General features: G+C 49.7%; 1 protein-coding gene and 1 long non-coding RNA gene across 4 annotated transcripts; one reads left to right on the top strand and one right to left on the bottom strand.

The window, feature by feature from the left end:
* Positions 1 to 21,197: 21,197 nt before the first annotated feature.
* TBX5 (T-box transcription factor 5) lies at positions 21,198 to 59,651 on the bottom strand. Of its 3 annotated transcripts, none has more exons than XM_005524405.3 (9): positions 59,549 to 59,651; positions 56,996 to 57,171; positions 55,189 to 55,283; positions 52,528 to 52,647; positions 51,626 to 51,773; positions 49,490 to 49,642; positions 41,120 to 41,211; positions 30,652 to 30,878; positions 21,198 to 22,151 (listed from the first exon to the last, which is right to left on the bottom strand). In XM_005524405.3, exons 1-9 carry the CDS (start codon positions 59,586 to 59,588, stop codon positions 21,574 to 21,576), a joined length of 1,629 nt encoding a protein of 542 aa, XP_005524462.2. In that variant the 5' UTR covers positions 59,589 to 59,651; the 3' UTR covers positions 21,198 to 21,573. The 3 variants fall into 3 exon arrangements, with proteins under 3 accessions (XP_005524462.2, XP_087921092.1, XP_087921093.1); XM_088064966.1 differs by lacking the exon at positions 59,549 to 59,651 and adding an exon at positions 57,312 to 57,348; XM_088064967.1 differs by lacking the exons at positions 55,189 to 55,283; positions 56,996 to 57,171; positions 59,549 to 59,651 and adding an exon at positions 53,532 to 53,659.
* A 1,466-nt stretch (positions 59,652 to 61,117) lies between these two features.
* LOC148182764 (uncharacterized) lies at positions 61,118 to 67,976 on the top strand. The gene is made up of 3 exons (XR_015774270.1): positions 61,118 to 61,272; positions 63,294 to 63,384; positions 67,762 to 67,976. It is a non-coding gene; the product is annotated as an uncharacterized LOC148182764 (long non-coding RNA).
* The last annotated feature ends 2,329 nt before the right edge of the window (positions 67,977 to 70,305 follow it).

Raw genomic sequence — 70,305 nt, 5'->3', positions numbered from 1 at the left:
CCTATGGCAGGGGACCTCAGAGCTTCTACAGACTCAGCTTCAAAGCAGATCCTGGATTAAAAAAAATCCCTATTTGGAGAAGAAATGGGAGGGGGTTTTGTTTGTATGTTTGATTTCCTCCTCTATTTCTGATTTACCATGGGAGTGTGCTTGGCTGGAGGAGGCCAAAAGACTTTTCCAAAGGCACAGCCTTCCCTCCAGGCAGCCAAGCTGTGGATCTGCCCACTCCTCTCCAGAAATCCATGGCACAGCCAGATCCCTTCAGCCAGGAATGCAGCCCTGTCAAATCTCAGCCCCCAAGCAGGAGAGGCTGATCTGCCTTGACCCTCTGCTCGCTCCCAGCTCGGCCGGGCTCTCGCTGATCCCTGACCCCTGTGCCAGACGCTGCCACTGCTGAGCACCCATTCCTGCTGCTGGGGGTGCTCACGGTCCTGGGGAGCCTCTGGAAATCTGTCTCCTGCTGCTGGAGGTGCCCAGGTGCTTCTGTGGCCAGAGCTGTCCCTCCAGTTTTCCCTCCTTGCTGCATGACCAAGCACAGCGCTGCCTTCCATGTGGATGCTGGAGAAACCCGAGAACGCTCCGGCTTTGAGCGCTTCCATCCCGGCTTGTGCAGCGTATCCCAGAAGAATGCAGCTGTCTCAGGCCAGGATCATTTTTGTAAAGCAGGAGATAGACTCTTTTCCTGATTTATTTATTCATTGCCTATAAGAGCTTGTCCACAAACATCCCAGCTTGGTTAAATCTTTGACATGTAAAACATTTCCAGAAATTCTTGCTGCCAGCCGACAAGACGAATGGGGAAGACTTGGCTTAATTTTTTTTTTTTTAAAAGACTCCTCACTTTTCTTCTGTTTTCTCCTTTCTAGTGTGACTTTGTCTCTGGCTTTCCCAAAGCAAGGCACTCATTTATCAGGCTTGCAAGTTCTTAGGGATTGGCAGACTCCACGGCTTTTCCGCTTGGCTCGGGCCTTGCAGCCACCATATGGAACGAGTTGCACATTTTCACTCCTTATCGGAGTTTAAGATGGAAATATTTCCTTGGTTCTTCTCGGGGCATTTCTGCAATTGCACACATGCTGGGAGTGTTTAACCCTGATGTTGCTGATGAGGAGCAGTTCCTGTTAAAATACCAGCTGAGGCTGAACTGGGAATCTTTTACGGGGAGCTCCGGCAGTGGTTTGATCCTGTTCCTGGTTACAAAGAGCTCCTTTAATAGTTCTGGAGTTCTGTGCACAGAACAGAGGAGAAGCTGGCTTGCTGTCTGTCTGTCTGTCAGCTCTGAAGAGACAACTTTCTCTCCCTCTCTGTACACTGAGCCAGTTTTTCTGTAGTGCTGTTGCAACAGCGATGGTCTGTGAAGGTAAGGAAAGCTATTCCCTCTCCATCCTGCCTTTATTAAAGTGGATGACAGCTGAAGACAATTTTTCAGGCACAGAACTTCCATGCATGAATCTCCCACTGCTCTGCAGCTACTGAGGCGTTTTCTCTCTGTTCCCTGTGAAGTCACATCACACTCAGGGTTTGTTCCAGCCTTTTTCCTTAGCACAGGCCACCAGTCAGCCCAGCTGGGGTAAGTGGGGGGTGAGTCCATCCAAGCCAGGCTCTCTGGATCCACGGGGATAGAAGTGCAGTGCTCAGTTCACTGCTGGCCTGGAAAGTCCAGGAGAAGGTGAGACAGGGTTGAGTTGCAGCTCCAGTCCAGTCACATCCACAAACCAGTAACAGTATCAGAAGGCAAGGTCCTTCCACTGCCAGGATGATGTTCCAAGACACTTTGGGAGATGCTGCAGGCAAATCCAGCCCCAGGACAGAGACCAGGAACGGCTGCTCCAAGTCCTGATTTACAAATCCACAGCTCTGCCCCAGTGAACAGAAGCAAGATCTCTCCTGCTCTTGCCTGGGCCCTCTCTCCATGGCAGCAGCTCCTTTTTCTGTTTAACTGTTGCTTCCAGCTCCACAGCCAAGCTCAGATCTTTCCTCATCAGACATCCAAGCCTAGAAACCCTTGGGTAATATCAGTGCTGAGCAGATGTGTGTACTTCTTTACAGGTTCAGCTGTACACCAATTTACACGTTTAAAGTGAGCTGGAAGTGAAGGATAAAGTCCCTAAATCCACAGAGAAGAATCACAGCAAAAATGAGAGCCTAAATATGATGCAAAATCTTGAACCTCAGTGTCTCTTCCTCAGGGTCTCCTTCATGGAAGTGAGGAACTTCCACATTGTCCACAACAAAGGCCTGGGGCTGGATCAATTCAGTCCTCGTTGCGTTTGACAACTTGCTCAAATACATCACTGGAATCTGCAAATCCAGATTTTTACCCTTGTCAGTTCTGCTTTTCTCATCCTGTGTGGTTCCTGGCCATGTCCAGCCCAGTTCTCTGCTAACCCAAACCAGCCCACAGTGGTGCAATACACAGGCCTTCAGCAGGAAGGGAATTGAACACCATTTTTTAGGCTCAGGAATGCTGCCAGGAGGTTGTAAAGCAATATTATACAATATTATAAATAGAAAACAGGCTCTGGTGTCCATAGATCTGAGACTGGTTATTCTTGGCCAAGTTTCTTAATTACTACTATTATTATTATTATTATTATTATTATTATTATTATTAATAATAATATTATTATTATTTTACCTGATTTGCTTGTCTGGCCTGTGAGCATTTCACTGTGAGCCCCACATTTTTCCATCAGGCTCAACATTAGTCCCACGTTGATTTCCATGTTCAATCCAGTGGTTTCAGCATCAGTTCCAGCTGCCAGAACGTCACCTTTAGTGAACATACATCACCCTCAGCCTCCAGAGTCGTTAAAGACCCCAGGTTTCCATAGAAATCATTGCTGATACTTGTCTGCATGTCTGGTTTTCCTTTTTCTGTGCCCACAGTCAATGGAGTAGAAAGAAAACCTATGTGAATCCATGTTTTCTTTTAATTTCTCTCTTTGCGGTGGATGTCTACAAAACTGAGAAGAGGGATGGAGTCTGATTTTCACATCCAGAGCCCACAGCAGGCGCTTTTCAGGAGCTGAAGCCACAGTGGTGCTGAGAGGTGCTGCTTTCCTTGCCTTGTGTAAGATGGGACAGGAAGTGCAGAGTTTTCTTTTATTCTATATCCTATCTAATATAGGATATCCTATATCCTATCAAATATCCTATATTTGCAGAAGAATTTTCCTTCATTTTGCCTCTCACACCTGAATCTGGGAGAGCAGTGCAATCCCAGATCTCCTTGGACATTTGGGCAGAGTCATAGGAAAAAATCCCACCGAAGCATTGCCAACTTTAACCTCCATCAGAGGAAGGCCAAATATTTTCAGAGCCTCATTCCACTTCCCATGTGTTTGTCTCCTCCCCCTCCTCACACAGAGGCAGCTGACCCAAGGGAGGGTTGAGCTCCTTGCAGGCCAATGACATTTCCCCACTGCTGGAAGCCTGGAAAGGCACTGGTAGCACTGTCCAAGACAATTTCTTCCTCATGTTCAAAGGATTCATTTTCTAAATCACTTTCCAGCCCTTTCAGCAAACAGGAGGCTCTGAAAACACTCTGAAACCTTCTCTTCATCTTGGTGCATCTGTTCTATTTCTCCTCCATCTGGACACAGCACAGGTACACAGCCCAGGCCCTGGCCTTTGGCCGACGTGGTCTTTCCAAGGAATTTTTGGATGCTCAGCGAAAAATCCATCCAAAGCTCATTCCGCAAAGGGCTTTTATTTCCATTTGAGTCCACTTCAAGGGGCTGCAGCGGGCTTAGTGATGTTATTTTTCTTCCCCTTTCCAAAAGGATAGCAGAGCAATCCAAAGTTTGGATTTAGGGAATTATTGGGCTGTTGCTGAAAGGGAAAATAGCAGGAGCTGCCTCTCTTCCCTTGTGTCTCAGGAGCGGAGTCTTGACCACTAATTGTACTCCAGATTAAATCCTCGCTGTCATTGCCTAATTCCAGATCAGACTCCTGGCCTGACTTCACACAGCTGGATGAGGCAGGAATAAGAGCTGGCAGAACCAAGTGATGCCGTTCTTCATCCAGCAGGAAGAGCAGAGCTCTGGGAGTGACATTGGCACCTCCTGGAAGCAAGATGGGGATGCTGGCTGGGGGATGGCAGGTTCAGGGAGCCAGGACAGAGGGCACAAGCTGGCACAGCTGAGATAATTCCTGAAGCAGAGCACCAGGTGCCTCAGGAGAGACAGAAGGAATCCTACCTACCTGCAATTGAAAAACAAAATCGTCATTCCAGTGCAGGAAGGACATCTCTGCCAGCTTTCCTTCAGGATCTGAGTTCGCAGAGCAGGTGTTTTGGCTTTCCAGAAAGCACTTTGGAAACTCAGGGAAGGAGTGGATGAACTGAAGTGTGGGAAACTGGAGAAGCCAAGGTTTTCCAGCAGGGGAGCTCCACAATGAGGTTGGGAAGAGGAAAGCAGCCTCCAGCTTCCCCCTTCTGTGCCAGGAGCTTTGTGGCCAAGAGGGACACAGTGACACCCTGCCCCAGGGTTGGGGACAGGGCCACCAGGAGGGCTGGGAGCACCCTGGAAAGGCATAAAAGAGAAGGCTGGAGGAGGTGCAGGAGGCAAAGCACATCCATGTGCTGCAGATGAGAAACTTGAAACTTGCTTTTCCAAAATAAATTCTTGGCCTTCTGAGGCTGACATCCTGCCTCCCAAACAGCCAGGACAGGATTCCTCCTGTGGAAACAGCCACCCTTTCCATGCACAAAAATGCTCCTCTTTTTTCTCCCTCTCTGGGGCCAGAGGGGAGGAAGCCTTCAGTTCCAGATTCAAAACTGCCAATGGCTTTTCCAGGCCTGGGAGACGAGAGAGTCTCCCCAAGCAGAACACACAGCCTCTGCCATGACCTGGCATTAGACAAGAATTTCCTCTTTCAAGACCATTTCAACCACTTCCTTTTATTTTATTCGCCTTTGATCCTGGGCAGGGTGCAAGAGGAAGAACAAGGCTTGTATTGTAGCAGAGATTTAGGAAGCTCAGCTCCAGACTGCAGTGATTCTGATCAAACAGCAGCTGCCTCTTTGCTGCCCCATCCAACAGGGAATTTTACCTACAGAACCCCTTCCATGTCCCACAATTTTCTGTTTTGCAGAGTAGCTGATCGTGCCTGACTCTTGGTGACATCCAGGTTGTGAACCAGCATCTCATCCAAGCACAGCAGGACTGGAGCCAGGTCCTAGAAAGCTTTTTTGTGGTTTCTACAGCAGCCATTCCATTTTCCCTCATGAATTGCCTTTCCTGTTCATCTTTGAACACAAGAAAAACCAAAACCATTTCAGTTTTGACTCCGGATCAATGTTTTTCTTTCTCTCGACTCACTCAGGCCAGCGAGAAAGTTTCCACACATTTTCCCAGGTCTCTTCTTCGAAAACAGAGCAGAACAATTAATGGAAAGCAGTGCTCGTGTTGCCTGCTGCTGTTTGCTTTGGAGGGCAGGAGCACACGTGGGAGCAGGGTGGAAAAAGGGAATTAGATATCCTCATGTAGCTACTGAGCTCCTGGATTCACCTCTGGAAAACAGCTGAGCAGGTGCAGAACTCAATTCACTGCTGGAAAATGAAAAAGCACAGTGAAAATGAGCTACACTCAGCACAGGAGCAGTTCTGGGGAAGACATCTCTCAGAACATCAAGCTAAATTTGATGCTCAGCACATACCCAACAGCAGAGATCATTTGAAATTTGTGGCAGACAAACACCATGATTTCATCCTGTCTCATGGCCAAGGTGTGGATATTCCCTTGAGGTCAAAATAAATGTTTGATGTTCAGTATTAGGGATCTTTGCTGGTCTGTGGGCAAAGGTTTTGGCTTCACAGAGGCCTTCCCTTCTCGTGAGTACCTCACCAAGTACAGGGAGAGCAAAGAGTCTGGAAAGCCACGTCTGCTGGGAAAGTTCCCTGCTCCATCACGCAGCTGGCTAGCCAGTCTCTCTAGGGGCTGCTTTGGAAGGGCTTTGTCATCTGAAATGAACAGTAAGAAAAAGAAACAGAGCCTGAGAAGGGCCACACATGGTGACCCAAAAGCCACCCGAAGCTCCTGCTTTCCAAACACAATGAGGAGTTTGTCTTTATCAGCACCCGGGTGACCCATGGAACTTTCTGCTAAAGAATCCATACAATGATTTGGGTTGGCAAGGACCTTAAACTCATTCCACCCCCTGCCATGGCAGGACACCTTCCACTGTCCCAGGCTGCTCCAAGCCCTGGCCAGCCCGGCCTTGGGCACTGCCAGGGATCCAGGGGCAGCCACAGCCTCTCTGGGCACCCTGTACCAGGGCCTGCCCACCCTCACAGGGAAAAATTCCTTCTCTATATCCTGTGTAATATCCATCTTTTTTCTAACACTGCTAAGTCCAGAGCTTCCTTACACCCAAAATGAAAGGCAGGTCTGGCCCTAGGGGCTCCAGAGCCAGGCCGTGCCAGTGGTCCCTGTGCTGTTCACCTCCCTGAGGCCTCAGTCCCAGAGAGTTTGGTGAAAGCAGAGCTGGTCCAGTTTGAGGAGCACCTTGACCCTCTGTCCACCAAAGACAACAGAGAATTTGCTCTCAGTTTGCTCCAAGGGGCTCCTGGGTGTTGAAGCCCCCAGGCAGGCCCGGGGGAAGCCTGAGGCCGCTCGGGTTCCTCTTGTGGAGCTCTATCTCTCTTTCTATTTCCAGTGCACTTTCAAGTGCAGGAGGTTGTGTCTCCTTATCGCTTCCCAGCAGGGCTGCAGCACCAGGAGCAGGCAGCACACAGCCCCTGCCAGAGCAGGATTTAGGAAACAGGCCGAGTGGACACGTTTTTTATTGTTGCTGTGATTATTGTTGTCTTGTTGTTGACTTGCTCTCTGCTTTGATGGAATGCAACCACCCCCAAGAACAAAATCAGAGGAGAAGCTGCATTTGTGTCGCTCCAGCCACTGTTTCCCATTTCTGTTTATCTTTGTGTCTTGGCCTACGAGAGGCTCCGAGCAGAAATCTGACTCTGTGCCAGCTCCCTGTCCTCACCCAGAGCCAGAGCATTGTTTTGCACTGCTGGGGCATCCCTACAAGCACCACATGCTCCCTCTGTATTTTCTGCTGACCTGTGGAGCCTCCAGGAGCTGAAGGACAAATGTTTATTAAAAAAAAAAAAAACAAAAACCTGGATAAGTAGTTTAAATTTGACGCCTAAATTTTAAATTGCCAAAATTAGATGCCAAGGATTCCCACAGCCCTGAGTGCAAGAACCCCAGATCTCTCTCAGAGGCAGAGCTCCCTCCCTGGGCTGTTTTTGGCTCAGATAAAGTTAATTTTCAAGGAAAGCATCTGTGGGGACGAGGTCACACTGCAGCCATCCTGTTCTGCCCTGGGAGAGCACTGCAAATCCTGGGACACGCAAGGTAAAGGCTCCCAGGTGTATTTTGAGGGCTCAGAATCTTTTCCTGCAGGTTGATGATTATGGTGCTTGTAGGAAAATGCAGGAGCTGGATGCAAGCAGAGGATGCAGCTCCCGGGGACATTCCCCCAGGAAAGCCTCTGCTCCATTTGGGCCTGTTCTTCCCAGGAACTGATTCAAGGCAGCTTCCTATGAACTAAGCCAGAGTGGGAATTTGCTGGAAAAACCCCTTTTGGTTTGGAATGAAGAAGGTCAGGACACAGATCACAGGTGACAGCTCTCAAAAAGCTCTGTGAGCCCCCAAACACATCCCTGTTCCCACTTACTGCATCACATCCCCTCCTTTCCCTGTGAGATTCCCACAGGGACTGCAGTTCTTTTCCTACAAGAATGTCTAACTGCATCTTAAAAGCACATGAGACCTTCATGGCCTTCTTGGCAACTGCCTCCACCATCTGACTGTGCTGCCAGGGAACAGTTTTGTCTGGAATTCCTTTCCTTTTCTCATGGACCCACTCTGTGCATCCCCAATATGAGTATGGGCCATTGACCATCTGGAGTCTCTTCCTAAATGGAAAAAAGGGGTTTAGGTACCCCCATCAAAGAGAACACTTTGGAAGCGGACTTGCCCCAGTTCAACCACAAACCAAGGCAGGCTTGGGCTTTTTTTGGTGTGCCAAGGTGATGCCATTACTGTATCTGGCCTAAGTTCCCAGCTGATTCCTTGCCCCAGGGAAGCAGTGTCCCATATTCTCCTGCTAGCTGTGGTTTTTATCCTATTGTAGCTTTAGAGCAGAAGGCATCAAAAGATTTTGGGGATTTATGAGGCAGCTTTAAGCCTTCCTCCTTTCTCTTTTGTCCTAATAGCCTAGCTTTTCAATATGACCCAAAAACCATTCTGATGTCTCACTGGATGGCTTCAGAAGTGCCCTTTTTTGTGCCAAAAAGAGTGATTATTGATCAGGAGTCAGGGAGCTGTCATTGTTCAGGCTCTGGGGAGCAGAGCAGAAAGAAGCAGCAGGTACCTGGTGTGGAGTAAGAGCAGAAGCAGAGTCCCTAAAGCTGCTGGTCTCTGCCTCACTCCCTTCTGGACACATCTCTCAAATCTCCACCTCCAAAAATGAAATTCCAAAAGATACAACCTTATCAAAGGACAGGGAAGGCAGCCCAGCCATCCAGATTCCCCAGAGAATTCCAAATGGCACGAAAACAAATAAAGCCAGAGATTACATTACAGCAAACTCCACTGATCCATTTGAAAGGCAGTGGATATAGGGCTGCACATTCCACACTCTCAGGCATTGCAAGCTCCAGGGATGCTCAAAATCCTTCATTTTGCCAACATTTATAAGGCATATCTTGAGGCCATTGATCACTCCCAAAAGCCAAAGTTATCAGCTTCCCTTATCTGCTCCCTGTCTTTATCCAGCTGGAAAACACTGTGTGCTCATTTAACCATCCTTCAGACACAGTCAGGTTATTCATCACATCTTAAAATGGGGAATTCAGTGCCTTAGCCACAGTGGAAGCACTTAAAAGAGCAGGGATGGATCTCTGCATCTCCAAACAGCACCCCCTGATCCCAGCTCCACCATCCAATACACAGGGGAATGAAAAAAACCCCAAAACTGAAGGTCAAAGGGGCCTCCTGGGAGTGAACCCCTAAAATAATCTTCTCCTGGCTGAAGCAGGCAGGATTCAAGCACAGGGAATTGCTCCCTGCTGCCAGGAAGGAGGAGCAGGAGTGACTGTTTTAGGTAAATAATTAGATGGACAGACAGATGGAGATAGATATATACATTTATATTTTTACACACATGTTTATATTGAGTTGGATGCACAGAGAGAATTCTCCGAGCAGGTTTCTGCCCCGTAGCTTCTTTGACCTCTTACTCTGTTTCCCCCTCTCTGAGTGAATAATCTCCCTCATGGAACCTTATCAAGTGATGTTTGACAGTCTGGGAACTCGATTGCATCCAGGAGCTTTCTGTCCTACACCATAGCAGCAATATCTCCCAAAAACTCCTACTAAAGGCAGGCCCACTCCTCATAAATCACAGGCACACACTGGCTGTCTCTTAATCAATCTTCCCCAGGTGTTCCCTCACTCAACCTCACCACGAGCATCTTGAGGCTTTTCCTGGAAATTCTATTTTTTCCCCCTAAAGCAACTGCCTGGCCATGCTCAGAGTTTTTGGATTTTTCTCTTTTCTCCCTGGCGATGTCCTGCTATCAATTTGGTTTTTGCAGAAGTCTCAAGGGTCCATAGATACCTTCTACAAATGTCTGATGAGTTAGAAACACCCCTCAAAAATATCATGTTGGTACCTCTACCTCTGTGTTTGGTTGCCCACCAATCAAGCAGATTAAAAAAATATTTTATAGGTCTCTTAAAATACTTTATATAAATATATAAAGTCATCTCACTTCATTTCTTTCTCCTGTCTCCACAACATCTCCAGGAGCACTTCTCTGGTACCCAGAGAAAGCTTTTCTTCTTGAAATAGTTTTTTTTCCTCAGGAAAAGAAAGTGATTTTTCAACAGAATGATAATTTTTTAACTTAAATTACCTGGTCTATTTGAAGACAGTTGATAAATCACTAAAGAAGTAAAACACTTCTCTGCATTGAATCATCTTGTAATGAAAAAGATTAATTTTGTCATAGCTTCATTTCTGGACAATTTTTTTTTTGGGGGGGTGCTTTTAAATGTCTCATGACAAACACACTGTTTGTAAAATGCCTGCTCCATTTCAGCTTGTAAAAAAATCATTAAAAAAAAAAAATCAATGAAAGCATTTTTAATTTCTATTTTTGGGAAGAGCTCAGGCTCAGCAGCAGCCTGACAAAGCCATGCAGGGCTGGCTGAGGTCCAGCCAGCTGAGGGGCACTGAAGGTCGTGGACACTTGGAAAACCTCCCAGAGACATCCCCCAAAATTCCCTGAGCTTCTCTGCCCAAATGCACAAGGTGATAACAAAAAAAAACCCCATTCCTGAGAGAGCTTTGATAGTCTTTCACAAAAACAAGTCAAGATATAATCCAAGGACGCTCCTTGTCCATCCTCCTTGGCTTTTCCCAGTCTTCAGAGGCTCCTGAAGAGCGCTCTCAGTGCTGGGATGTGCTGGGACATCCCTGTGGCAGCACCTGAGCTGTCCCAGCCAGGGTCACAGAGCCCTCTGGGCACAGAGGCCACTTCCCAGTGACATTTGAACACAGCCAGGGACCTTCTCCAGGGCTGCACGAGGTCCCCAGGCAGAGCCAGGCACTTCCCAAATTCCTGCGCTGAGCTGGGATCAGCCACGTCCCTGCCCAGCCGTGTAAAGCACAGTAAGTGGCACAGGTCAGGGGGGGAAAGCCCTTCTCCGTGTTGGACCTATTGAAAACCAAATGTTTGGGTCAAAAGTTGGAAAATTGGTGTTTTTCAACTCAACTATTTTGTTTTCTGGCTGATAAGAAAACCCTGCTGTGCACAAAGTCCCATCCCACACCCCTTCTGTCACGAGACCCCTGCTCTGAACCATCACTGCAGCTGCCTGAAACCCCAACCACTTGTTTAGGATGTTTGAACAAAGAGGATTTCCTAGAGGGGAAAAAAAAAACCCAATAAATCCTATTTCTAAGCAGCTTTAATAGAGAGCCCAGCCCCTGTGCAACTGAGCCTGTTGTGTCTGAAGTATCAGGCACTTGAGATAGCCCAGGGAAGTTGTGGTCCCTGCCCTTTTTATATCTATTGCCTAGTTCTGGAAAGCATCCTGTGAGGAGCCACTTGGACTTTAATAGGATGAATCATTGTTAAAACCAGCATGTGCTTCCAAATGTTTACATGAGGGGGCCTGAAGTGGAGATACCACGAGGAGAAAAAAAATAAATTCAGCCGAAAGCTGTGGGCAGAGCTGAAAGACACTTGTGTAGAAGGTTTCAGATCTGCTGGTTCCTTGTTTGAAATCAAAGTGTCACCTGAGGTAAAGAATTACAAAAACCCAGCATTTGGGGGATGTCCAGAAGTTCTTTCCCCTGCTGATAAATGACCCCAGGACCAGCAGTGCCTGATGCAGAGGGAGGTAATTCAAAAGAATCTCCTGACACTGAGAGCCATGGGATTATTCACCTGGTGGGAATGGCTCATGGAAGAGGCAAACCTGCAATGTGAAGCCCCCAGAAATCACTGAAAAGCAGCAAAGAGCAGAAAAAGAGCAGCCTGGCAGTGCCTCCCCCCTGAAGAGCACCCAAAGCACGGCTATAACACAAATCTCACTCCAGCGAGCGATACTTTCCTCTGCCACCCGCCTTTAGGAGAAATTCCTACCATCCCCAGCCATCAATCCACATTTTTCTTGCTTTATCTTTCACTCAAGGCATCACACAGGGTATCTGAGATCAATCCTAGCCTCGGGCCAAAGTTTAGGAAACATTTTGAGGCTGTTCCTTGCAGCCACACGTGTTATTTTTAAACACCACGCGCACCCAGGGTACTGCCAGATAGGCTGGGTATGTTTGAGGGCACGGAAAAAAAAGGTTCCTGGGGGTTGGGGGTGAGATTCCCACCAACTCCAGAAGCTTTCAGACCAAACCCTCCAGGAGATAAACCTTAGGCCCCTTGCAGACTGCTCTGGGATCTGGGAGCTTTGCCCTTGGCTTTGAGATTTTGAACCAGGGCCAAGCGATTGCAGCTCCTGGTTTAGGGGAAAAGGAAACAGAAAGGAACTACAGGCTTAAAGGATTAGAAGGAAGAGCTAAAAATAAAGTACCAGCAATGCCAGACCCCCAAATTTACTGCTTTCCTGCAAAGAGGATGGGTTTTCCTGTTGTTTTAGCAAGGGGAATCAGCTTTCTGCATGACTTGGAAGAGCAGGACACCGATGGAAAGCCGAGTGCTGTTACTCTCCAGTGTTCTTCCTTCTTCCTGGAACTCATCCTCTGGCTAAACATGAAGAGCAAATGGGTCTTGGGAAGCATTTCTCAGCTACTTCAGCTGATTCCAGTGAAGGGTTGCAGCCCATCGGTGCCAAAAGATGACACAATTAAAGATATTGGGCATTTCTGCTTGTGCAGCCTGGGATGGGGGCTCTACACCAGAGGAATATCCCTGCCTTGACTTTTCCTGCCCTGCTGTCCATCTCCTCCTGCCTTTTCCTTCAGCTCTACATTGTCCTTCCAATCGGGATGATCCTGTCTTGGGGCCTGGATGACCTTTTTGGGGTCCTCCAGATCCTATCTCCCACCCAGTCCTTTTCCAGGGACCACAGCTCAAGGAGAACAGGAGCAGGTGCCACTGTGGCAGGCAATTGAGGCTCAACAAGGAATTTTCTGGGAATGAAAAGTCTGAGTGTGGCTCTGAGCTGTTCTGAGCAGACAGTTGGCTCTTGAGAGGAAGCCCAACACTCAGCCCTAAAAACTATACACACACAGATATGTTACATATTTATCTGAGGCAGAAATTGGCCAGGAAATGGCTATAAAACACACATTTTGAATAAAAGGAGGGAGATTTATGGTTCTTTTGTGAATCTGAGTCATATCTTTCTGCATCCCCCAGGCAGGAATACCCTAATCACTAACATACCCCAAACATGGACGCACAGTGGGCCGGGAATTGCTTCCTTCTGGCCACAGCTCCAGCTAAAGACGTGATAGGGATTGAGCTACTTTATCTGACAGTTGGTAAATGAATTGCCAATTCATTCTGAGCTCGGAGGGGGAGTTTTTCCCCTTGAAAAAAAAGGGTCCTTTTATATATGTCTTTGATCAGGCAGGGCCTTGACAAATTATTTTCCAAGGAATTTCTTGAGCCCTAATGCCATGAGAAGGAGAAGGGGGGGTGAAAAATAAAAAAAAAAAAGTATTTGCTCTCTGAGAGAAGCTTTTATGTCTCCAAAAATCACAGCCATGTAAGGGATTTTCTGCCATTTCCCCTCATCCCCTCGGCTCCGAGGAAGGGAGGCAGGTAGCTTGAGGGTTTTTCCATCCCATGGAAAGCCAGGAGGCGGATGGGGAGGAAGCAGTGCCAGGTCTCCCAGGCTGATTCCTCCCCGGAGAGGGGGAGCTCGGTGAACTCCGGCACAGACTGAACATAAAGGTCACGGCCATCAGTGACACTGAGAAAGAGCCCCTTCAGCACCAGCAGAGCCATGGGAGCAGGGGACAGCTCAGGGTCGTGGCACCACAGAGCTGCTCCTTGCCACGAGTGCTTTGGAAAGGTTGGGATTCAAGGGAGCATCTCCCTGCCGGGGTCACTCCGAAGTGTGAGGAGAGAGCAGCCTTTGCTTGTCTCTTCCTGGAGTCTGGGGGGGCTTTTCCTGGCTTTGCCATTTTATTCCTTCCATCCTACTGTTTAATCCCTCTCCTCCAGGCAAGGATCATGTCCTTGATGGGAATCCCAAGTGAGTTGCACAAGCCAGGTCTGGACAATGGCTGAGCTTTCTATTATCCCTTATGTACAAATCACTTATTCCCCTGCTGTCCCACGCTTCTGTCCTGAAGGACAACAGATCCCTACAGCATTCAATTAACACATTTCTGCTACACTGAACTTACTCAGGATGGATTAAGCAAAAAAAATAAATTAAAAAAAAACCACATGACTTTTTTTCTCCAATCTAACTCTGCATGGGCCCATCTATAACCTGTGTAAAAGAATATTCCTGTTGGAATTCCCAGTAGCAGCCCTGCTGTGGACAAGGCTAAAACCTTCTGGTTAAGGAACAGTTGGTGCAGAGAGTTAGGAGTAGCTTCATTTCCTAAAGAAATGGGCCACTGCAGTTGTCTTTTGGGACTTTCATGAGCAAAATTCAACCACCTTCAACAAAAATCCCAGAAGAATTTCAGGTTGAATGTTGAAGGTCCTCAGTGAGATGCCATTGAGCTTGGAGAGCTTCTCCAGCCAATTCATTCTTTAAATAGTGCCTGGTCAACTTTTCCTGGCTCCCAAACTCTCCAGCTTTGGCTCTAGATGAAACCCTAATTTATGTTGTATTTAGCTACTGTCCCATCTCAGCCTGCTTCACCTCTCAGGCAAAGTTACCTGTCCTGAAATTCTCCTGGAATTTTGTCCTCCTGGGAAGAGCAGGATTCAGCTAATGATCCAAGGGGTTTCTGCCCCCATCCATCAATAACTGAACAAGTTGTTTATAAACCCTAAAAGCTGCCACAAACAGGTGAGAAAGGACATCTCAGTTTCCTGTACTTTATTAACAGCTTTGTTAACTGAACAAAAATCCAAGCAAACCAACCTTAAAAATAATCCCCAAATCAGGCTCAGGGATGCCCTGGGATGGTGATAACCCTGCTCAGACCCAGAGCTCCCTTCCTTACGGGTAAAAAACTTCAAGTAATGGCATAGCCTGAACCCCAGTGTCTGAAAGAAAGTGGGGAAATACACGAGATTTCTATCTTATTATTATTTCATATTATAACACAGCTAAAAATGAGTTGACCCTTTTTGGTTCCTGACTTCCCTGTGGTTTATTCCTTCTTTGAATACTTTTTACAGCTGAGCAGAAGTTGGGATGCTGGGGGTGCCAGCAGCAATATTTTATGCCAAAAACTAAGCAGCTCTGATGCTTCCTCTTCTAGGAGATGCTTCACATAAAAATCAATTTATTGTTTCAGGTGATTGGCTTAAAAATGGAGGGAAAATTATAACTGGTCACTTATAAGTGAAGAAATTATGTCATGCAAGCCTAAAAGCAGTGTTCTAGTGCTGGTTAAACACACCCAAAAAAGCTCAGATACCCACATGGGTCCAACAGTGGTATTTACTCTCCTTTGCAAGAGTTTTTGGAGGCTTTGAAGGTCACCCAGCAGTGCAAGGTTGCCTCAACCTGGAACTACGAGGTGGTGCTGCCTCCCCCCTTTGCTCCACAACCCCAGCACAGGACACTTGGAAATGCCCCAGACCAGGGTTTTATTATTTGCTCCCCACGTAGGCAAGGGCTGCAGTCAGTGCCAGCCTGGGTTTGTCATCACCACCCCAATATCAATACTGGTGCCTGTCTCTCACTCAGGCTGTGAAGTGTCTGTGCAGAGCCCCTCTCTCTCCCTGAGCAGCTCCAGAGTGTCCCAGCAGCACAGATCCACATCCCCAGGATCCCCTGCCTTCAATGAAAAGCTCTCCAAGTCCAGATTTACTTCTCCTTCCCTGCCCAGGAAGCACCTCCAACACTACTGGAACAGCCCCAAATTCATCATTCTAGTCATCTTTGCAACCAGCCTTCAGCTGGGCTTGCTTTCTCCAGGTTGTGCCCCACAGAAGCCATCCTGGGTGGTTTTGGGACTTTTTCCTTAATTAGAAGCTCTGATGAAGAAGTTGCACCCAGACATCTCAGGTTTGCAGTGATCCAGAGATGGGAAATGCTGGGGCACTCCCCAGTCTGAATTTCTGATGAACATCAGGACCTGAAACTGCCTTTAATGGTGATCTCCAAGTCCAAACTGACGAGGTAGGGACTGGGTAAAGAGACAACAGAAAGTTGGCTGGGCCAGCAGGTGCCAAGGGGGATCTGTAGCAGCCAAAATTCCAGGTGGTGGTTGGCTCCAAGCAGCATCCCCCAACCATCAGTATTGGCACCAATGGTTTGGAATAACTTCATTTATTAATCACTGGGATGATGGGACAGGATCCCCAGTTCAGGGAGCAAAAGACTGGAAGGCAGAGCTGCTGCTCAGATGGACCCCAAAAAACTGGAGAACTCCCCAAAGTTCAGAGGCAAAGCCCTACCTCTGGCATGGCCAATCCCATAAACCAGCTCAGGCTGGGGCTGGAGAGAAGCTCCTGGGGGATCTGGGGGTATTGGAGAACAAGTGGAGCAGAAGCCAACCATGGAGCAGAGATCCTGAGCTGGAGGAACACAATCCCAGCCAGGATTTTAAGGGAGGCATTCAAATTCCTCACACCAAGAGCAGGAAAAGAGGAACTGGGATTCCATCTCATTGCTTTTTCAGGAGAATGGGAAGACCCAGGAGCAGCAAACAAATTCCTGATTCATAGTGGTGTGGGTCTGAGGAGCAGCTGAAGTGAAATGCTGATGCATTTAGGAGTTGGTGACAGGGATATCACTGCAGCACACAGCTCCACGGGACACGAGGCATTCTCCACATGGCACCTCCCACAAAGCAGAGGAGCAGCAGCAGATTATTACAACAACAACAGTAATGATAGTTAATAATAATCTGGTTTGATCTTACATGACAAAACCACATTTATGGATACAGGTACCCCCCGAGCCCTCAGTCCCTTGCTGTTAAAGGGTTCGCTGTGCACTGCTGCAGGTGTTTGCCTCTTCCCCTCTCCCAGTTTAGGGCTGTACTTTCTGTCCATAACTCAAGCAACATTTTTTTACCCTGAGGCAGATCACAACTCATTTCTTCAGTCTCTAGTAGAAGCAAACAGCCCTGAGAGCAGTGCACAGGTGACATCCACAGTGACCAATTCCCATTTTCTCACCACATCCCTTTTTTATCCTTTTACTCACTTGTGTTCCAATGTGCTCCCAGCAGAATCACTACAAGAAGTTGACACAAAACCTCCTCAAACCCCCACCCTCCTCTGCCCTTAATCCCTGTGGTGGGAGGGCTTATCCAGGTGCAAGTGGTGCTGGTGGGAAAGCTTGGGACTGCCTCCAAGGCAGTGAGGGGCTTTTCCTAGGTGTTCCCAGGAGAAGTTTGAGCCAGGATGTTCAAACCAACCCTTCTGATTGACTGTGGGAGCTGTTGAACCTTTATTCCTTGCCTTTATTTGTCTCAGGAACACTTTTAAATCCATTCCTCTGTAGTTGAGTCCTTACGGGTGTAGGGCAAAATCTCCAAACCCTACAGCCAGAACCAGGCACTGAGTCTGAAGGACTTTCTTCAACCAAAAAAAGGAGGTAGGAGATATTGGAGCCCCTGGGTGTGATGGATTTAAGTGAAACACGCCCCTCTGAAATGACCTCAGGCCAAAAAATTTCCTTGGAAATTTTGAAGGCGTAAAATCGACATGTGAATGAAGTATCACTCCTCTTTGGGGGTGGGAATTTATTCAAACCACTTTCTGAACATTTGCCATTCACTTCAAACTTTGTCATTTTTATTACCCAAAAATTATGCAGCAAAGGCATTGACTTTAATGGGGAAAAATAATTTTAAAAAGAAAACAAACAAATTTTTAAAAAACCCAAAACTACATATTTTTTGACCCATGATGAGTTCTAGCCCCACCTCCCCAAGTCATGTTTTCTTTGCCTCACTTTTCTTTCCAGTAGAATTTCCAACTTTACAGTATGTTCTAAAATCAAACAAAAAAAATCAAAAACAGGGCAGTGGGGGAAAGGCTCAGAATCCTTTGAGAGCCTCATATATTCACTGGTCTCCAGGAGCTGGAAATTTTAAGAGAAAAAACTAAACCACACTTTTGCAAATCACATGAGACCCATCATAAAATTGTCAGAGTTGGCAGCACTGTGAAATCTATGATATTGTGGGCTGGATTTATGGGCAAGAATCCTGAGGCTTTGGGATATTTTTTCCCCTCAGCCCTTGAGTGCAGTTTTTGGGAGGTTGGCTCTGCCGTGGGAGCAGCCTGAGCAGCAGAGGGGGTGACTTTGCCCCTTCCAACCATCCCTGCCTGTAGGAAAAGCTTCACCAGAGCAGGTTTGGGGGCTGCTGGAGGGGAAAAGTAATCCCCCAAACCCACCCAGCATCGTGGCTGGTGAAACTTGAAATGTGGAGCGATTGATAGGGGCAGACAAAGAGCTCTCTGTGCCTCTCAGGGCATCAAAACCCTCCCCAGGTAGCAGGCACGGAGTGCAGGGAGTGTTTCAGCCCAGGGAGGCAGCTGGAAAAACAGCATTGTGACCACAGCCTGGGAACTGCTGCTCGCTCTTTCAAAGGTGTTCTCAGCACAGGTTGGGTTTCCTTGGGCTCTGAGGAATTGCTCAGCCTGCTCTTGTTTATTCTGCTTCATCCCTAAAGGCCTGTTTGCCTCCTGCCTGGTGATGTTCTGTGGCTCCTTTCCTCACCAGATTCCCTGTTTGTGGGGAGGATGGGCCTCCACTGCCTTCTCTGGACTCTCCTGGACTCTCGTTCCACCAGTGCTGTCCCCAGGCCTGGGGCAGGAGCAGCCCAGGTCCAGCCCACCCCCAACACCCCCAGTGGGGTTTATGGAACAGCACCAGAGGATGTTTTGGAATGGACTTCCTCAGGTTTCAAGGCTTCTTATTAAAGAATCATGGAATGGTTTGGACTGGAAGGGAACTTCAAGATCATGTTTTTCCAGCCCCTGCCATGGCCAGGGACACTTTCCACCATCCCAGGCTGCTCCAAGCCCCATCCAACCTTGGACACTTCCAGGGATCCAGGGACAGCTGCAGCTTCTCTGGGCACCCTGTTCCAGCCCCTCACCACCCTCACAGGGAACAGTTGCCAGTTTAGCTGTGAATTAGGTGAATTTTGCACCTCTTTTGTCCAATTCCTCCACTGACAAATGTAATTTTTCCCCTAATTTTGCTGTTTGTTGTTATTGTCAGCATTATTATTCTTGGCTAAGAAATAAATTCATAAGAAAAGAAATCAAAGAAATCACATCAGGCTCTTTGAAACATAAAATCACAATCAGAGGGAGAGGATGGCTTCTTCTTGACAGCTCCTGGTGTTGTTTTGGACCACTTAGGGAAAAGTAGAAGCTCAGAACAGGCACACCCACATCCAGGCTGGGATCACCTTTTCCTTTCACATCCTGATTCCTCCCAGTCCTACCCATGGAAATGGAATTGCCATATGGAAATGCCACATTGACAAGCTCCTTCAAAAGAGGAGGAAAAGGCTGGATTGGATCCTCCCACCACCTTTTCTTTGCATCATCCCAGATTTTACTGCTGTGGCAAGTGATGATTCTGCCACTGATGGCCTCCCTGCTCCTCATACCAGTGTGGCTCCACAAGGCTGTGTCCTCAGGGATCTGCTGGCTTTTCCAGCCCCAAAACCCATCACAGAATCTCAGCATAACCCCAAAGAGCCGAAAACCAAACCTGAGGAGCTCTGAGGAAATGAGGGGAGTTGGAAGCTTGAGGCTTTCCTCCCAGCGCTTAAGAAGTAATTTTCCATGGGATTTAGTTTTCCTTAATCCTCTTTGAGATGCCTGGCAGGCATTTCTGGGGAGACCTCTTTACTTACAGGGTAACCACTGCCCATCTAATGACATGGGAATCACCCCATGGGGATTAGATGATTACGTGGTCAGCAGTGGGATAACGAAGCTGGGAAAGCACAGTGTAGATGACAGCTAAATACAGCGTAATTGTTGTGTTCCTTAACTCAAAATGTGATTTACCCAGCAGTCCTGGAGCACTGCATGTTCTGTGTGATTTAATGCAACGTTTGGGTGATTCCCTGGGGGTGGCTCCATGCAGACAAAAGGCTTTGCAAGAACTGAGGTCCCAGCCGTGCCCCACATGTGCTGCCCACGTCTCCTTCTGCCCCAAATGTTGTTGATACCCAGAGTGTGCTCCAGCATCACACTTTGGCTGTGTCTAAGCCAACAATCATGAAAGGTTTTGAAGCAAAAAAATCAAGTAAAACCAGCCCAGTCCCAAAAATACATTAAAAATAGGTGGGCACTCCCTTGCCATGGAGAGTGTGTGGTATTTATTAGCCAAAAATTGGCACACAAAAATGGGAGATCAGAGCTGGGTAGGGCTTGTTTTTTCTCCTTTGCTCCATGGCTTTGGATACTTGTTTATATTCCCTCCCACATCAGAATTCCCACACATTCCCACCCACCTTCCCAATGGCTGACACGCAGGTATACCTCATTAGTTAATTAGAATTACTTTTAATTAAAAATATATGTAAATTATATAGAGTGTGCACAGCTTGGAGAGGGGAAAAAAAAAAAAAGAAGAAAAGAAAGCAAACTTCCATTTCAATAAAAATTTTAACCTCTTGGAATCAGCTGCTTTTGTGACATCCTTGAAGTTACTGGAACTCCCACGTATAAATAAATAGGACCAGGAAATTTTACACCTGAAATATTCTGCAATAGACATTTTTCCTTGCACATATTTGCTTTTCCTTCTCTTTTTGACTCCACCACTCCCAGCTTCTCATGATCACTTTCTGCCCCTTTTAAACACATTTATTTAATATCTCACTTCACACACCCAGACTGATACCCCTTTTTTTTTTTCTTTCTTTTTCTTTCGGAGAGGGAGCAAAGGAACACGAGAGAAAATGAAAGCCTGGGATTGCAAACAAGCGTCATCATCATTTTGGTGAGCAAACTTTTTCCTCTCAGTGTCTGCATCCTCTCCCCCCGTGGCTGCTGGCTCAGAGCCTGGCTTTCCACACACTGCTAAAAATCCAGCAGGACTCAAGCTGGAGATGTTTTCAAGTTTGGAAATAACCCCACGCTTCCGTCAGAGGCGGCTGAAGAACCAGGAAAGACCAAGAGATGGGAAGGGAAGAGGAGTGAGAGAATTACAAGTGCGAAAGGAGAAGAGGGGATGGTTTATGGAATGGTTACTGGAGAGAATTTTTGGGTATTTGTAAGGAAACATAGCTCCCTGTGGGAGTAATTTTACTCTTGGTACAATGCCTAGGTGAGGAAGGTACTGGATTTATTCATTTGGGGGTTCTCAGTACCTCTTTCTGTTGAAAAGTAAAGATAATGCTAATTTTAAAAAAAAACAAACACCACTCCAAAATCCACCCTTGGTAAAAAGGGCCGGTGTCTTTTTTTTTTTTCTGAGAAAATGGAAAGAAAAAAAATATATATTATTATTTATTATATAACATTGTCAACATCAACACCACAAAAAAAAAAAAAAAAAGTAACATCCTAATTGTTCTCGTTCAAGCATTCTGACTGTGGTGAGAAAGGCAGCAGGAGTTCGGTGTCCCTTGGAGAACAAAAAGAGCAGAAGGCCGGGGCGGGGGGGATGAGGGTGGTGGCAGCAACACAAACTGGGTGGGACCGTGGAGGGACAGAAGTGTGCTGGGCTGTTGGCTTTTCTTTTGAAACAAAAGAAAACGAAAGGGGGGTCAGGGCAAGTCACACCGAGGCCGATGACTTCCAGCCGTGCTTTCAGTCAGTGTCCGTCCCTCTCGAGTGCTAGCGGTGAACATTCACTTCAAGGAGTCTTGCAAAACGCTTTGTTATCAACAGGGGGATTCTTTTCCTTTTCCTTCTCCCGTTTTCTCGGATTTCCCCGTGGCTCTGGCACTTCCCTGCCCCCCTGGTTAGCTGTTCTCGCTCCACTCTGGCACCATCCCCACGCCGTGCACAGAGTGGTACTGGTGGGGCGACAGGGTTCGAGGCACGCCGTGGGAATACAGGAATTCCGCGGGCTGGAGGCTGCTGGGAGGGGACTGGATGCCCGTTTGAGGTCCACACTGCCTCACGATGGGCTGGTGGGAGCTTTGGTGCTGGAACATGCTGTGGGTGTCTGCGATTTGGGGCGACGTGTGGTTGGCCACGCTGCCCAGGCGAGGCATGAGCGGCCCCGAGGTGAAGTGGGCAGAGAAATGCTGGTAGGGTAACCTGTCCATGGGCTGCATGGCAGACACTGTGCAACTGCTGTACGAGGGCACGCTGGGCCACGTGTTACAGCTGATGTCCTCCAGGCTGGGCACGGGCTCCGTGGGCGGCGCCGAGCTGGCGTACATGCAGGCCTGGCGCTGCGCCGACTCAGTCCTGTACGACGCGTTCAGTCCCTGCTGCTGAGGGTAACTGGACCTGTAGAAAGGGTCCTCGTCTGCTGGAGAGGTTTCCATGTAGGGCTTCTTGTAGGGATGCTCGGTGGTGGAACATTCCTCATCTGTGGGGAGAGAAAAGTGCCGGTAGCCACCAAGGAGAGTGAGGCCGCAGCTGAGCCTCCCTCTCTGCAGCCCTGGTGTTACCGAGGACAATCTGACACTTCCCTGGAAATGATCTCAGTCTATCCCATGGAAACCAAGCCTTGCGCTTGGCCCTCTCTGCTGGAGTGGGGAAGGGATTAGCCAGGAGCTCTGGGAGGAAAATCGAGATGCTGGAGGGATCCTGAGGTTTATCTTGCTTGGTGATCCCCCCTTATGCTCCCCATCTCCTTCCTGCTGCCACTTTTACCTGAGGAATAACATCTACCTGTGACCTCTGCACCTACCAGGGTCCCCATTTCCTCCCAGGAGGCTCAGAGCTGATGCTGTCAACTCAAATCCTTTATTACAAAACATTTCCATGATAAAAAGAGACAAAAAAAGGAGATCACAATAAAAATCCTCCCAAGAGAGCACCAGGGATGGCACGGTTGGGACAATCAGATTTGGAGTTTGACAGCCCCAGCCTTCAGCTGTGCCAAGGCAGCTGAGTACATAAATCCACACAGGGCTGTGGGCACATAAATCCACACAGGGCCGTGTGCTGGAGCCAAGGGGAACAAAGGAGAAAAGTAAATTTCACAGCTAGTAACAACAAGGCACATCTTGCAGAGCCCTTTGTTTCCTGCAGTATCCCAGGCCGGCAGAGGGAAGGAGATAAACAATTTAGGTGAATTCTCCAGGGTGAGGCCAAATGAATAAATGAATGTGCATTTATTTATTCATTCACAGGGTCATCAAATGAAATCCAGCTCTGCTGGAATGGATGGCAAAATTCCCAGGGATGAGCACTTCACCAAGAGATTTTAAGGACAGCGTGGCAAGGGAAGGGGAGCTGCTCTGACATGGATTAACTTCACTGCTGCCTCAAAAACAAGATTTCTGGTGCAGGCAGGAAAACATCCCACTTGGTTAGAACTCTCCTGGCTGCACCCTTTGAACAGGGGTCAGATTTGAAAGAAATTTGGAACAAGTTGCCCTTTACTATTTTTCTCAACCAGCATGTTTTGAGTCCCCAAAATACAGTGGGGAAACAAACCCCAAAGAGTTGCACAGAAAGGAGGAGTATCAGAGTATCTGCCCCACAAGAGGCACAGAGGTGTTGCTGCCAGGCTGCTCTGAGGGGAATGCCCATGTCACACCTTCAGGAGGGACAGGTGGGCAGTGCAGGCATCTTTTGTTTCTTCTAAACACACACATGCACAGAACTCTTATTGCTGTAAACAGCCATGAGGGCACTCCAGGAAGCTGCACCCTCTCTCTGCATGTAAAATAACCTGTTATTCCCACCCAGGGGACTTCCAAGTCCAGCTGGAACAACTGCTGCTGTGCATCCTGGTCCAACAATCCCACAAAGAGCAGGTACTGAGGGTACTGAATGTGGGGACACTCCCCACAGTGGCCTTTGGCTCTGTAATAGCATAAATTCAGCTGCAAAGCCACAGGCCCATTTCTTTCTTCCTGACAACATCAAAGCCTGGCTCCTTCACCTCAGCAATGCAGAGCCCTGATAACCAAGTTTCTCCTCTGCCTTCCCTGTAAATTGGGGTGGGAAGCAGGATGAGATAAATGAGCAATTCCATCCCATTTTTAAAACCAGCTGAAACAATGAGCAGGGAGATGCAGGAATTTTTCACCCTCCATAATCCAGCTCAGGTCCAGTGTACGTAGGAGCAGGGGGAAGGATGAAGTCCCCTGAAAGCCAAAAGCTGTAGGCACAGGTCTAACCTCTCTCCTGATCTCAGCCCCATGACAGGAGGTACATCTGGAAGAACAGCCTGAGCTTTTATGGACAGTGTAAAAAGTTTGGATTCCTGACCCACTGCTGAGTAATAAGAACACTGGGGTGGAAAAACAATGTCTTGTAAAATGCAGCATTGTTCTGCTAATAAAGTTTTCAGCATTAAACCGCATCACTCTGCTGGCACCAGAAATCATTGGCTTGGGGTTTGACTGTTTATTTTATTTTGATTTTTTTAAATATACAACACAAACCAGTCAAACTCTGTTTTTCCGTGGTGTAAAACTGCCTGACTTACAACCTGAGCTTGCTGATTTTTCCATTTAGCTGAGACATTTCACTGCCCTCCACAGCCCAGCTGGGCAGAGCTGCAGTGTCACAGAACCACTTTCAGAATCCATCACAGGTAAAGAGGAAAAAACAAAGTCAACCAGGGTTTCAGTGGAAACCCCAGAAGTGCCCTCTGTCCTTCTGTAAGCTCTCAGGATCACTCTGCTGGTCCCTCTAGAGCCAGGTTCACTGATGTTTTATGTGGAAAGGGATTTTAAGGTGTCTAAGGACCTTCTTTCCATCTCCAAACAGGACCTAGGCACTAACAAAGGATTCCAGCCTGCTCTAACAGCTTCTGCCTGCCCTCCTGCCCCTCTTCCCAGTGGTTGTCCCATCTGTGGAGCCTCAAAGTGCTAGAGAGGGAAGAGAAGGGTCCATGTGCACCCTGAGGTAGGATGGTGCAGACCAGAGAGCCTCAGCTGATGCTGCCTGAGGGATTTACAGTGGTCCAGGCTCTCTGGTCTCATCCCACCACTCCTCCCAGAGGAGATCAGAGCCAGCACAGCTGGAGGGCATCCCCAGGGCGTCTGGAGCAGCTTTAGGGTGGACAGGGGACATCTTCAATGACAAAAGGAGCACAAGACAGAGAGGTCTCTCATGCAAGGCCAAAGGCTGAGGTTTCAATTCATCCTCACGCGCTCTGGAACCTGGACAGTGCAGCTCAGGGCCATAATCCTGTCCCTGAAGGACCTCTTACCTCCTCCTAGCAACGTAAGCAGGACATAGGAGATATGTAACTGCCTGCTCAGGGTTTGATTCCTGATGCTGATTCCCTGATCACAGCTCCTTGTCCTTTTCCAGGTGCCACTGAGCCCTCAGAGGAGTTGTTGGCTATCCTGGGAGATATCCTGACCATCCCCCACTGCTGGTGCTATTCTTGGAGGCCGAGGGTGGTGACCAGCTCTAGGGAGCAGCCCCTCGATGCTGCACAAGCCGCAAAAAGCAGGAGGTGTTGCCAAGCAGGGGGAGCTGCCAGCACCAGGGAGAAGCCGCTCCGACGTGAATCCAAGGAAAACGGAGCCTGAAGAATGGGGTGGAAACTGGCTCCCTCACAAGGAATTTGATGATCTATCTAACGAAGGAGCTTGAGCGAGAGCATGAGCGCTTCCAAGATTTCCGGTATTTACTACTTCCAGCTGGGTTGTAAATACCACGCAAATGACTTTTAAAATGGAATTTTCCCAATTCCAAGATCCAGGCCATGTAGAATGAAATGCAAACATGGAAAGCCTCTGGACTTCAGGGTGCACAGGGCCTCCCTCTCCCCCCTGGTGTAAATCAGGAGAGCTCCTTTCCCACACATGACACTCAGCTCCCCAGGATGGAAGACAATGAAGACTGGGACACAACTTGTTTGGTTTTTAGAGCTCACCCACACTTCCAGGGCATTACAGGAGGTTCAGCCTGACTTTGTGAGGGAGACACAATGGGTGATTATCACTAACTCTGTTGTTTTATCCAGCATGGATTCCAGCATGAATCAGGCACGAGCCTGAAGAGCCACTACCAGGGCGCAAGAGTGACAAAGGTTGTCCAAGAAGAAAAGAACAAGGCAGATTCCATCAAGATGAACATCTCTAAAGGACAAATAAACCCTAAATCCTAGGACATGGAACCTAAGACACACCAGCTATTCCACCTATTGCACTGTTTGTGATATGGCTGTGTTGTATTGAACACGACAGGGCTGTGGGACAGGGACAATCCAAAAAAAATTCCCCAAAAGCTGGAATCTTTTCCACAGGCAGCAAATTGCCTGCACTCCCTGCAGAGGATCAAAAGGCATCTCTGACAGGAGAGGGGGATCAGAGAATGGGTCAGGTCGGAAAGGACCACAGTGGATTATCTCTCCAGCCTCCCTGCTCCAGCAGGGTCAGCCCACAGCACATGGCACAGGACTGTGTCCAGAAAATTCTGGAATATCTTCAGTGAGGAGACTCCACACCCTCCTGGGCAGTCACACTGGTGCTTGGCCACAGGAAAGAAGTCCTTCCTCATGTTCAGGTGGGATTTCCCAGGCATTTCCTGCCTGTTGTCCTGTTGCTGGACACCATGGAGCAGAGCCTGGTCCATCCCCTGGCACCTCCCTGCAGACACTGACAGACACTGATTGGGTCCCTCTTAGCCAAGACTCACCCAGCTCCCTCAGCCTTTCCTCATTAGGGGTATGAAACTACAGTGCCACAAGGGTGTGGCTGCACAGCAAGAGCTCCCTGAACACCTCCTGCCCACACAGGGAGTACCTTCCTCACCCTCAGTGTCCCACAGCCACCCTGCTCTGAGCTCCACTGCGTCTCTCCAGCTGCAGCACAGCCCGAGCCTTGGCCAACTCATCGCATCTCAAACATCAGCAGCATGAGCAGTGTGTCCTCCAGGGAGACATCCCATGCCTGAATTTTGTCCTGCAAATTCTTCAAGTGAAAAAACCAAGCTGGGTGAGATGTGGGAAGAAGTTGGTTCAGTCAATAAAGAGGTCTGCCCAACCTGACAGTGCCTGTTCTTGAGGAGAAGGTGGAAAGGCATTGCTGTGTCAGCACTGACCTCATCAGAGCAGGAAGGAGATGAAAGATAAATCCTTCCCCAGGATTATGTCCAAGTTAGGGGGCTGAAGGACACAGTCCTCGCTGGTTGGAGCCAGTGGATTCTGCCACATCCCTCTTCTCCCTCAGAGTGCCAACTTGACAACTTTTATAATCTCCCCAGGGAGAGGCTGTTCCAGTTGCCTCCTGTTCAGGATCACAAGCATCCCAGAAATCTGCCAAGTGGTTGGGATTGTGTAAGGCTGGGAGGGAGCAGAGGTTTAGAGGGATGACTATTTAGTCCACAGGATATCTGAGAGAGAAGATAATACAAGGGAAAACAAGGCCCAGTATCCTAACTGGGATGTGGGACTAAATGAAAGACACAAGGCAAGCTGCCTGCTGGTGAGGCCTTTTGGGCTTCTCCAAGCACAGCAATGGGAGAGGGAGAAGTGGAGAGCAACCAGAAGAATGACAAAACTCCAACTGCTCTTTGTGTCAGCCTAAAAATCCACATCAAGAGCTGAGACCACTCCTTGATGAGATCCAGGGTTAGAGGTAGTCCATCCTCTCAAGACCAGTGACTGTCACATGCCATCAGCAATCCCAGTGTGGAGCTTGCATACAAGGCAGGATGATCCTTGCCATTCCCCATTCCTGGAAGAGTGACCCCGTTGCAGCACACCGGGGTCATTCCCAATGCTGTGACCCTGCCCTCCCACCTGCACACCAGGAATTACCAGATTAGGAGCTCTGGGATGTGTCCGTCCTTCCTCAGCCAGGAGAACATCACCTCCCTGAAGCAGGGGAGCCTTCAGAGATAACATCCCCTGGCAGCCCTGCTGCTCTCCCCTAATGCAATTCCATATCAGATCTCCACAGTGAATCCATCTTGGCTTGACAGCTAAGAACAACACTGCCAGCCTCAGAGAATAATCCTTGTTTTAGGTCACCAGGAAAGCAGAAGTTGAACAAGGTTCCTTTGAGCTGAGTGACCACAGACCTGTCTCTAATTCAGCCTAACCCAGGGCTTGGCTCTGACTGAAAAGGATGCAGAGAAACATCAGGAGATGTAAATGCTAGAAGGAGACTGGCTTGGAAAACAGTGGTGGGATTCACACAGAAGATGCAGACAGCAGCTGGTCTCAAACCCAGCTGAACTGCCCTCTGCCCCCAAGAGCACTTATCCATAACCACAGCCTTGGGAAAGGAAATAATCTGCTTGAGATAAAGCCTAAACTGCCTGAGGAGGAGTCAATGCTTGGGGAGTGGATAATCCAATGCAATCAATAAGATTTCCAGTCCACAAAATGGACAGAGGGACAGTAGAAACAAACAAACTCTTGCTTTTGAGTTTTCTGAGGTGGTGAGGCTTGATAACTGTAAAGCAGAAATGTAAGAAAGCAGGAGAACTATGAGGGAAAACTCAGAAATGAGAGGCTGGAGCAGAAAAAAAAAAAAAAAAAAAAAAGAGGAATATCATACATAGGATTATTTTCCCATGTCCAACAAAGATCGTTGCTGGTGCCGGAAGGAAGTTCCGTGCTCAGTGACATGAAACCTTGGATCACACTCTGATTTATCTGACCCGAATTGCTCATCTCTAGTGAATTTTTTTTTTTTTTTTTAATTTTAATTAATTTCACTTTGCAAAGAGCTGCTTGGCAGCTCAGGCTGGCTCTCTGGTTCCCATTAACTTTGTGTTTCTTTCCTCTAAGCCCTGGTGGCTGTTTTCGATTTACCAAAAGCACGGGGAGGGGAGAGAAAAAGGCGCAGGGAGGAAGGCAGAGGCTCGGGCTCCCGGGACAGCCAGCCCCGCGGAAGAAGCCGCTGGTATCGGGCAGGACACTGCTCCTCTTTGATTAAAGCGTTTGGCGGCTTTGATAAAAGGCCCTTAACTGCTTGTGCCACTCAGGCCGTGGCAGAGATAAGGAGAGGCCATCGGGCCTGCAGACAAGGCCGCCCTGGGCCTGTCCCTGCGCTGTGGCGAGGGCCACGCAGGCCGAGAGGGGCCGGGGAGCTTTATTCCAGGGCAGATAGCCGTGTCTTTCGTGACAATAAGAGGAAGTGAGATAATTGGGGGATTGAGGGAAACCACCCATGGAGACACCACTTAGCGGGAATCCCAAAACTGGAAGGAAACCTCTGTTGATTCCTTATCACGTTACAATGCGGAGGCGAATGATGAATTGCCCCGCGGGGCTGGGACGCGCAGCAGTCAGGGATTGTCCCGAGGGCCGGCTGCCATTTGGGCCAGCTTGTTTTGGTTAGTTTTGGAAAAAGGGGAAAGAGGAGAGGTGAGAGCTCAGCTCCCAGGACAGAGGAGCTGTGAAAGGACTCGCAGGAGCTGTAGCTCCCAGTGCTGAGGAGGCAGCACAGGCTGGGACCCTCTGTCACCAGCGGCGGGATTTTGCTGCAGCCCAGCGCCTCACACCCACGGCAGCGCAGGGTAAAACACGCCACACACCTCTGAGCTGGGGACACTTCGGGCACACGCTGCACCTCCTCATTCCCTGCCTCACAGCCAGCTCAAGGCCAGCATCCACTTCCAATCCCTGCTCTGACACGTTCTGTGTGAGCACAGTCACCTGCTCAGCTGCAGGGGACAGAAAATGCCACCTGTTTCTCCTTGTTTGCCTCAATCTCGGGAAAATATTAGGATTTCTCAGTTTTTGTTTTACTTTGCATGCCTGTACACAGCCCACGTGCTCCTACAATATCCTAGGGATTCACCAAGGATGTGGAAGAGATTTCCACTGCTGCCCTGCCTCCTCTGCCAGCACTTCCCAACCTTAGACTGTGTGTCTGCACATCCCAATGCTCCAGGGGTTATGTTGCTAAAAATAATGACATGTGTCTGACTGATAGGGCCGTGCAGGGAAGCGGGAAGGGATCTGCTGAGGGGAGAAATTCCTGGTGCCCTCAATGCCATGGTGCTTGATGCCTTCTGGTAGCTTTCCCATGGAGTAAATCCTAAGAAAGGCAACGGGATTGGCAGAGACCAGCTCTTGCCCACCAGTTTGTGTATCCAGCCCTGGAAGTCCCCTATTCTTTTTCCAAGTAAAACCGACCTAAAGCTTTTGCTATCTCAGTCCTACAAGTGGTGCTGAATTGAAGCATTCCCTTTGTTTTGGGAGAGTAGGACAGATACCACAAACCCCTTGCTCCTGCCCAGAACAATTATCCCATTGCTATCAGGGGGCTCTTCACACCGGGATGAGCCAAGCAGTCAGTGGAAAGCCCTCAATTTGATCCCTAAAGCTGTGTCAAAGCAGGTCAGTGGCAGCAGAAGGGAAGGAACATGGATATCATGGGCTTCAATCCCAGGCACCCTTCATTAGCCCGAGCATTTCTGCAGACAGAAAACTGTCTCCCAGCTGTGAGACAGCCCCGAGCTGAAAACTGGGCAAAATGCAAACTGTCAAGGTATCTCCACTTGGAGATTAGCCCTGTCTGAGGGGCTGCAGATAAGTCATCTTTATCTTCAGCACCAGCTATCTTTCCAAATGTGGATTCACAGTGTGTGAAAGGCACTGCCAGCCCCCCAAACAGCTCATTCCCAACCCAGCAGAAATGAGATTTTAGAGTTTCCCAGCCCAACCTGGGGGAGCTGCCCACAATCATCATGCCCCGTTCATCCTCCAGTATCACTTATTGTGTTCTATTTTTGCCAAAAAATCAACTATTGGAGGAGGGAGAAAATGAAAGTATTTTCTCACTGAATATCTAAAACATTTTCTTTCACTTTAATGTTTTTTCTGTCCACAAAGGTCGTTATCCTTGGAGCTGTCCAAGGGGGAAACATCAGGAAACAATGCTGACAGTCATGTTAGGAGGGGGAAAACACAAAGCAGGGAGCAGCCAAGCTCTGACCTTTTCTCTTGGTGCAGTGGTAGATCTGGCTGTGCTCCTGGGAGATGGGGTAGGGGTTGGCAGGAGGCAGCAGGTCCTGGGAGGTGCTGGACACCCCGTTCTCACACTGGTACTGGGAGCCCAGGTTGGAGGAGGCTGAAAGGACCCTGGTCTCGCCGCTGAAGGGGCTGTGGTTGGAGGACACTTTTTGTCTCACTGTGCTCCTGGGAACAACTGGGTACTCTTTACTACAAGTGAAGAAATAAAAGAGAGACAAGTCAGCAAAGCAATCAATTAATAAATAGATCAGAGGATTAATAAATGAAGGCAGCACATTAGTGTCGTGGAGTTTGTTTAGGCTTTCAGGGAAATGGAGATATCCATCCCAGGAGGCTGCAGCCCTGTCACACTTTATCCATTATTCCCTTTCCTTTTAGTCCCCTTAAACTCATGCCTTTTCCACCACCACTATTTTATACCCACACATAAAACAGATAAATGCAGTTTTAGCAAAATAAACAAGATTTCTATTTACATATTGTAGCATTTATAAGCTGTATACTGTTTGTGATGTATTTGTAATATGCACATGCATGTAAATAAAAACGTAATTTCTGCCAAGTTGACTTGGAAATTAATTAAATATTTAGGTCTACTTTTTTCCACCCTTATAGTAGTTGTCCCCATTCCTTTTGTCTGGAGTCTGTCAGCATGATTGTCCTGGATGGGGGATCCCTGCACCACAGACCAAGCTCAAAAAAGAGAAATAAATCACTGAGATTTGATGCGCACCAGAGCCTCAGCAGAGCCAGAATGGGAGGGAAGCCTGGATTGTTCCCTTGTCCCCAGATCTGGTTTGAAGTCGGGATGCTTTGCTAACAAGGCTGGAAATCCCCTCTCCTCAAAGACCCTGTGGTGTTTATTGGAGATGTTTCTCCAAACACATTGGCAGTGTGGCAACCCCAAAGGTGATTCCTGATCTGCACGGAGAGCTGAAGCTGAATAGGGGGTCTCAGACAGTTCAGGTTGGGTAAAAGTCTTCTCCTGAACCCAAACACTTGCTAAAATGTGTAAAGATCAGGTAGTACAGCACCCCAAAGTGTCACCAAGCTCAGAGCAGCCACAAAGTGCTGATTCCAACACAGGTTTTCCCCTCTGAGTCTGTAACAATTGGATCAAGCTGGCTTTGATGAACCCCCCCTCACGTGTCCGAAATCATCATGCTGGAGCAAGGACAGCTCCTTAAACACCATCCACAGGCTCACCTGGCCACTTCCATGCAGGAGAGGAGCCCTGAACCTCCAGTGACACCCCTCAGGGAGGACCTATCACTGTGGAACTCAAAACTTATTTACAAAATTTAACAATAGCAATCATATAAACCTACCCCAGCAGGGAGCTTTCATCCAAACCACTGCTGTGGTGGCTGCCAGAAACATCAGCAACCGAGCTGGAACAGAAGGGAAATTCATCCAGGAGCTCAAACCCAAAAAATGTGGCTCTGGTTGGGTCACAAAAGCTTTCCCAACCCCGGGAATTGGGGGCTTGCCAAGGAAAGCCTATTCCAAAGGTGGGGTTTCATCCCCTGGAAGCAGCATTTGCTCAGAACTAAAATCCAGGCTGTGCATGAGGAACAACAGAGATATGGACCAGGAGGAAGCAGAGATTTATCCCTCAGATATTCAGGGCAGCACTGGGTGCCAGGACATGTGGTGGGATTCAGAGGACCTGCCTGTGGACACCCAGCGCTTAATTCCACCAGGAAATTTAGCTGAAGGGCAATTTTGGTGGCTTCTGGAGAAGGTCAGACCTCAGGAATCCCTCAAATCTTCTGTGTTCTAAGGGATCTCCCAGCCCTCCCAGGTCATAACTTTGAGCTGCCTGTTCCACCTTCACTGTGATCCACAATGCAAATGGTACCAACACGACAGCCCTAAGCTGCATCCCCACCTTGTTTCCCTTCCAAGGAGATCATCTGCGAGGAGGTGACTCCTGGATGTGTCCTTAGCTCTCCTTCCTGAGGAGAGGCTGCATGGACTGGCTGGGTTCATCTCTCTTAGCCCCACACAACCAACATCCAATTCCCAAAAAATGTCAGAGCCTTGTTTTGTTTCCCAGTGGAAGCTTTGGCGGAGGAGAAAGAAGGACACCTCCAGGCACGATGCCAGGCCATGTGGCACGTCTTTTCCTGGTAGATTTGGCCATGGTGGGTAAATCTTGGATGAAATCCTAGAGGTGTTTTCCAACCTCACTGATTCTATGACCCTTTTAAAAGGATGAATCTTTGGAACGTGATCTCTGTGGGGGTTTCTTACCATAAATTCTCAGTGGGACCCCATAAAGGTCACAGCCTCGCTGTGCCAAGCCCCACACAAACACTGAGGAGCCATCCCCACCCCAGATACTCCTCACCCAAACCAACACTTTTCTCTCCTTCAACGGAGAGCTGAGAGCAGGGAAATATTACTAACCTGATTAGGGATTTTATTTCTTGATGAAAAACCATTTCCCTAGAATCATGAAGATCAGAGGAGACCTCCAAGGTCAAGTCCAACCTTTGATCAACACACTGTCAACTAAACCAGAGCACCGAGTGCCACGTCCAGCCATTCCTTGGACACCTCCAGGGATGGAGACATCACCACCTCTGTGGGCAGCCCATCCCAATGCCTGACCACCCTTCCAGAGAAGGAATTCCTCTTGATGGCCAAAGTGAAGCTCAGCTCCTTTCTTGCCAAGAAGGAGCTGTTTGTCTGCAAGGGCAAGATTTTTACCCCAAGCGCCAGAGCACAGGGGTGTTGGATTCCAAATTCCTTCCAGACTGCATTTCCCAGGGAACAGGACAATCTCCATGGCCAAAAGGGGGGACTGGGACAGCAGGAACTGGGAGTCACACAGGAGAGGGAACAGGTTGGAGCCACCAAGTTTCCAACCAGCAATTCCCGAGAGGTATCGCAATAACTTCTTTCCAGACTGAAATATTTCCATTTCAGTCAAAACATGTTGGGTGCTATTTTTGCCAAAAAATCAGCAATTGGAGGAGGAAGACGAAGGAAACTATTTCCTCACTAAATATCAAGAATATTCTCTTTCTTTCGCTTTGATGTTTTTCAATTCACAAAGGCTGTTATCTCTCTAATTCTACATATTCCTCCTTATAGGAGCTGAGCTGAAATAAATCTTTGGTATCTTCTAAAACAACAATCATCTCAAAATATTTCTATTTTTTCCTAAGCCCACTCAATATGTAGAGTGCACATCTCTCATTTTTAAAGACTGAAGGACAAACTAAAATTATCAAATTCTTTTTTTTATTTCTACAAGTCGCTATTCCCAAAGTAGAGGTTGTAATCCTGAGCTGTAGTTTAACAGAATGAAAACTTTCTGTCATATCCAGAAATTTTGCTGTCCAAAAAAAAAAACCTGCAGCAAAGTAAGAAGGGGGAAAAAAGTATTAAACTTCACTTAAGCAATGTAGGAAATTGTCCACATAGCAAGGATGAGGTTGTTGATGCTCCTGGGCCAGAATGTTAGTTTTACCTGGGGTGTTTATAATTTGTCTTCACTTTTGCATTAAAAATTGCAAAACTAAAATAAGGTTTTTTAAAAAGTTGATTGGGAAAAGAATTTACAAGTAAAAACCTGTTCCAGGTCTATTTAAAGTCTGCCAGATGCTAATAATGACTATCTAGTTACTATTCTAAAATAGCAGAGGGGGAAAGGGAGGAGTGGCATAAGGTGTTGTGTAATATTTTGATTTTTGTTAAAACTTGGGGAAAGAAATCATGGATGAGGTCCAAGACCATCAGTTGAGTCTGGACTCTGTTCTTGCCTCCCACCTGGCCAGAGGTTTCCCAAATCCACAGGACTGGACAGCAGCTCTGCAGAACTTTCCCAATAGCACCCACATTCCACTTTAAAATCCATCATACAACTCCCACCGTAGAGATCAGGCCTGACAAGTAAATCCCTCCTGCAACTCCAAACCCCACCTCTGCCAGGTGGAATTGGAAACTCAGGCTCGTTTTTTCTCGTGACAATTTCCCCTTTCCCTGGACAAGTGATGCTCTCACTATGACAGACTCAAGAGTTTTGTAAGGTCACTTCTGCCACAAACTTGTGGCCAGCGAAGAATTCAAAGGAGCAAATTCAAGATGGTTTTGCAATCTCAGAACCAAAACCTTGTTGGCCGCAGCAAATTAATAATAACTGGAAAAATTATAAATACAGACCTGCACAGAGCAACATCCAGTTCACTTTCTTGCTTATTACTACAGTCTAAGAGAATAATAATTTTCCATATATTTTCATGTGCAAAGCTGAAGTTTCCTGATGTACCAGCCAAGGCATAGTAAATGCAGCTGCCAGACAAAAACCCAGTTAAAAACCTCTTCAAAATACACAGTTTAGAATCAGGAAGCTCCTGCATTGAAGCACACAAACCCTACTGGCCCTAAACAAGTTATTTTAGATGTTCCTGATATTTCTGCAACAAAACATTGGATACCTCAAGGCTTTCCAGAGCTGCTGTAGCTCATGGCAACAAGGCTTCAAAAGACTCATTAAATATCAGATCCCAAGGATCTGTTGGAGGTCAAAGTGAAGCATGACATGGGAAAAGATTTCCTTTCCATGTTCTTACAGCAGCTCTGGAAAGCCTTGAGGTATCCAATGTTTTGTATCCTGAACCGTCTAAATCTTGTTCACAATATCAAACCTTAGTCTAAAACCTGACCTGAGGATGAACACAGGGAATCCCCTCCACTCTTCCCAAATTTCCAGGAGATTTTAACTCCTCCGTGGGCAGTCCCAACAAAAGGAGAAATATTTGTCACCCTATCAGTGCTGTCCCCTCTGCCCAGCACAGAATCAACCCCCAGTTCCAGATGTGCAAACACAACTCAGTGGCTTTGGGGTTTATAGTTCCCAGGCCACCAATTGTTGTCCTTCCTGCTGAGGCTCAAGAGCAGGGAAGAAGTGCAAGTCAGCCATAACAGACACAGCAAAAGAAAGAAGGGGAAAATAATTGTTCCTGGAATAAACAGATCATCTCCCAGGAAAAAAAAAAATAAAAATCAAACCAAACCAAAACTTGTCAGTGTGCATTCATTTCAGCTGATTTCCAGCATATTGAAATAAAATTGAGCCGCTCTCAAGAGGCTGCCTGGAAATGGATAAACTACAGCAGGAAGGGAGGTGGTAGGAGAGGAATTATTGAGTACTTCCTGCAGTCTCAGCCTCTGATTAAACACGACCCCTCTCCACGTGGGGACTGCAGAGCGGCCCCACAGAGAGTAATTCCCGAGACTGGATGTGCAGCAGCACAAATGAAAACACCCACTGAGGAATATGGGAGACTGTTCACTGCCCCACTCTCCTCCAACACAGCAAATGTCCTGACCTTCCTGCCAGGACCACAGAGGGTCCGAGATCCCTGGACTTGATGTGTGCAAGGCAATCTCAGGCAGCTGAACAAGGCCAAGTGCTGCTGGTGCTGCTCTGGGGCAATCCCGGGATCAATCCAGGCTGGGGATGAAATGATGGAGCAGCCCTGGGGAGAAGGGATTGGGGATGCTGGTGGGGGAGAGCTGGACATGCCCCAGCACCCATAAAACCTCCCACGTGCTGGGCTGCCTCCCCAGCATCATGGGCAGGAGGAAGGGGAATTCTGCCCCCCTGCCCTGCCCAGGTGAGACCCCACCTGCAGAGCCACCCCAGCCCTGGGGCCCAGCACAGGAGGGACCTGGAGCTGCTGGAACAGATCCAGAGGAGGCACCAGAGGGATGGAGCAGCTCTGATGGGAGGAAAGGAACTGGGATTGGAATTTGTCTCTGGAAAAGAGAAGGTTTCAGGGTGACCTAGAAGAAAGTTGAAGAGCGACTGTTACAAGGGCCTGGAGTGACAGGAAAAGGGGAAATGGATTAACACTGACAGAATAGGTTTAGATCAGGTATCAGGGAAAAATCCACCCCTGTGAGGGTGGGCAGGCCTTGGCACAGGGTGTCCAGAGAGGCTGGGGCTGCCCCTGGATCCCTGGAAGTGTCCAAGGCCAGGCTGGAGAGGGCTTGGAGCAGCCTGGGATAGCAGAAGGTGTCCTGCCCATGGCAGGGGGTGGAATGAGATGATCCTTAAGGTCTCTTCAACCTAAACCATTCAATGATCTGTTAGCAATCCCTCTGAGCAGTGCAGCCCAAAGCCAGCACTGCAACCAAGAACCAGCAGTGAAAAGAACCAGGCAGAGACCAAGAGCTCTCATTAGTAGGCAAATAAAAAGATAAATTTCTCCAGAAAAATATGTCAGAGTAAGAGCACAAGAGGAGCTGGAGAATGGATATGAGCCAGAGGCAGCACTTCATCCCTTCTTGCTGGGCTGAGCTTCTGCTGATCAAATCCTGCTGCTCAGATCCCCCAAAGGAAGGTCAATGACAGAAACTGCAGCTACCCTGTGTTTCTTCAGTGGCTTTCTCACTTCAAAAAAGCTGTGAATAAGTGAGGTCTGCCCAGCTTCTTTTTAAATTTCATCTGAATTCTGTCAAATTCTACAGAACATATTTCAAGCCTGCAGTTTCAACCGGGACCAGGAAAATTTCCTGGGGGATGTGTGCTGGAAGAAAACATCCTCTCCCCAGCAGATGTGATAACACCAAGTCTCACACTGAAAATGTTTCAGACAGAGGGTGACTCCTGGCAGATTTCAGTGACAGAGCTGGGAAATGGAGGTGGATTAAAGAAGCAGTGAGAGACACAAGAAGAACGAGGTCATGTGCAGCAGACCAAGACCAACAGGCACGAGTCAGCCGGGTGCCTGCCAGTCCAACGGGATGCTGGAATGCAGAGGCTCATCCATTCCTGCCCCAAAATGCACTCTCATCTCTGTAACGCTGGCTCTGACTCACAGATCTGGTTTTGTGTCCTCTGTGGCTGGCCTTGTTTCTCAATGACACATGGAAATCTTTGGAATAATTCCTTTGGAGCCAAGAAGATTGTTGTGGATTAATGCCAACGGCGGCAAACTGGCTCGTGATCCTTGATGGAGAAAACAAAGCCACAACGTCAGACTGCGCTGTCACCCTTCCCTGTCACATGGATCACTCTGGATTTTTTGGTCACTTTTCAAGGGCTCAGAGGAGCCAGCGAGGGAGCCAAGAGCCACCATTTCACAGCATCATCATCCCCCTCAAAAGCCTTCCCAATAAGAAGCTTCAAGGGCTGAACTGCATTAATTTGAACACAAAACAACGAGGGCCTTCCAGACTTCCAGAAGCCCCCATAAGAACCACCAGAGACAATGGGAGCTGCAGATGAGCAGCAAGAATTGGTCACAGGGTTGAGCAGAATCGACCCTCTCAGTGCTCCAGACCCACAAACTCTCCTCCCTGCTCTCCTTTGGCAGTCACAGATGACAAAAATGAATATAATAAAAGCTGTGACTTGCATGCAACCCCCAAATCACCCCATGGTTTAGCAGCACAGCCCCATTTTGACTCTCATGAGTGGGGGATTTGAAGGGCAGAGCCCCACAATGCAGGTGTTGTCCCTGCATGAACTTCACCCTCTGTGGGTCCCTGGCACGTGTTTTGCTCCTGCACTGCACACCAAATTCCTCCTGGCACAGGCAGAAGCTCTCAGTGGAGACAAAATGATTCTTACAGCACAGGGGGGTAGGAGATCCAAAATGAACATTTCATCTAAAATTCCCACCATCACAACAGCATCATTTTTACCTGATTAGTGTTTTTAAACTGCAGCATTACCATGGGGTCATGCAGTAAAACTCACATCCCTCATTGCATTTTCCTTTCTTTTTTAAAGTTTTTTTTTGTTTTTTTTTCCATAATCAATAAAATAAAAAAAGCTCAATCTCATGCTCAGAAATTTGAAAACTTTGAAAAACCTGTTTTCCCAGAGGGTCCATCCTACCAAAAAAGCTGTTGAAGGCACCTCTTTTGCTTCAGGAAAGAAAGGTGGTGGGAGGAAAATGAACATTCCATGGAATATGGATCGCTCTGGAGCTCGTGACTTCTCTATTTCAATAAAATTCTCTGCTGCCAAAAGCCTTCACATCACTCCTGAATGAAGTTCTACCTAGACAGATTTAGTAACTTTTTTTCTGGGAAATTAGAGGGAAAAACCAATATGTGAGGCCCTGGAAAGGAGAAAGCCATGGAGAGAGATGGACTCGAAGCCATGGTGAACGTCAGGTACAAAAGGCTGTGCACTGTCACAAAAATGTGGGGGTTTTCCAGCTGCTTTTTTTCATAATGAAGGAATAGCACTAAAAATGCATCCCATCACATTCTCCAAGGGCTTAAATGGACATCATTCCCCTAAAACCAGGACAGACTGTCTGGTCCATCACTGGGAAATGATGTCATAAACATACATTTATATATTAAAATATATACTATATACATTTAATTACATTTTAATACATATTTATATGTTAAATCTATATAAACCCACAAAAGGCAGGGCATAGTTCTGCCACATTCTCAATCCTGAATGGCTCTTTATCTCATAGACACAACCTATTTTTTATAGCTACAATTTATTTACATATATGACTGATTTTATACATGGGTTTATATATTTTCATATATAATTTTGGATATATTCATATATCTACATAAAAAACCCACAAAGGTGGGCACATATTTGCAAGCTTGAATGGCTCTTTATTTTACTATAATCATCTTATCCTGCCCTCCCTTAAAAAAATGCCACCTTTGTAAAGGCACACAGCCATTCCTCTGCTAAGTTATAAAAATGAACATCAGAAATTATCCAGTAAAGGCAACGATTTTAACCCTTCCAGCCCTGCCAGGCCTGAGTGGGTAGATTGATATATTCCAAGTGTTTCTGTTCCCTGCATCATTGACCACAACCCCTGCATAAAAATGCCAATCAGTTTTTAGCAGGGGCTCAGCGTGGCTTGATGCCATGCTCTTCACATGGCACCGAGCCCTTGCTAAGAATCCTCCCTGTTCCACCTCCTCCCTCCTGCTCCAAAAAAAAACGCCCTGTGAATCCAAACCTTCAAATCTTTCCAGTGCCTGTAGTGAAAGGCTGGTTTGGCAGCAGAGTAAGACTGGGGGGGACACATCATCACTCAAGTTCCAGCAGAAGTTAGGAGACTGGCACGGGCTGGAGGGAGTTATTTCAACTGGTAGTGCCACCATAAATAAATAAATATTGACAGATCCTGCCGGGATCTGTTGGAAAGGGCAGGCAGGGAACACAGGGCACATTCAGGAGACCACAGAGATGATTTGGATGGAGCAGATTAAGTGTTACATATACCTTTTTTATACATCTATCTTGGCTTTGCTGGGGCTGAGCCTGAGCATGTTTGTACACAGGAGGACATTTGCCCAGTTTGAGGTGGGTTCTGGGCGTGTTTGCAGGATTGTAGGAATTATTCGGTGCCTGACAGCACAATTTTCCTGGCTATGGAGAGCCACGCTCAGGTCATCAGCTACAACAACCAGAAGTGACCACCTATGGCTGGCTCCTGGGTGGGCAGTGGGAAAAACCCTCCCAGCAGAAGATCCCAAAACAGGTCCCTCCAGCAGGAGCCAGAGAATAAAGGATCCGAGAGGCTCCTCCCCTCCTGGAAAACGCTCTGTTGAGAATCTCTGCCTGTCTTAGTTTGAATTATGGGTATGGCACCATTCCTGCAAAATATTTGCACCAGGAAGCAGCTTGACACATGGAGAAAGTTCCAAGTGAAGGGAAAAGCATAAAGTTAATTACCAGCAGGACCTGACATTTAGAAAGGGACATTAAACAGGATTTTCAAACAAGACTTAGGCTTAGTTTTCAGCTTAAGTGCTTGCAGCCAAACCCAAGATTCAAAAAGGTCTCCTCAGCCACCTGGCCCTGGAGATCCCAACATTTTCTAACCTTTCCTTCTTCAACCTGAAACCACCACACCTCTGCACATCCAGAACTGAGCAGGCAAACACTCCCCTCCTGCCAAAGCCAGTAACAACAGAGCACAGGACTCTCCACCACCATCTCCAGAGGCAAGCGGAGCATCCTTAAAAAACCTGCTCCCAAAACAAGGCTGGGAGCTTTGTCTTGAAAGCACTGTCACCTGAGAGGAAAGAACACTCAGGAACTCTTCCACAGTGGCCTGGTGGCCAGAGCTCCTCCCAGCTACTCCAAGTTTTTAATGGGTCCACATGCAGCCTCAGAGGTGAGAGTTTAGTACAAAGGTTTTTCTGGATGGGAACTTGTCTGAAAGAAATGTAAAGTCCCACAGCTGAGGTCCTACCTCTGCCACCCAGGAATTAAGAGCAGAAGGAGCAGGAGGTCCAGGATTTTGGCCCCACATCCTGGGAATATTCCAACAACCTGATGGAGAACACCCATGCAGGTGCCAAGGCAGGGAGTGGCACCATGTCCTGGCTCAGGCCAAGCCTGGCAAGCAAAGCCCAGGTGTCTCTGGTGACCCTGGCAGGGTCCCCATGAGGGTGACATGCGTTACCTCTGCATCCTGGACATCCTGTGGAGCTCCATGTCATCACTGCCACGGAAGCCTTTGGCAAAGGGGTTGTTCTCAATCTTCAGCTGGGTGATCTGAAAGGGAGGAAACGCAACGGGGTCATCACCAGTCCAAGGCATGGCCTGGGAGAGAGGGGAGAGTGGTTATTAAACCCAAGGCAGGTGGGATGAGAGGGAAAATGCAGCTTGCAGGAGCTCCAGCCATCCCTCAGCTCACTGACCTCTCCAGATGGGCCTTTCCCTAGAATGCTCCACCAGAAAAATATCTCCTGTCAACAGCCTCTCGCTTCTCCCAGGCTTGTCCCATAACTAACACGTGGAACTGCTCATACACATTTTTCTCTGGAGAAAATCTGCTTTCTGAGAGTTCTTACTTGCATTTTGCTGTTGGGACAGAAAGGGCCCCACTGTTCAGAGGACCAGGGATGGAAGCAGGGTCTGAACAAATCCCAACAATACTTTCCTCATCGATGCACAGGCAAGACCAGAACCTCAGACCCTGCACCCTCTCTCCCAGCAGGGTGAAGCTCACCCTTTGGGTATTTCAGACCAGCCAAATGTGCTCCAGGTGCTCTGCATCTGCCACCTGCCCCACACCTAACTGGACTAATTACCTAAATGACTTTGAGGGCAACTTCACGTGTGACCATCAAACCCTGGAGGATTTTTTGTCTCCCCATTAATTCCGGTTTGCCCACCTTGAGAATCTAAAGTTTAGCCAGATGAATCCACTCAGACTCAACTTTGGGCCTCTAAAAACATCTATATTTAACATTTAAAGCAGCTGCTGGACAGACCATGCCCTTACCCAAAGGGACTGTGCTGCTCCAAGAAGTTCAATCCCTTCCTGCACTGCTTTTCCTGAGGGTTTTGGTGAGCAGGGTTTGTCATTTAAGCCAATATTAATTGTGGACCAGCAAAATCCTCCGCTGCCCTGTGGATTTTGTAAAAACTCGCCCTGCCTTGCCAAATCTGATGCAAATGCTTTGGTGCCTTGGCAGCACAGGACTGAGCCTGGATCAGGTGTGATAGTGCTGCAAAGCCCCAAAATTTGGGCAGAAGAGGGAAAAGTTCCCTTTTTTTCTCTTTTCTCCATCACTGCCTGGCAGTCTGAGCTCTCAGCAAGGAATCAGGAGAGACACTTGCCCAGGAGGTAAGACAAAACTCCGTGTTTGCCACTTCACGCTCTCACCACATCTTATGGAAACCCCTTCCCTTCCTTCCTATCAAAAGCTGGCCAAGGGGAAGGGAAGAGCTCAGGATTAACAGAGGGAGAACAGAGAGAAGTTCATGTTCACCAAGTCAAGCACAAACAACTGGCCCCACCTTCCTGCCAAAATCCAAAGAGGAAAATCTGGCTCGCCCAGTGTCAATAGCAAGCCTCGCCAGGTGTATGCACAACCAGATTATTTTGCTCTTTTCTTGTATTTTTTGCATACTTTTTTCCAAGGACCGTTTGTTTATTTGCCATTTTTGCCTCGTTCAGCCCCAAATTTCTCACAGAGCCCCCCACCACACACTTAATCTCCACAGGCAATCCCATTAAATCAGGACCATACTTCAGCACATAAACAAGCCCTTGGCACTTTTTTTTTTTTGGTCCCTCATTTCAGATTTCAAAGAGAAGGGTAAACAAACAATCTTTTGGGGTCAATTTGCCAGTTGAGCCATTCTCTAGCAATAAAACAGAGGCATGTTTTGTAATTAAAAGCCCCAAATTATTACACAACCAGCTCTGTATTTTGCAAAGCCACTGCCTATCGGTTTGAAGGTGGTGACTCTTCTAGACTAATAGGCATTATTCAACATTTTGAATGTTCCTGAAGCCCTGTAAATGTAGGAGTTGTCCTCCCTCACCGACCCCAATGGCAATATTTGCTCACATAAGTGAAGTCCTTCAGTGAGTGAGGATTTACAGGATTGGCACCAGCACACAAAGGCACAAAGGGCCGGATTCATCCCAAGCTGACCGAAGGCATTTTAACCGAGGCGCCGGCACTGGGAGCCTCGGCTCCCTGCTCCAGTCCAGGGAGGGAGATGGGGACTGCCAGAGGGCTCAGGGGTGGGTGGCAGTGCCTTCACAGGTCCCCACTGCACTCTGCTCCCAGGAGGAGGAGCCAGCAGTGCTCCGGCCCCTCGTTTAAGCACCTCAGTTGAATGCCCCATTTGATTCTTCAAGCTTTTAGTCACCCATGAAATAGCAGCCAAAATATCAAAATGGGACCCCAATATTGCAAATCTGTTGATTTAGGAGTAGAGAAGACCCCTAACCCACGTGACAAACATACTTCCAAGCAAAGGCATTGATGCTGGTGGCCAAAAGCCCCAAGAGAATCACATCAACCTCAGCCTCCTTAAAATTAAGGATCTTCTGGATTGAAGGCATCTAAAAACCAAGGACTGCAGGTTTAGAATTAATTCTCAGACCTTTGGTGTACTTCAGATGGATTGGAGCTTCCAGAACAAAGTTCCCCTAGGTGACAACTCATGGCATCAGCCACCACAAAGCCAGGAGAGCCCAAGCCAGATTTAACAGAACTGTACACAACAAACTAGAAAATAGAGAAAAAACTGGTGAATCCCTGCTTGAGCAAACAACCTGTGGAAGATATTTCACTTGGCCACTTTTTTGCCTGACTTCCAAACTATTTCAGAGGTGGAAAAGCAAACACAGGGGTGGAAATAACCTCCTTCTGGATCAGCTTGGCCACAGCAAAACTGAGTTTAATTGACTATAACTCATGGGGGGACGGGGGGAAGAAAAGCTGTCAGAAAGTCAAATGACAATTACCTCATGAAAAATAAAACAAAATACAACGTCCTGCGAGGTCATTAAGACAGAGTGCCCAGGGCTGAATTATACAGCAGAGCTTCAATAAAACTGAAGGGCTTTGTTTGCGTATTTGTTACTGACGGAAACCGACGGCGAAGCTTCACTGGTTCCTGAAGCTGCCACGACCCTTGGAGACCAGAGCTTTGCCGGGTGAAGCCTCCCAGATTTCCACTTTTCAGGGCTTGTCTGACCTATGGGTTCATCTTCACTTTAATGGGAAGTGACAGTTCCCAATGGAATTGGGAATCCCAAAGGAATCCCTGGGCTGCTCCCCTGCACTCCCTTCCCTTGGCTAATTGACCATGAAGTTCTTCTGCTGAGACCTTCCCAACAGCGTCTCCAGCTCCAGCATGACAAAATCTAGCTTTGCATTGAGTTAGGTTGAGGAAAGATGCTTTGCTTCTTTTTCCTTTTCCACAGACGTGTATTTATATAGGATTTGTGCCTAAGGGCTCATGAATATCATCATGGCCAAAATCAAAACTACCATTTTGTATTATTTTCTGTCAAGAACTTACCATTATAAGATTTTTCTCAAATGCTTCTCACTTTAGAAGTTGGAACAAAGTTAAAACATTGTTAGGGGTGATGTGCACCAGGTGCTCTGGGCTCTATTTTATTTACTTATTTTGCAATCAACTGTTTTTAAGTACTTCAGCTAAGGGAAAACACTACAGCCTGATCTCTTTGGGCTCTTCTGAAACTAAGAAAGGTTGGGCATTTTGGAAAAGGACTTCATGTTCTGCAAGGAATGTGGATCCTTAATTTCTGAGTTCTCTCTCAGATCTATGCCACTTGGACAACTTAAAACTGATGGGGGAAAAGAAAAATCACCATTTAGTGATGAAGAGATGCAGGTGATCACCCATGAGAGGTGCAGAGGTGCATGGACCTCCCCTCTCCATGGGGATCATGTTCTCCCAGGCCTGCAGGTGGCCGTAGTCCTGCTCAGGGTGGCAGAGGGACCAGGACCAGCCGTGCCAGCACTGGAGCTGGCAGTGCTGGAGCCACAGCAGGCTGGCCCTGCGGCTGGAGAGCACAGAGACTTTGTCTTTCCTGCTCTCGTGAAAGCCCAGGTGGAAACCAAGGCAGGATGGAGAAGGAGGGGAAGAATCCACTTCCCAGAGGAGTGGGAAGAAGAGAAATAGATGAAGACAAGGTGCCTGCTGAGCCCATGAACATCTGGGCCAAGCAGAGGAGCTGGATGGGGAGCTGGGACTCAGAGCCCGAGGTAAAGGCCAGCAGAAGGGAGGAGAGGGGGGAGTTGTTGGCAGAAGGGAGAAGGTGCCGGACCCAAAGCCAGTGAAGGAAATGGGAGGGACTGGGAGGCTGGTTGGAGGTACTGGGGTGAGACAGAGGGGCTCATTGAGGAGGCTGCTGGCTGAACTGGGACACAGGGACGAAGGATGGAAGGAGAGACTTGGCACAGTGCTTTGGGGGAAGGAGATGAGTCTGCAGGCAGGAAGGATCATGGGTCCAGAGGCTGTCCTTGCCAAGCTTGAGGAGAGGGGCTGCTTTGGGGACCAAAAGGGTCCAGGGGCTCAGGGCTGGCAGGGAGCAGGGACAAGACTGGGGACAGGAGGAAACAAGGCTGGCCCAGCCACAGCTGTGAAGGGCATGAGACCTCTGGAAGGTCTTGTCCCACCAAGGCCTGGAACAGCACTGAGGATCTGAGAGCAGAGATGTGAGGCACCCACAGAGGGTCAGGGACAGCTCACTGCCATCCTCAGGTGCCCGAGGGCTGCACAGGAGCCACCAGATCTGGTGGTGAAGAAGAGCTACTTGGTCTCACCTTGCCTAAGCCCATGGAGCTCTGTCTCCCTCAGCACCTGGGGGACCCCTCTTTGGAGAGGAGTCTGCCCTGGTAAGGAGAGGGGCTGTCCCCTCTTGCCAACGAGATGGAGAAACACAGGGATGATGGCCCCAGGCGGGGCAGGGCGAGCTGGGGGACTGCACAGAGGAATCCCATGAGATGCCAGCCAGGACACCACACTGGTGGCCACCTGCAACCTAAGACAGGGAAAATGGAGACACCTCACACCCAAGGACCTGCCCAGCTCCAGCCCTCAAACACAGAACAAGAAGCCACATCTCAGAGGGGACAGGCAGCTCTCCAGAACTCCCCAGAATGGAGCACCAGCTCACCCAGCAGCATGATTTTAGCCCTGGGTCTTTTTAGGGGAAGAATGAACCTCTGTATCCAGGAATCCCACCAGGTGTCTGGGAGTGAGTCCAGCCTTCAGCCATGCCCTGCCCTGCTCCTCTGCTTTGCCCTGCTGCACGCAGCATTTCTGGGTGTCTGTAGCATCCCACCTAGGGCTAACGTTTCCTCAAAAGAATTTTGGCTGCCAAGAATGTTAAATAACTTAGGGTGGAGTAAAAAAAAAAAAAAATCAGCATAAAACCGGATATCCTGAGGGGGGGAATCAATATAAAGCCCAAGTCCAACTAAGGGGGAAGGTAGGTTGTAAAAATTAATGAGAATAATTGTTGTGAATTCTTGTTTTTGAAAGAACCCTCGTGAGGGCAGAACCTTAATTATTTCTGTCTATTAGGTTCATTTCCTGGTCCTAAGCAGAGAGCTCGTACCTAATAAATACAAGCCAATGATTTAAGCTACAGCAAAACGGTGCTTAACTGCAGGAGAAGTTAATATTTGGGAATCAACCTGATTGCAAGCACCCATTGTGTAAATGGCAAGGAAATGAAATGTGCATGTGACCTTTTTTAACACCTCGATATTTCTGGGGTGTTTTTAAGGGTAGCAGAGAGGGGGGAGGTGACCAGTGGAGCTGCTGACAACCGCCCTGAAAACTTCACCAAAACTCTCTTCATAGCTTAAGCCTCTTTTTGGGGAGTAGGGCCGAGGAGAGGGAGATCTCAGGGTGCTTAAATATCTTTTCAGGCTCTCTAAAATATCAGGGGAAATAAGCACAAGCCCTGCACTGGGATTGCAGCTGTGCTCTTGAAATAAATTGACCTATCTGGAAGCAGGCAGGTATTTCTATAAGCTGTGTAAGCATGGACTCAAATGCATTTTGGGGTGAGTCACACAATTAATTCTGTAATAGAATTCAGCTATAACAGAGCTCTTGAAACCTAAACCCCATGCAGGGATGAATTTGTGTGCGTAAAATACATGGGTGTATAAAACTTTGTGTAAAATATGCCAGAGGCTGGGTGGGGTGGATGGGGAAGATTGCGTGAGGGATGAGCTACAGGTGAGGGATGAAGGTGGGGGAGGAAAATGGGGAGAAATCAGCTGTGCACTGACACAAGAGCTGGGGATGCCCCACACATCAGGGGGCTGCCATCCTTTATGGCAGGGGGAAGTGCAGCCTGCTTTGCAAGAGGAAAATCTGGCTTTCCAAGCAACTTCTCAGCTGTGAAAGCTGAGCTCAGGTTTCTGTTGGTGGAAAAGGCTCCAACTCAGTTTCACCCACCTCAGCTGGAGGATGTTTCTCCTCAGCATTTGCATCAACCCCAATATCATTCCCCATATGCACTGGGGCAAGCTACAAATTGTCTTCCCTCCCCTGCAGGGAGATGCCACTTAGGGAAGATCATCCCCTGGTTTATTTTTATGACTCTATCTTTCCCAATTGGGATTTTATCTTGGGGCTACAGCCACTTTTCCTCCATTCCCCCTCAATTCCAAGCAGCACAGGGTGGAATGTGTGTGTCAGGGGGCAGAGGGATGTCAGAGCCTGTAAAACGTGTCAGGGGTGTGTAAAATGTGTCCTGGTGGGTGCGAGTGTCTGCTGGGCTGGGAGTGTGTGTGGCTGTGGGGATTCCTGCCTGTGTCAGATGCACAGATGTCATTTCTTATCACACAGATGTTGCTGATTTACAATCAAATATTCCTGCTCCTCCTAGCATGGCAGTTTTCCCAAACTACTGTACTTACATGTTCCTGCTTTGCTTTTGTTTTATTTGCATGATCATTTCCTATAAAACAGCCCCATTTTTCTTCAAAGGAGAACAGTTCCATTCACGTCTGTTTTCTCCTTGGCAAATGCCTTTAAAGCAGGCAGTGTGTCCTGTTTTATTAACTCCCACTTCTATTAATATTATATTCTTTCTCCAAATCCATCAAGCAGAAGTTAAACTTGATTTTATAGCATCCACAGTGGAGTTATAATTTAAGGCATAATTTGGCAAGGACTCAATTTGGATTCGGTTTGCTTGTCCCAGCTGTGCCAGCAGCTCCTATTTTAAAGGGCAGGGAAGTATTTTCCTTTCTCCCTAGTTATGGTGGAACACTCTTTCTTCTGCAGCCCAGCTCTGCTCTCTACATCTTGCTGGTCAGCTGGTGGATGGAGGAAATGCAATTGTTTCACACAGGTTTAGGAACCTGCATTTCCAGGAAAGCATCCAGGATTTATTTGGGGTGCTAAATGACTTTTTTCTGTCTGAGAAACAATTATTATACCGGGTACAGAGGAGCCACCCTACCTGCCTGCAAGTACAAGTTCATAGTAAGTGCTTTTTATGTGATTAAGAGAAGAATTAGCTTTTTTGCTGAAAGAAATTGAGTTTTCATGGGGCTGTGCCCCAGAGAGGGTCTGTGGGCAGTGGCAAGGGACAGTTGCTGAAAGACATCCCTGACTGATCTGAGGAGAACCACCCTGCCCTAAACCTTCAGCCTTCCTCCTCCTCCCCTGCTGGCTGGGGAAGCCCAAAACCAGGCAGGGAAGGAGCGGGAGCAGCGAGCTCCTCACAGAGGAGCAGCGACAGCACGCCAAGAAAACCCTTATTCCACCCAACCCTTTTCTATTCCAGCAGAAGACAAAGCCATCCCGTTATTTTCGTGCTTTGTTTGCCTGAACTCGGGAGCTGAGGCTCCCTTTCCTGGCCGGGCCTCCCGGCTGCCGAGCCCGCAGCCCCCCGTGGGCAGCCGGGTTATCAGCGCCCGGCCGCGGAGGGGAGCGCCCGGCTCCCTCCTCCAGATTAGGAGCCTTTGACCCGTGGGGAGGGGGGAAGATAAAGCAAACTTCCTCGGTTGGTCGTCTCCGTGTGAGCAGAGCATCCTGGTGAGCTCATTCCCCCTTCCCCGGCTCGCCCCGAGCCTGGCTGTGGATGCTTTGTGTGGCCAGGAATAACAGAGGGGATGGGATGGGGATGTGAGGAGACGAAAGGGGAAGGGAGAAGAGAGGAAGAAAAAGGGCAAGGGAGGGGAAAGGAAAAGGGGACAAGGATAGGAGAAAGAAGGGGACAAGGAAAAGAAAGGGGAAGATAAAGGAGAAGGAGGGAAAGGAAAAGGATTGAGGGGGAGGGGAGAAGAAGAAAGGACAAGAGGACAAGGAGAAGAAAAGGAAGGGGACAAGGAAGAGGAGGGGGGAAAGGAGAGGAAAAAGAAAGGGAAAAGGAGAAGTAAGGAAGGAAAGAAAAGGGGAAAAGAAAAAGAAGGAGTGAAAGGAGTAGGGAGGGAAGAGGAGCCGAGCCCCTCAGGAGGAGCAGCGGGAAGAGGGAAGGAGCGGGATGCGGTTTGCCGGGGCGGGGGCCGGCCCAGCCCCTCACCTTGTGGTTTTGGTAGGAGGTGACTGCGATGAAGGCGGTCTCCGGGAAGACGTGGGTGCAGAAGGCGGTGTTCTTGGAACCGAAGCCGTTGTTCTCGTCCGCTTTCACGATGTGAAGCCGGGGCTGGTACTTGTGCATGGAGTTCAGGATGATCTGGGCAAGGGGAGAAGGAGAGGACATCCTGTGGGAATGGAGGGGGCACAGCACGGCGCATCCCATCCCTTCCCAGGGGAGGAGAAGGACAGAAAACGGCAGGAACCTGCAGCACCTTCCCGAAGTCTTCATCCTTTTCAGGGCTCCCTTCGGAGGGCAGGTTGAGGTGCTGGGGAAGGGACAGGGATCCCTCCAGAACCCGCACCAGGAGCCCAGCAGGGCCGGGAGGTGCTGGGAAAGGCGTTTCCTCACCTGCTCCCCCCTCCCCAGCCCTGCCCGCACAATCCCCTGAGGGTTCAGCTGCTCCCCCAACACCTGCTGGGGGCAAATGGGGCCCTGGGCATCTCAACACCCCCATCCATCCCAGGGGGGTAAAGAGAGAAGAAAGGGCGAGAGAAGAAAGCCGGAGGGATTTGGGGATTTAGGAACATCCGCCAGCAGAGGACGGGAAGGAGAGGACGGTGGCGGAGCCGGGAGGGGCTGGAGCGCGGTGTTCCCGATAAAAAGCGGGCCCTGCTCGGTACCGGGTTAATCTCGGGGGAAGATGGGGGGCGGTGGCGGCGGCGGGGGGCCGCTCGGGCCCGATAATGACTGCCGGACCCTGGCGACAGAGAGACGCAGCGCGTCCCGCCGCCGCCTCCCCCGTCCCGGGGGTTTAAGCAAATTGCTTTGACATCCAGGAAAGTCGTAGACATCAACGGTGAACGATCTAATGGTTTTTAATTTCATTACAGCGACTCTAATTGAGAGGCTTCTGGCGCAGCTCCTCCTCTGAAGTCCCTTATTGTCCCCTCAGCGTCTTCGGTTTGTTTAGAGGGACTTTTTCCCCAGAGCCGCCTGTTCCCAGCGGGGATGCCTGGCCCCTTCCCCCCGGGCCGGATCCCCCCCTTCTCCCCAAAAGCACCCCGGGGGTGGGATGGGTTCCCCCGGCTGCGCTGCTCCCCTCCCTCTTCCTGTCAGGAAAGGTCCTGATCCCTGGGAAGCGGCCCTTGCAAATCCCTTTGCCACCAGCTCGAGGTAGAACTAAACTAAAATTCGAATTAAAAAACGAAAAAGGAAATCAACCCCCGCAAATGGAGGTGCAAAGGAGAGCTTGTAAAAGGATGCTCAGCACTGGGGTGGGCTGGGGACTCTGCTGGCTCCTCTCCCCTAAACCCCTCTCACTTCTTGGCTACCACGTGGGCGAGGATTTCATGGCACAAAATTTATCATTAAATAGCGAAGAGAAACAAACAAAAAAACTTGGAAAAAGTGAAACTGAAGTGTTGAAACGAGACTGGAGAAAAAATCCGCTCTTGAAAAGGGCTGGTGGGATCTGGATTCACATATTCGTTCAATTACATATATGTATATATTACTCATACATGCACATATATATTTGCTCAGAGGAACTCGCATCTTTGGAGACCTTTGAAGGAAAACTGTTCCTGGCTGCAGAACTCACACAAATTTTCCCGGCCCCACGAGCCTCGCAAAGACCTTTTTAATGCCCAAGAAGTTTTAGCGGGACTTCAATTTTTCTAATTGTCTTTAGTTAGTGTTATTTTTTTTTATTTTTTTTTTTCCTGATCGAGGAATCCACATCGTTTTAGGTCTTATTTCCTCCGCTAATTATGCCTGATTGATTTTACCTGTTAGGCAAATTCCCGGAGGCAGCGGGCGGATTTTAACGATCCGGGACTCCCGGTGCAATTAAAATCAGGTACCAAATATTCAAGTAAACCAGAAGAGTTTCACCCACTCGCGAACTCCAGGCCACGGGGGTCCGTAATCAATTCCCACCAAACAACCCGGGTTCAAGGTTTACGATTCTATTTTTGGGGGATGCTCGGTGGGGCTCATCCCGCTCTCTCAGGGGTGAAAACCCCACCCCACCACCCCTGGGTTTGAGGGTGGGTGACACTGGCACGGCCTCGGTGGGGGGTGACACCCCTCGTGGCTGCTGGACACGCACGGTGCCCTCGTCCCAGCCCCGGTACTTACATGTCCGAAGGGATCCAGGTGGTTGTTGGTGAGTTTGAGCTTCTGGAAGGAAACCAGCTGCCTCATCCAGTGGGCACCGGTAGCCGGGGAATCGGGGTGCACGTACAGCCTGCCGGGCATGGCCGGCTCTGCCTTGCCTGTCACCGACCTGTGTGGGGACACGGGGCTCAGCTCCGGACACGTGGGGACGGCCCGGGGCCTCCCCGCTCCCGTCCATCCCCTCCCGGGAGCACCCCGGTCTCATCCATCCCCTCCCGGGAGCACCCCGGTCTCGTCCATCCCCTCCCGGGAGCACCCCGGTCTCGTCCATCCCCTCCCGGGAGCACCCCGGTCTCGTCCATCCCCTCCCGGGAGCACCCCGGTCTCATCCATCCCCTCCCGGGAGCACCCCGGTCTCGTCCATCCCCTCCCGGGGGCTCCCTCCCACTCAGGTACCCTGTGCCCGGGGAGAAAAGGCATTTCCAATGCCGCTGGCTCGCGGAATTACTGAGCTCTTTGGCACCTTTCCCGTCGGAGGTGTCTCTCTCCCCTTGCCTTTAACCCCATCCTTCCCCCGATAAATGGCCATGGAGCCAGGAGCAAACAAATCCTTAAATATCTTCCTGCCCGGAGCTATTCCCTTCCTTAATACAATTAAACCATCAGCTCCACAGCAGCAAATAATCTCATCGTCGAACGGGATTCGTTAGTTGCGACAGAATTTCTGCGGTTTTTCCCATTTTTATTTTTGGATGCATTTCTCCCACAGGGGCTGTGGGAACATCCCGCTACGCTCAGGTGATGCTCCCAACATTTTGCGTGGAAAAAGAAGGACGAGCCGCTGACTGAAGGGTTTCTCCCCAGCCCTGGCAGCCCAGGGCTCCGGTCCCTCCCCTCTCTGGTTCTCCCCCACGCGCGCCTACCATTTATTATCCGCGAATTTGTATCTGTGGTCATCCGCCGGTACAATATCCATCAACAGGATGTACTTGGTTTTTGGATTGAGTCCAGTGACCTTCACTTTGTAACTGGGGAACATTCGCCTGTTGAATGAATAAATAAGTAAATAAATAGAAGTATAAAAGCAGAGAAAGTTTGCCAAGGTGGTTTTGCGTGCGGGGAGGAGACTCAGGGGAGGGGGGGACATTTAACGAAAGGGCAGCACCACATTCCCAGGTGGATCGTCCCGAAACCCTCCCCTTGGCATGTGGGACAAGTTTGGGGGGTGCTGGGTCCCATCCGAGGAGAACCGGGTGATTTGTTAAAGCAAAATCGGAATTTCGAGGCTGGTGGGTTTGTTTATTCACCTCCTAGTGTGTCTGCTCGTCTATTCCTATTTTTACTAACTATTTCTTTCACCGAGGTTTTGAATCTCCGTTTTTTTGAACAAATCTGAGCGTGAGAACTTCTGGAAGCAAGTTACTTCCCTCCCTCCATAAACTGCTGGAACAGGAGAGGAAATTTGCCAAAAAAAAAGTTTTAAAATAAAATAAAAGTTATAATATAGATACTTCTATAAAAAATATGTCTTTCTATAAATGTATATGTTTATAGAAATACTTTCTCATATATTACATATATAGAAATATAAACAGTTTAAAATACATTTATATGAACACCTTGAGGTTCTGGGGACAGATACGGAGGAAAAAACCCTTCACGCACTCAGGTGTAAGAGAAAATCCGTGATCACCCTGAGAAAGCAGCAAACACACCTGACAAATCCTTGGAAACCCTGGGATACACACAAGGCAGGGGCTTTTCGAAATATTTTCCATTACTGCAAGGCAGGCACTTAAACCACTGCTGTTATTTTAGTTCGAGCTTTCCAAATATTTAAAAATAAAGCAGATGAAAATGGAGTCCCGGATTTAAAACAGGCATAAACAAGAAAAAAAAAAAATCCTCAAAAATAAAAACCCCACACCTCTAAAAATATCGCGTTCTTCTCTGCGGCTCGGGCTCTTATCGCTGCCGTGGGGCACCTGGGCTGGGCTTTAATTCGGTTGTAAAAAGTTGAAGGGGGGCGAAAAGCGCCCAACGAAGGAAGCGAGCCCTGAACTTTAAGATTTTAAGGGAGAAGAAACCAAATTCCTGGAGATTAATCTGTAACTCCATCGAAAACACCTGAGCAGCAGAACCAGGGACTTCAACAATAAACACGGGCAATGATATAAATGAGGAAACCGAGCCCGCATCTCCCCTCGAGCCCCTGCCCTGTAAATGTCTCTTTTATTGCTCTCCAGATGAGATCTCTGTCCACAGCGATTTTTGTTTGGAATTTCTGCAAGGTGGTTTCTGTCTCCCTTCGAGGGTTGGATTTTTTATTATTATTTTTTTTCCCTGTGAACCGGGTTGGTTTTTTTTTTCGGGAGATCCCAACACCGACTTCATCCCCCCCCACTTCATCCCACGTCCCCTTGGCCACAAACCCCTTTGAAATCCGTTTTTGCAGCAGCGAGGTTCAAGGGGAAGGCGAGATCTATTCGCTAAAACTTTATCCAACCAGCTCGGTAATTATTTTCCCCCTCCCTCTTCAGGCAAATTTTGGAAGACCACAACAAATGCCAGATGACAGAGGCAAAATGAAAGTTTGTCTCTGCCTTGTTGACTGTGTCCCTACAATCTAAAACTATTCCTACACGTGGAAGCTTTTTCTCCTTTTCGCCAAGGATTCTAATTGAAAATCACAACGAAAAATCCTCCCTCGGGCTGCCCCCAATTTGTTGATAGGACTGGAGAGACTCTTTTACTGCGTCTCGCTGGCCACTCTTCAATTTAACAACCCTCCACCACATTAATATCCAGGATAATGTTAAATCCCCTCAAAAATACCCGCGTCCACATATAAATATCTGCGGATCAGGTTTACACAGCCTGTCATGGAATAGATTAGAACCCCAATAAAGTTGGATTTGCAAGGCTGCATATTTTCCCGCACACCCACGCAGATAAACACCCGCATAGAAATACACCCACATGATATTGATTTGCGGACGCATCTATCTGTGCATCTAAACAGCTTTGTTATCTCTCTATAAACACTAGCTTAAGACCGCATAGATTTTTAAAAGGGGTGAAGTGGCTGGGCTGGGAATATTCGCCCCAGAGTCAGCAAAAATAAATTTAAAACTCTGTAAAACGGCATAAAACTTGGGAGGGGGGGAGCAGAAGAGCCAAACTGTAATAGTAGTAGTAATAATAATAATGATAATGATAATAATAATAATAATAATAATAATAATAATAATAGTGGCCCACCGAGCTGCTCTAAACAAAGTTTGCTTTTTGGCCAAGTGGTTGCAACTCGCGTTCGCCTGGAAAGTTTCCAAAGGCCTGAAGTCGGAATTAATGATCCAACTGTTCTGGTTTAGAAAGAAGCCAGAAGAAACACTTCGTGCCGCCTCTGTGCAGGCAGGGCGGGCTCTCCATGGCCGGGCAGTGGCACACACACACACACGGGGAGATTCGGACACCAGAGCTGTGCCCGTGCCAGGGAGGTGCCCACTGCCCCCCATCCGGGCGGGTGTGTCCCCCCCGTCCCCGCAAACACGGAGGGCACCGCGGACCCCCCCTGCTCTTACCTCCCGGCCTTTGTTATGATCATCTCCGTGCCCACTTCGTGGAACTTCAGCCACAGCTCGCGTTCGTGCAAAAACACCTTGATGCCCTCCATGCCCTGCGGAGCGGGGTGGCACAGAGCGTCAGCCCCGGGAGGAGCGGGGACAGCCCCGGGGGGAGCGGGGACAGCCCCGGGAGGAGCGGGGACAGCCCCGGGGGGAGCGGGGACAGCCCCGGGGGGAGCGGGGACAGCCCCGGGAGGAGCGGGGACAGCCCCGGGGGGAGCGGGGACAGCCCCGGGAGGAGCGGGGACAGCCCCGGGGGGAGCGGGGACAGCCCCGGGAGGAGCGGGGACAGCCCCGGGGGGAGCGGGGACAGCCCCGGGAGGAGCGGGGACAGCCCCGGGAGGAGCGGGGACAGCCCCGGGGGGAGCGGGGACAGCCCGGCCGGGCCCCTCTCGGCCCCGCAGGGGAAAGGCCGCGCTCTGCGGGCCGGAGCTCGGGGCATTCCCGGGAAAACCCTGCCCCAAAGCCGGCCAGAGCGAGGTTCCAGGCCTGAACGCGGGGATGCTGCTTAGGGCAGGCCTGGAGCGGGGTCCGGTGGGGCGGGGAGGTGATGGGAGGGAGCCCCCGGAGCCGGCTCCAACTGCATCCTCCCAGAGAAATCCCCGGGTGCTCCGGACCTGCTGCTCCCAGAGCCAGCCGGAGGAGATTTACACCCTCTCACGAGTGATTTACACCCCCCCGGCTGCGCTCTGCAGGCTGGAGCGGAGTGGGGTGTCCCCCTGCACCCCTCGCCCCCTGATTTTCTCTTTCCCACCCAAGAGCTGCGAGCCCTGGGCTGGGGCAGATGCCACCGTGGGGACAGCACATCCCTCCACCCTGGCTGGGAGGCACAGGGGACACCCCCAGCCAAACCAAGCAGCTCACCCCCACTCTAAAAACGCAGCCGAAGCTCCCCGTCAGACTTCGGGGGTCACTTTCCAAACACCTTCGGTGGCCCCGAGCCCCCCGCGCCGGTCCCAGTGCCCACCCTGGCCCTGCCGAGCCTTCTCCTCACCCCGTGGGCAGCGGGGTTCATCGCGGGGTACCTGCCAGGGGACAAGCGGGGCTCTGCGGGGGGACCCCACAGTTGGGATCGCGGTGGAAAAATCCCCTCTCCCCCCCCGCATTTGTCCCCCTCCGCTGGCAGGGCTGCCCGAGCCGGCCGGGAGAAGCCGAGGGACGGCTCGGAGCGCTCGGAGCCCACGCGTGTCCCGGCACAGGCAGCGCCAGGGGGACGAGGGCTGCGGGAGGGGATGGGGGACACCCCAAGCTCCCCGTACGGCCCTGGGGGTGCCCACGCGTGACAGCCCTGAGTGCCCGCTGCGGGTGTGGGGTGTAGCCGTGCCCGCCTGGGCGTGCGAGGGGCGCACGCAGATGTCGGTATGTACAAAATATATACATTTATATATATATATATATATGTAAAGGTATCTCCACTCCGTGGGTGTTCGCCCGTGCATTTGCCCACCCGGGCGCCGACACTCGTGGGTGTGGGGGTGCCGCTGCAAGGGGGGTTCCCCTCGCTGTTTTTTCGGGTCCTGTTCCCTGCCTGCTCTTCCACACCCCCAAAACTCTCACGGGCACATCCCTGCAGCTTTAGCGCTCGAGCACGACCTTAAATAACACTAAAGCAGGACAGAGCCCACGGCCAGGTGAGGCTTCGCCCTCGCGCGGGGCCTAAAATAAGCCAGCCACCCAGCCGAGACAGGGGCAAAACGTGGAGAAAAGGGGGAAATAACCAAAGGAAAGAGTGGCGGGGTGGAAGGAGAGGAGCGTGGGTGCTTACCTGCTGGGTGAAGGCTGCTTGCGGTGAGGTGGGCGACTTGCTGGTGGCCCCCAGCTGCGTGTCCTGCTTGGCCTCAGCCTGGAGCTCCTTGGCCTCCGGATCGGCCGGCGTGCTGGGCAGCCCGAAGCCTTCCTCGCTATCCGCCATGTTACGAGCTTCCTTGGCCGAATCCCCCACTGCAGGCACACATCGGGAGAGAGCAGAGATAAGAGACGCTCGAGTCAATGCTGACGTTTAATAAAATATAGATATTTATGCAGCGGGGTGGCTCCGAGCGAGCGCCGGCCGGGGCTGCCCCGACCATCCCAACACTCACTTCCAGCTGCCCAGGGAAGGGAGCGAGGCCCTTTAACTTCGGGAGAGGGAGAAATAAAGACTTTTATTTATTATCGCAGCCCGCAAGGGATGATAGGATTTGGGGGGGGCTCGGGGGGGTGGAGAGGGAGGGGAAGGGGGAGGCGGTATTATTGAATGCATCTTTTGCGAAAGGTAAACAGCGCGTTTTAGGGCTGCCTCCAGCACGCGGGGAGCGAGGCACCCGAGGGGCTCTGGAACACGCAGCTCATCGCACAAATGACTCTGGAGCTCGGGGGATTCGAGGTGAGGGCTCCAGAGCCTCCCCCGAGGCTTGGCCACCTCCAATTCCTCCGGGCTCGCCAAGGCCCAGGGGGTTTAAAGTCCCAACTTTCTTCCCAGGGAAGTGGAAGCTTTCACCCCGCTCCAGTTTCGAGCAGGAAAACATCACTGACACACGAGGCCGCTTCTAGCACCCAATTCCCAAGGAAAATTCAACTTACAACTCTTATAACAAATGAAAAAATGTAAATGCCAGTTCTTCTATTACTCCGGGCAGTTACAAGAAAAACAAAGGATGGACGAGAAAATTAAAATCTAAAAGTGCAAATAAATCAATCGGACAAACGCTGTGCGAGGTAACGAGGACTCGGGCTGGTGAACAGGGGCTGGAATTGGGACTGGAGCGAACTAAGCCATAATATTCAGGATAAAACTGCACCAGCAGAGAAAACGAGCTAAAAAATTACATGGTTTATATCTGATGCGAGTAACCGCAGTGAGTTTTAAAAGCTGTATTTTGACTTAGCTTTAAAGGCTCTATCAGGAATGGTAAAAGTTTCATAGCAACATAAAAAAAAAACCAAACCCCAAAAAGATAAAAGCAATTGAATTATCTGTTAGGTTTTTATTGTTCTTAAGGAGTTTAGAGTTTTAACTGCTTTAAAAAAATATTTCTTGCATGTTTCAAAGAAGGGGATTCAGTTTTGAAAGGCCAACCATATGGAGGCAATATTGGGTTTAAATACATGAGAATGTTTTTAAATGAGTTCTTCGCCGTGCAACGATATTTGAAAGCTGTTAAAAATCAAGCAGAGAGAGCGAAAAAAAAGGGCAATTCTCCTTTAAAAGCGAAGGAAAATTGTGAGTGGAAAGGAGGGGGGAGAAAATGATCTTCCCCGCTAGTGGTGGGCAACACACACACGGACGGATATATAATTTAAAAGTACAAAAAGCGAGGGGACTCCAGGTCCGCAGCTCTGGAGCTGCAGCTCGTGCAGACACGGTCCGTGCCCGATCCCTCCCTCCTTCCCTCCCTTCCCAAAGGGTTTTTTCCCAGCTCGCAGAGCCAAGGGCGAAGCGGGAGCGCTGCGGGGGCTGCGGGAGCCGCTGCGCCGGGCCCGGGCCCAGCCCGTGGGGGCAGAGCCGCAGCTCCAGGGACCATTTAAGGCTTTTCTCTTCCCCTCCTCCTCCTCTTTTTATTTTTTTTTTTTTTTTTTCCTCCCTGGACTGTTGTGGTGTCTTGTTTGTTTGGGTTTTATTTTTTTCCTTGGGAAGTGCCGCTTATGCATTTTTTAATCGATTTCTCTCCAGCTTAGAGCTATGATTCCCCCAGAGCTGGCAATGTTAGGGGGTAGAGCGAGGGAAAATAATAATAAAAACCCCTAAAGCATGTTTATTAAAACAAAGAGGGACCCAGCCACGGCAGCCCAGCCCAGCCCGGCGAAGCCTCCTCGATGCTCTCCGCGCCCAGACATAATTAAGCAGATATAAAAATAATCATAATTTTAAAAACAGAGGGTGTGACGACAAAAAATAACCCCACAACTAAGAGCATTTGGCGGTCCGTGGCTTCTAATTTCCTTTTTTTTTTTTTTTCCCCTTAAAAGAGCGTCTGAGAAGAAATGGAGCTTGACAGAACCAGGCCGCGGTGGCTGGATGAAAAATGCATCTCGCTTTGCTAAAGTAGCGCCGAGTGGGTTTGCGGGAGATAAAAAAAAACACAAGGGGGGAAATTTAAGAAAAAAAAAAATATTAAAATGAAAATCACCACCCTCTGCTTTTGTTCCGACTTCGCCCCGGCCCCCACCCCCAGCCCGAGGGGGCGCCGGGCAGAGCAGCCCCCGCTCCCCGAGGCTCCCGAGGCCTCGCAGCTCCGCGGTGCCCCCGGGCAGCGCCTCTCGCTCTGCCTCGCTCCCGCACCCGCACACAGGAAGGACAGACCCCGACGGACAGACATGGCAATGGAAGAGCCGTTACCTTGCTCGTTGAATTCCATGCAATCAATGCATCTCCACATATATAATGTGTGGCTCTATTTCCCCCGTTTGCAATGGAAATTACAATGGGATCAGGCTTCTCGTGTGCATATTTCCTTTTATTTATTTATATTTGCGGATCAGCATGTGAAAACCCAGCCTGGAAGAAAAAAGTCTATCCAATGCAAGCCTGCTTCTCTCTCTCTCTCTCTCTCCTGCTCTCTCCAAACACTTCCAGGTTGTCAGACGCACTAGAAAGGATCCTGAGACCAAGATAAAGCCCCCACCCCCACCCTTTTCTCAGCCTGATCTGATGCAGCTCTCCCCAGCCCACTCTTGCTGCTGCCCACCTAAAAATAACTTAAAAATTAAAAATAGTAATTAAAAAAAAAAAAAAAAAAAGCGCGAGAGGGCGAAAGAGCGGAAAAAGAAAACAGCACCCTCTTGGGAAAAAAAAAAATAAAAATAAGAAGAGAAAAAAAAGTTTCTGCCGGCTGGTAACCCCCGCTCCTCCGGGCAGGTTCGCGGCGCTGCCGCTATGCGCGGAGCCGGGCGCGGAGCGCGGAGGAGCCGAGCGGAGCACGGAGGTGACGTGGGCTCGTCCAGCTCCGTTCGCCAAGTGCCGGGACCCAGTGCCCAACCAGCTGGGATCCTGCTCCGGAGAGACTCCCTCTCCCACAGCCCTCCCTCCCGCCCCCTCCCCCCCAAACCTCCTTTTCCAGCCTATTTTTCTGGCCGGCAAACAAGAACAAGGCACAAAGACAATCATCAAACTCCCCAGCAACCCTCCCCCTCTCCTTTACCTCCTTCCCCGCTCCCTCCCTCCTTCCCTCCCTCCCTCCTCCATCCATCTCTCCCAACCAAAGAGAAAATTCAGCGTCTGGGAATATCCTGCCCCCCCCCCCTCCCCGCTAAAATAAATCGCTGGCTCCGCTAACCTCGCACCACCCCCAGTTCCCCCCTCCCGCCCTCAAAGGCAGCCCAGAGGTGTGGATTTAAACCCAGCTCTAAATTTGCTGGTGCTCACAGAGGCCTTTTATTGGGGGTGGGGGGTGTTCCCCTAAAATAGCTTTTCCTAATGAGTACAACCCCCCCAAAAAAACGCTGCGGAGCGGGACCGAAAGCCGCGGGGTGTGTGCGCGGGGCTGTGGCCTTGTCCCCGCTTGTGGCCGCATCCAGGCTCCTTCCCCTGCCCTTTCCCATCCTCTTCCTCACCCCTCGCCTCGCAGCCACGGCCCAGGGCCGCAGCCCCCCGGAGCTCAAATAATCAAGCCGTCAGCGAGGAGCGGGGCTGGGGGTTTATCTGCATCTTCCTTCGCTCTCCCTTTTTTTTTTTTTTTTTTTTAATGTATTATTGGGAGGGTAAAGTTGAATAGGTCAGCGCAGGGTAAACAGCCTCCCTGTCGCATTCTGCAGGCTGAAGAGAACCAGATTGGCGAGGCGGATTTTTGATAAGACTCGGAATAAATGGCATGGTTCAGATCTGCTCTGCCCACCCTCCTCCTCCTCCTGCTGCTGCTGCTGCCCCCACCCTCTGCTCGCCGCTCTGTCCCGTCCCCCCACCCATCAAAAAAAAAAAAAAAAAAAGAAAATATCCCTCACTCTTTTCTGCCTCTCAGACAAATTTTTTTTTTTTTTTTCGTTTCGAGGAAGTTTTCAGCAAATCCACCCTCGCTCCCAGCTCTCGCAGGGCGCGATAACACCGGAGCCCTCTGAAAGTTTGAGGTGAGGAAGGGGAAAGTCTGGGGCCGAGCGGCTCTTGGGGAGGGGGGTGAATCTGCGGGTGTAGTTTGGCATCTCCCAAACCCTTCCCATGTGCACGCCAGTCCCAACAGCTACTTGAGAAGAAACAGCCAACAGTAAACGCTTGCAAATAAGAATAATAAAATAACTGCACTTGTAGCCGCAGAGAATAAGCCAGAGAATGCTACTTAAACAAACAGAGCGAAGCTTGTCCCATATTTCATTATTTTTCGAGGGGAAAGGAGCAGTGGAGCCCTTCCAAACACAAATAAACGAGGCAGCAAAGCGGGCGCTGGTTCCCCCGCGGGGAAGGCGGCGGCCGCAGGAGCGGCCCCAGCCCCGGCCTGGGGCGAGAGGGCAGCGGCGGCTCCGAGGAGCCCTTCCCCTGGCCTGGGCTCTGCTCCGAAAGGTGCAAATCCGAGGGGAAAGTGGGGAAAGGAGATGGAGCAGGCGGGCACGGCGGTGCGGGGAAGCCGCGGGAGCACGCGGGGAGCGCGGCCGGCCCCGCTCCGCACGTGTGCTCCGAGCATCCCCGAAAGCACAGGGGGGGTTTGCCTTGAAAAAGAAGCAAAAGCAACGACGAGAAAGGTTTCTCTCAACTGCGAGAGAGAGAGAGCTCGAGCTTCCCCTCCCCTCGGCGGAAAGAAAGGGAGAAGTGAAAATCCCTGAAGTTCGGAAGAGCGAACCCGAGCGCGGCCGCTGCCTAGAAAAGCACTCACCTCTCCAGTGCCAAACTAGCTCTCAAACACCTTGAAGACAAGTTGAAAACGATGCAAATAAATCGAATTTATTTCCGCCTGCAGGTTGGGGGGGGGAGGAGTGGACAAGGAGGGAAAGAAAAAAAAATAATAATAAAAAAATAAAGCAGCTTGGGAAAAAAAAGGACGGCAAATTCAGGCTCCCCCAGGACTGGAAGGGCAAGGCGAGGAGCCTTCCAGCTCGAAGCCGGTTTGTGGTCTCAGACAAATTAAATATTACTGTTTATTACCAGCCATACTCCGATAAAATAAAGAGAGTTCAAGGCGATAGCTGCTATCTCACGAGCTTTGCTCCTATAGGACACGGAGACGTCACCAACCACGCAACTGGCCTATTCTGTCATGGTTGACTGCAGCAGTAATGGAAGGTTAATTTGTATTATTCTCCTTTTTTTAAAGCTCTATCAGGGAGATTCCTGCTCTTTTTTGCTTTTTTTTTTTTTTTTCTTTTTTCCCCCCAAAAGAAATCCATTCGGTGAAATGTAAAATACACCGTGGCTGGGTGTGCGTGACCTCTATATGATGTATACATATAAATATAGATATTCACAAGGCAGACTTCTACACGCGGTTGTTGGGGGTGGTTTATATCGTATATGAGCAGGCACGGAGCCGCTGGAAACTTCAGGAAAACCCACTCAGCCTCGGAGCAGAAAAGGAGGAAAGCAGAAGAAAAACTCCCACTTCACCACAAGTTTAATAATCCAACGGGATTGGCATTATTCGGCTGAATTTCTTTTTCTAAACAAATAATTCTGCCAGGGTGAACAGGAAACTTGTGTGATGAACGCTCAGGCGCCTCTGGAAGCAAGCGCGCTGGGCTATATATAGTAAATGATAACCTGGTTATTTGCACGGATTCGAGTGTGCTTCGGGAACCAATTATTTGCTCTGATTAAATAAAAAAAATAGGGGGAAAAAAGGAAAGGAAAAAAAAAAAAGGAGTAGTAAGTCCAGGCGATTATTTGCCAAATGAGATTGACAAGGGGAAAAAAAAAAATCAAAAACCTCCAGATCCCTCCAAGTGCAGCCAGTGGCAGCAGAGATGCCGCTGGCGCTGCCCCGTGTCCCAGCTCCCCCTTAATCTGGAGGAATTTTGGGATGCACATGCGGTGGCAGCAGGAAGATTTTACCAAATTTATAAAAAATAAAAAAAGAAATTTAAAAAAGGGGGAAAAAAAGAAAAAGGAAAGCAAATATACACACAGAGAGAAAAAGATGCTAAAGCGTTTTTTCCTCCAACAGAAAAAGAGAGGAGGAGAAATAGGGAGCGAGGAAATAAAGAGCAGCACCTAAAGAAGAGCGAGGAGACGGTGCAGGAGTGGAGGCTGCCAAGGTGAGTGTTCCCAGCGGGCAGCCCAGCCCTGCTCGGGCCGAGGGGCCGAGGCAGCAGCCTCAGCAAGCCCTGCCCGAGCTGCCCTGGCCTCCCCAGGCTGAGCTCTGCACGCTCCCGGGGAACCGGGCCCGCAGGAAAAGCACCAGCAAGGATGGCGGAAAGAAATAAAAAGGAAGGGAGGAAAAGCCCCCCTTAACCCTGATGCGCCCCATTTGCTGGATCTGGCCGTCAGCTCGGAATCCTCCCAGGTATCCGGGATGGAGGGAAAATACCCCCAGAGAAGGGAAAAAAACCCAGCGAGGATGATTCTCCGGCTGGCACCGACCGCCCAAAGTGCTGGTGCTGCCAGAGCAGGATAGGGCCTCACCCAAAGTGAGAACTAAAACATTCTCCCCCGTACACGGCAGCATCTCCTGCTGTCCCCTGAGGTCTCCCCGCAGCCCCTGAGGCCGCTGCAGCCCAGGGATGGGAATCGCTTCCCACTGCCCGCCCGGGCACCGCTCGATCTCGGCCTCCGAGCCTGGAACAGCCCGGATCCTGCCGGGAATGCGGGAACAGCCGGGAGCGGGGAGGGATGAGGGGTCAGAGAAGCAGCGCAAGCAGGAATGCAGATAAAGATACACGGAAATACATCTATTTAGGTACAGATGTGCATGTATGAGTGCGGACACCCCGTTTGCAAACACACCCCCACACACGTGCCTCAAACCTTGGGTAAAAAAATCCTTGGGGTTTTTATACCACATGTATTCCGTATATTATTTGTTTGATATCTTTAGACTAAACGTGCAGTGTAACCGCACGAGCGCTGAGATCCAAGAGATCCACGTGAATAAACGTGGCTGTTTGCACACGGAGATATCCACGGGCACAGCACAAAAATCGCGTGTGTGTGGATGTGCAGGTGATGAGAACTCCACAAACACTTGTCCAAACAGTGCTTCTGCCAGCTCAAGCACCCCTGCTCCATCCGCTATAGGTTTTATGTGGATATTTACGTTTTACCCGGGGTTTAGAGACGGAGTTTTGGGTGCACGCAAGCCTTCATCTGCCCCCACCCTCCTCACAGCTCAGTGGGAGTGGGCGCAAATCTGCGCACATCGGCAGAAGGCGGGCGAGCGGATCAGCGTGGATGCACCGCCTATGCACCACACTCTCTCGTATATATATATATATTTATATATTCTACATAAATATAACCCCCCCACACGCATTCTCCAGCAGCCACGGTCCCAAGCTCCGTGGAGCACTTACCTCCGTGGGGGTGGCGGGTGCGTGGCAGCCCCCCCCTCCCTCCCCGAGCTCTATGCAGCCCTTCCAGGCTCGATCCCGGTTTTTCAGCTCCTCTCCGGCGGCTCCGGGAGCGCAGGACCCGGCCCGAGCAGCCCCGGCCGCAGCGCCCGGCCCCGGAGCCTCGGGCCGCGGGGAGCCCCGGCTTTGTGGCCCCGCATGGCCGGAGCCCCGCACGGCCCCTCCGCCCTCCCGCTGCCTTTGCAGGGTGTCCCGGCCCTGGAGGTTTCTCCTTGCGGGATTTCCCCGGGAGAGCCGCAGGGCGGGGATGGCCGGGGTGCCGGCTCGCAGTGGGGTCGAGGTGTCAGCAGTAAGAAATAGTGCCGAGCGTGAACTCGCTCCCCCCCCGCCCGCCCTCCACACCCCTTTAAAATCACTTTTTGGGTCGGCTTAACCAAATCGAAGAGGCTTTTGCTTTTCTCTCGCTGCTCCTCGGCAGCCACCCTGCCCAAGGACGGGGCAGCGCGGCCGCCCGGCTGGTAAAATACAGATACATCAGCACTTGTGGCTTCCCAACGCTCTTTTTTTTTCTCCTTCCCGTATTTGCAGAGAAAATCAGCTCCCTCCTAGCAGGGATTATTATTTTTCCTTTCCATTTTTAGATAATTTACTTCCCCTCTCGGACCAGTTCTCTCTTTGCTTTTATTTCCCTTTTGTTGGCCGCTTTTCGCTTTGGTGAAATACACACCTGGGAGCAAACAAGTGTTTAAAATAATCCTCCTCTCTTGAAGCATTTTTGTCCATTCACTTATTGGGTTTTTGTTTTTTGGTTGTTTTTTTTTTAATGTGCGTTAGGTTTTTTTTTCTCCCAATTGTTTCCTCAAAATTTTTTCTCAATATTTTTTTTCCCCTCAGTCATGGGGGCAGGGACTGACTGCATTGACCTGAGAGTTGATATCAACAAAATATTTGTATAAAACTCCCGCCAATACAGTTCTGTCATGTCATTATTTCCATTACAAAATCCTGCATTTAGTGCTGGAGAATTGCTTTAGACGAGCCTTTGGGGGTAGATACCTGCATCGAGCTTTTTTTTGTTTTTTTTTAATTACAGGTGAATAGCGTTTTTCTTTTAAACTTTGTGGTTTCGGGTGTTTTGGATTTGTTTTTTGTTGGTTTGTTGTTTGTTGGGTTTTTTTTGTTATTCCCGCCCTTCTGGCTACCTTAAGGGAAAAAAAAAAAAAAAGTTTGCAATTAAAACCCTTTTCCCCTCCCTGCAGCCCATTAATTTCCCAGGCGAGCTGCAGGCTTTAAAATAGTGACGAAAATGAGACAGAAGGAGCCGGGCAGAGGCAGGGCTTGGCGTGGAGCGGGCACGCCTGGGGGTGAAAATCCCTTTTCCTCCTGCACGCCAAGCAGAGCGTGAGGATCCCCAAATTAATCTCGGAGCATCCCTGGAGCAAAAGAGATCCATTCTCTTTTCCCTGTACCCTCCAAAAGGCTGCTGCTCTCAGGGAGGAGAGTCCAGGGAGACAGGAGTCCATCCCCTCCCCAGCTTTCCCGCAGTGCTGCCCAAGAAAAGAGGGAATTGGGCTGCATTTCGCTTTCCCATTATCAGCGGGTGATTTTTTGGCACGGGGTGCCCATGGGGTCCCCGCTCCATTCCCGATGGATCCCGGTGCCCCCATTGGAGAGGGGCGCACGGCCGGGCTCATCTGCTCTTCCCAAGCAGGGCAGAGTCAGTCACAGCCTTATCTCGGCCCCGAGGAGAAAATCACAGCAGAAAAGGCCTTCGCTCTCTTCGCTCCCTGGGAAAAAACTAAACAGGGGCAAGAGAGGGAAAGTCCTCAGCGCCCCGCGCTCCCCCTGGGAGAGATCTCGCCATGACCTTGAGGGGGAAGCGGGGCTGCCAAAAGGAGCCCGATCCCGAAGACTTCGAGTCAGGCACTGATAAAAGGCCTCAAAGCAGCACCTGTGAATGTTCTTCTCTTCCCTCGCCCTCCTGCTCAGCCCCGGCTCTCCCCGGGAGAGGAGCACCCCGGGCATCCCCACAGTTCCCTCATCCCGGCCGACTTTCTCCCTCCCTTTCTCTCCAACTCATTTTTCTTTGCCTCTTTTCTCCTTTCCAAGCCCTCTCGCCTCTTTTCTTCCCCATTTTCCGTTTCTCCCCCCTTCTCTCGCCCCCGGTCCCTTTTCTTCCACTGCCCTAAATAACGCCGAGCGACAGCGCAGCCCGGCCGCTCTGTTTTATTCAGATTATCTTTTGTATTCCCGGCTATCCGTGAATTTTGGAAGAGGGAGACGCTCCCAGGGAGGCGGGGTGATGGCTGTGGGCCCCCAGCACGGGAACCGCATTAAACCGGCTTTGGAGTGGTGTCGTGGACATCCTAAAATCCATTTTTATCAAATCCATTTTTATCTGTGCGGGAAAAGTACAGATGACATCGATAACCCAAAGAGTTACTGAGATTTCTTTTGTTTGTGTCTTCACTAAACATCAAATACCTAAAAATTATCACAGGAGGAATAGAAAAGAAAAGAAAGGGGAAAAAAAGAGTATTTCCCGTGTTGTTCCAGGGCTGGGTGAGGTCCCAAATTGTAACTTCAGGGCCCTGAGCTACCCGAGAGCAGAAGAGAAATCGGTTTTGGAGGGGCAGAGCCCCGCGGGTTATCAGCGATATTTGGGAGCAGTGGGATGCCCTATCCTGCCTCCCGAAGTGTCAGGAAGTTAATTCTGAGGGCAGCAGGTACCTTCCCTGGAGAGTTGTTCCACACAAACAGAGGTGGGAATGGGATCTGAATATTTGGGTGGTGTCGGTACTCGGTGCAGGAAACCCCATTTTTTTATAAGCCCACGTGTGCTTCCATCCATACAATCCTATAGATTTATACCTGTTCCACGGATATCAACAGCAAAGTTCTTCTCTGTCCTGTGGTTTGGGGCACAAAAAATCCCAGATTCACCCTACGGAGAAAATTCCAGGAGCTCGTTTAGTTCCTGCCTGGGATTTTTTGGGGGGCAGCCAGGCGTGTTTACCTGCCCCGTGTGTGTCTGCCAGGCTGCCACCACAGGGGCCGTGGGTTAATGCCTTTGCGAGCTCATTTTGGGTTGAAAATCGTTCATTTCCAACGAAAAATTATTTTCAGGGGAAAGAAGGGCTCGAATCTCTGCAGGAAAAAGCTTCCCCGGAGCCCGGGTGGGACCTGCGGAGCCGAGCCCGGGTCCCCCCGCAGGCTGCGGGCACAGGAGCCACCAACCTCCCCACTGCGGGTGCCCGAGGAGCCACTGTTCAAGACAATGTCTATTTTCTGTCATTAATAACTGTTTCTTCCTTTAAAAAAAAAAAAAAATCTCGTTTGGATCCAAGATTGTTTTTATGATTCAGTCGGACAAGACGGAACACATGTTAGTTTAAGCAGGTTCATGAAATAGCTGTAAATCAAATAAAGTTTACGAGTTTAGCAGGAAATACTGAAAAGATGAGGGGGAGGGAAAAAAAAAATCCGCCGAGGCAGAGAGCAGCAGGCTGAAATAGTCGGTGGAGTTTTGTCCTGCTCTGTGTTTCTCTCTGTTCTCTTGTGCATCTTGCCGATTAAAGGCCTCGAGACCCCGTGTTGGCGCCAAGTGGCATGTTATTAATCAGTTATCCCGAGGTTCAGTCCACAGAAGAGAGAAATTTAATCACCAGAAACCAGACCCGACATAAAAGAGAAATCTAAAATCAATTCCCTCCCGTCGTCCCGTCTCCCCCTCCCCTTCCCCATCTCCGAAGCGAGCAGAACGAGCAGGAGCAATCAAGATCGTGCTCCCTCTCCCTCTTAATTGCGGCGGGAGAACCGCAAATTTCTCCGAACTTTACCGCGAAAAGAATTTGGGGGGGAAAAAATTTTAAAAATCTACAGGAAAAAAAGATCCCAAAGACCCGCAACAAGTTTGTCCTTGATCTCGCTATAAAAACGTGCTGGGGGAGAAATATCCCAAGCGGAGCCTTTTGTAATGGAACCAGGGGTGTGGGACGGGGGCTGCGGGTGGAAATCACATCCAGCGCTGGGGAAATGATCTCTGAAGGCTCCCGGGCCTGGCGGGGAGGGGTCCCCTCACCCCAGATGCCCCCCAGCCTCTGCCTCCTTCCCCCAGCCCAGCTTTCACTCCCGGACGGGAATTCTGAGGGGAATTCTGGGGTGTCTGTCCCCAAAGCTGGGTGTCCCCCCGCCGCGGGAGCTGAGCGCACTTCTGGACACGGCACACCTTCCTACCAGGGCGTTTTGGGCTGGGACTGGCCAGCTTTGGGTTAGGGCAGGAAAAGGAACCCTTGGCCCTCCTTGCTGGCCCGGGACAGCGCAGAGGGGACGGTGCCACCCTCGGGGAACGACCGGAGGTGACAGCAGGACAGAAGGGACCAAAAAAACCCATTCGCTTCCAAAAGGATAACCCTGCTCGGAGTCCAGGGTAAACGGAGAGCGATGGGGATCGGCCCGGCAGCTTCCACGCGTGTTTCCATGGGAGTCACCCCGTGCCCGTTTCCTCCCGGCTGCCGGGGTCGCGCTTGTCCCCCTGGGCTGCGTGAGAAGGGCACACGGAGGAGCTGCGAGCCGGGCGGCCGCCCCGGGGCTATATTTGGAAAAGAATTTAGAAGCCCTTCCAGCAAATCTGTGCGAAAGGTACCGGGCCTCTTCCCCGAGCCCCGCAAGGGTCGCCCCACGCCCCGTGGCACCGCTGCTGGCAGCGTCCTGCTCCTATTCCATGCGCGTGTTTATTCCTCGAAAGAGAAACCACTCCACAAAAACCCCAGCTCAAAGTTTTGCCTGCCCAAGCCCCAAGAGAGGCGACTTCACCCCATGCCAGGCAAAGCTCTCACTTTGTGCCAGCCAGATTTGCTTGTTTTGCCCTTAAAAACAATAAGAGCAGGAGGGAGTCCCGTGGGCCTGGGTCTGGAGGGGATGAAGGGCGAGGGGGGAACAGCTGCCTCTCTGCCCTCTTTCCAACCCAGCAAAACTGCTTGGCGTTTTTTTTTTTTGTTTTGTTTTGTTTTGTTTTTGTTTTGTTTTTTTTTAACGAAAACCATATTTCCCCCACATTTCTCTCTTCCCCAACAGCCTCTCAAAAACCTAGAAAGCAGCGCTGTGAGTTGGGTTGCCTGATGGGTTTCTTTTCCCCCTCCACGCTCTATCTGCTCATTTTCCTACAGCCCAAACAGCCTGGAAACCACAGAAAAAATAATCAAAGTGCAGCATGTTTTCCCACAGTAGGAATTCATGTTAGCACTCTCTCCACGTCTTGATCCTCTGTTTGCGTGTGGGGATCCGGGCGGAGATGCCTTCAGATGCACAGGCACAGATGCAGGAAGAGATTTTGGGGCGTCCAGAAAACACCCAGCCCCACGCACGTGTCCGCCCACGGCCTCGGGGGGAGGATGGATCCCCCTGGATCTGAGTGTTTCCATGTAAATTCGGGAATATCGGTGTCCCAGGGGGAGTGGAGCAGTTCCCACCCACCCAGCAGCCCGCGGCTCCCTCCGTGCCCGTGGGTGCCCCTTCCCCACTCGGTGTCTGCCACCTGGCCAAGCCCCACCCGCGGCATCACACCGGGAAAAAAGGGGTGAAAATGAGAGGAAAAGGGAAGATTTGGATTCCCCACCCAGGCAGACTGCGGCTAGGAGAGGTGGTGGGCTCCGGGGGGAAGAGAGGTGA

This window comes from Pseudopodoces humilis, chromosome 20 (genome assembly GCF_049639895.1).
Source record: "Pseudopodoces humilis isolate 2021_Gansu_Grassland_sample_001 chromosome 20, ASM4963989v1, whole genome shotgun sequence".
In the NCBI taxonomy this organism is placed as follows: domain Eukaryota; kingdom Metazoa; phylum Chordata; class Aves; order Passeriformes; family Paridae; genus Pseudopodoces; species Pseudopodoces humilis.
Note: the sequence above shows the minus strand (reverse complement) of the source record. Positions and strands in the feature narration are given on the sequence as shown.

Excerpts from the sequence above, each read along its gene's own strand:
- TBX5 (XM_005524405.3), bottom strand. The coding sequence starts at position 59,588 with ATGTGGAGATGCATTGATTGCATGGAATTCAACGAGCAAG. Across the intron at positions 55,284-56,995 it reads AAGCAGCCTTCACCCAGCAG|GGCATGGAGGGCATCAAGGT; the intron begins GTAAGCACCCAC and ends CCCGCTCCGCAG. Across the intron at positions 52,648-55,188 it reads ATCATAACAAAGGCCGGGAG|GCGAATGTTCCCCAGTTACA; the intron begins GTAAGAGCAGGG and ends TTCATTCAACAG.